Source organism: Notamacropus eugenii, chromosome 4 (assembly GCF_028372415.1).
Source record: "Notamacropus eugenii isolate mMacEug1 chromosome 4, mMacEug1.pri_v2, whole genome shotgun sequence".
NCBI lineage: Eukaryota > Metazoa > Chordata > Mammalia > Diprotodontia > Macropodidae > Notamacropus > Notamacropus eugenii.
The window spans coordinates 304758567-304830655 of record NC_092875.1 but is presented as its reverse complement, the minus strand read 5'-3'; the positions used below and the strand labels follow the sequence as shown (position 1 = coordinate 304830655).

Below are 72089 nucleotides of genomic sequence, written 5' to 3'. Positions count from 1 at the left end.
GGGGTGAGAACCTATGTGGTAGGGTTTACCAAGGAGGATGGAGAGATACTATACAAACTTCATCAACTCCAAAACATTAACTCTGGCTTGCTCTCCTGCAACCATTTTTATCTAAGTTCTAACCTTTCAACAATTCAGATACTTTGAGCTGATCTCTATCCAATACAACTGGCTTAGGATTTGACCTCCAGCTGCCATCTGTGTCCATAGGCAGCTTCATGTTCTCTAAAGTAGGAGAAGAGGATCAACCACTGCCACCTCCATCCACCAGGAGTGACATATTATACTCCTGAAAGCCACTCGCCCCCATGTCAATAACTATGTATTATAATCATTTGTTGGCTAGAGAGATCTAATATACACCCCTTTCCAGATGAAGGTTTTTCATTTAGGGAATAACCTAGCCAAAAGAAGTTCATTTATCAGTAAAAATAGAATTATAGATTTAGAACTAGAAATGATCCCATAGATCCAGACCCTTCATATTTTATGAAAATGATGCATATAGAGATTAAGCAATTTATAACAAAAGTAGTATGCCAGCTATAAGGTTTATACCCACATTCTCTGAATCCACATGTAGGACTCTTTTCATTGTACTAAAGGTACTAAACTAAATTGATATTTATTATCATGAAGAACCAGAGGAAAAGGCAATATGTCCATTTTTACAGAATGCTTGAGAATGACAAGGACAAGATGACAGGGAGGCCACAACTGCCAAAAGTTCCCCCAAAGTCTCTTCTGTAGAAAACATGCCAAATCAAATTCTGAGTAGGAAAGCCAAGAAAAAGTCACATTGAGTCATTTTTTCCAGTCCATGGCAGCCTAGGAAAACAGAAAGAGAGGTTTGTGGACACTGGAACACAGGACAGTGGAGGTGGCACCAGGTGGTGGTGGCAGCACCAGGGTTAGGGCAACAGCAAGGGCAGGAAGCATCCCAGTACTCAGGGACATCAAGAAGACTGAAAACCTGGGAATAAAGAGATCCTGGGGGACCCTTGTACTGGCATTGCTCAGGGGATCAGGAGCCCTTTAGCAGCTCTTTCACTATTACCCAGTTCTGGGTTACAATTCCACAGTGGAATTAATAACAGCCTTAGTTGCAAGGGAATAGAGGTCTGACTTTGGTAAGGGCCAGAATGCAGATCAGGAGGACAGGGAACAGACCTCTCCCCCAGTCACATTATAATGGAAGGACCAAAATCTTACAGGTCCCAGATCAAGCTGCGAAAGCAAAAGAAGAACACAAAAGACAGACAGTCATGACAGTCATTCTCCTGTTTATTAAAAAGAGATAACCAGGGAAAATACTCCTGCTGAAAGGTACCATCAGCAATGGATTAATATCAGTACTAAACATACGTGTGCCAAATGGCATAGCCTCCAAATTCTTGAAGGTAAAGTTAAATGAGTTATAGGACATATAGATAGCAAAACTATTCCAGTGAGGGACCTTAATTTGCCCCCTCTTAGAACTAGACAAATTTAACTACAAAATACACAACAAAGTTCAGGAAATGAAAACTATTTTTTAGAAAAGTTAGGTATTGATCTCTGGAGAATGTTGAATAAGAATAAAAAGGAGTGTACTTATCTCTCTGCTTGCATGGCACTATTACAAAAATTGATCATGTATGAGGGCAAAGAAACATCAGAAGCAAATGCAGGGAAGCAGAAATATTAAACTCACCTTTTCAGGCTACAATGCAAAAAAAATTCACATTCAATAAATAACTTTTGAAGTACAAATTAAAACATAATTGGAAACTAAATAATCTAGTCCTAAATAATGAATGAGTCAAAGAACAAATGATAAAAACAGTTAATTTCATTAAATATAACTACAACAGTGTGACAGCATGTCAAAATTTGTGTAGCCAACACAGTGCTTACAGGAAAATTTATATCTCTAAATACTTGCATCAATAAAAGCGATGAATGAATTGGGCATGCTACTAAAAAATTAGAAAAACAACACATTTTAAATTCTCATTTAAATACATAAATTGAAATCCTGAAAATCAAAGGAAAGGTTAACAAAATTGAAGCAAAAAAAAATTAAACAACTTAATAAAACTAAGAACTGGTTTAAAAAAATAAAACCAATAAACTATTGATTAATTTATTTTTAAAAAAGAAGAAAACCAGGTTACCAGTATCAAAAATGAAAAGGATAAATGTGCAACTAATGAAGATGAAATTAAAGCAGTTATTAATAGCTATTTTGCCCAACTAAATGTCAATAAAACTGATAATCTAAACAAAAATTTAAATCCCCCAGGTTAAAAGAAGAGGAAAAAGAATGCTTAAGTAACTCTAACTTTGGAAAAGAAATGGAACAAAGCATAAAAGAATGAAATGAAATAACCTAAATAAATCCAATCCCAAAGAAAATATTAACACCTGGAGAAAACTCATCATGCAAACAGCATTTAAAGGTTATAGTCAATATACCCAAGGAAACATTCATCTTTTCATTGCTCCTAGTAAGAAATATGTGTATATGTGTGTGTTAAAATTTACAAAGCACTTCTAATATGCCAGGTAGGTATCCAGCCAGCACATATTAAGTACTTACTGTGTGCCATGAGCTAGGCTAAACTCTGGAAATACAAACTCAGTAAAAAATAGACAGTCCCCGCTCTTGAGGAGCATGGTAGAAAACAAACTACAAAGCAAGAGGGCAATACCCAGAGGGGAGCTTTGTGAACTAGTCTAGAACATCAAAAGCAGAGCCAGGAGGGGACTGAAGTATGGCTAGCCTGGGCTCATTCTCAAAATGGAGGCCCCCCCACCCCCCAAGAAGAATTCCCACATGGTAAAAGACAGAAAGCATGTTGGAGGGATGTTGCAGGCAAGAAGGCTCCATACACTAAAGGAATTTTCAGGGTAAAAAAGGTGCTGAATCATTGTGAAGTCCAGAGTATGAAGCAGAGCTCTGAGGGGTATGATCATTCCTTTAGGATTTTATCATCTCATTATGGTGGGAGCAGTAGTTCAATGGATATACAGCAGGACTTTGAGTCTGGAAGGTTTGGTTTTGAATTCTACTTCTGATACTTCCAAGTTATGACTTTGGGCAAAGTCATCTAACCTTTATAGATTACTTTCCTCATTTGTAAAATTAAGGGATTGGACTAGATGACCTCTAAGTTCCCTTCTGGCTCTGAATGTATCACCATGATCCATCCTTACAACAATAACCACCTTGTGAGGTGGATGATAAGACTATTATGTCCATTTTACAGGTTGGGAAACTGAGGCTCAGAGAAGGCAGGCAACTTTCCTAGGACCACACAGTTAATAAGTGTCAAAGATGGAGTTTGAACTTAGGTCTTCCTTTATCTGTGTCTAACATCTTTCCAATGCTTCATGTTTCCTCTTGGATACTTGGGTTGAATCTCTATCCAATAAAACTTAAACTAATGAAAACTCATATATACACTGTTCTTTTTTGTTGTGAGCATAGCAAAATTGAATGAGAACATCAATGTCTAATGACTGGCTGTTGAGTTTTTTAACTAAATAAGAGCTGCCACTCTCAACAGAAATCAGCTTTCATTAAGGATTATATACAGCTCTATATGGCCTACAGGAAGTGAATAAAGAAACTAATTTCTGGCAGAGAGGTGTCTGAGGGTGAAAGGGCCCAGTGTGAACAAAGGAATTTTCAAGGTGAGAAAGTTGCCAAGACAAAGAGGCAAAACTGCAAAAGTCAGAAGTAGAACTAGGAGTGGAATGTAGCATGATCAGTCTGGACCTTTCCCCAAACGAACGCCCCAGGAGGAACTCACCAATGGAAGAAGGGAGCCAGTATGGGGAAGGGCTTTTCTAGGGTGAGACAGCAGCTGAGAAATGGAGGCAAAGTCCAGAAAAAATCCTGTGGAACACAAATGGTGTTCAGTCCATCTATGATCAAATTTCAATGAAAAGTCAGGATTTGTAAGGACATGTTTTAAGAGAATGCTTATGCTATGTTAATGCCTCCAGGGAACTGATACAAAAACTTGTGACATCTAGTGGCTAATATCAAAGTAGAATGGTCAATGAATTGTCAAGGAACAGGAAGTAACAGGAAGTAAGACTATAGTATCATGAATTTAGAGATGCTGGGGATCTTAGAGTTCACTTAATTCATTCCTCATTTTACAGATTAGGAAACTGAGGCCCAGACTAATTATGTAGCCAAAATCACACAGAGATAGAATTTGAATCCAGGCAAATCTGGTGTTTTTTTCTCTGTATCAAAGGGAAGAAGAAAGACTCTTATTATGCCAACTCAAAGTAATTCAATTCAACAAATATTTTATTGAGCAAGTCAGTGTGATGGGCACTTTGCAAGGTCTTGTTCACAAGCACTTCATAACTCCCCAAATTATCTATACATGTGGTCCAGTTCTAAAATCTACAGTTTCAGAAGAAACATGAGAAAACATTGTTAAGGCTTGAGGAGAGCCACAAAAATCTAGAGAGTAGCCTGATGAAAAGGAAGAGCCCATGAATCAGAAGACCTGTCAGATTCTAGCACCACAATTCACTAGGTATGTGACACTGGAAAATCAATTTTCCTCTCTTTATCTTGGTTTCCTTATCTATGAAACAGGGACAATAATACATGTATGCCAGCCTCACAAGGTTGTTTTTGGCCATTCAAAACATTTAAGCAATTAGTAATTGTGAGGAAAGTGTACTATAAGTCTTTAGGTTCTATGTAAATATGAGCTACTGTTATTAAAGGATAAAACAAGCCCTGTCATTTTGGGTCTCACTCCTGTCGGCCCGGCTATCTTCCCTTGAGAAAAGAGAGACAGTATTGTAAAGGGAGATGCTTCAGCCCTCCTCAACCAAAGGTCAACATAGGGCTCATGTTACGTTAAAATGTCATTGGTGACTCCACTTTGCCCTTTACCAAGACATTTTGTGAAGTTAAGTTTTAACCCCTTGTGAACCACATGACTGAAGAAATCATAAAACTCCCTGCCCCTCAATGTTGCTACTAATTTCAGGAAAATTGTAAAACTACATTCCCCCATCCTCACTGTCATCAGACTTGGGGAAAATCTTGATTCACTCTACCAATAACAATAAAGTGATTTAATCACTACATTCTGCTTTTTTTATTCCCTTCAACCTATAATAACTATAGGAACCAAGGGTCAGTGTCCTTGGCTGCCAAGAGCCTTGGACCCAGTTTGTTTCTGTAACTGCATGCCTTGCTAAATAAATTGTCTCGATGAAACTGGGTTTCTTTATTTCACCTTAACAGTTATGGTGAACATGAAGGAATTGAGTCTGTGAGTCTCTGTGTTATGAGGGGACATTAGCTGAAGGAACACCCTAGAATACTCCAGTAAGAATTCTACTGAGGGACTTCTTTGGTGAAGGATCATCCAACCCCAGGTCACCACATCCTTCTGAACCACATTCAAATGGTGAGTGAATGGTTCCTGGCAAGGGTACCATAGGCATCACTCCAGTAAGCTATTAGTACTCCCTCAGGTAAACTGAATGGAAAGCTTCCCATTCAGAAAGGAATGACTAAGAAGGCCTTGACAGAGGCACAATGGTGGTAATGATGACAATGACAATCACAGCGCTCTTTAAAAAAACCATTTTTAGGGGAAAATCAAAGAAGAAGGTGTAGTTTCAAAACAACTCTGCCAGTTATTGATATATCAAGCAGGGTCTTAGTCTCAGAGATTTTTTACTAAACTTTCAGTGGGAGATAAGAAGGGGAAACTTTGCTTCTATGTGTCCATCTTGTCACACTGTCTGGGTTTTGCATCCTGGTAAATCAAACTAACTTGCTCCTGTGGCCTGATCAGCCAAAGGAAAAAATGTAAGAAGTGAAAACTTTCCTGAGGAACTTTCAAAATCTTCAGAAAGATTCTCTCATTCTCTCTCTCTCTCTCTCTCTCTCTCTCTCTCTCTCTCTCTCTCTCTCTCTGTCTCTCTCTCTCTGTCTCTCTCTCTCTGTCTCTCTCTCTCTGTCTCTCTCTCTCTCTCTCTCTCTCTCTCTCTCTCTCTCTCTCTCTCTCTCTCTCTCTCTCTCTCTCTCCCTCTATGTCTAACTGGTCAACTTGGAGAGACAGACAAGATAAAGACAGATAATAGGGAAGGTAATCTTTTAACCAGTCTGCAGGAATTTATAACATTGTAAACTAACTGGAGACCATTAAAAGAGAGAAGTTTGTTTAAATCATGGAACAACTGACAAGCAAGTAAGTTAATCTGGAAGACTATTTCATGTTATCACTGTCTTTTCTTTTGTGAAAGAAGCTTATAACAGAAATTAATTGTTTAGGTAAAATGAAACAAAGTCACCAAAAGGCAATAGAATAGACCATACGTTATGAGCTTTTAAGAACTCCAGAAACAACAGTCTTGTAATTAATTGGTTTTGTGTAATAAAAAAACAAACAAACAAAACTGTGCTAAATTGTAAAGGAAAATTTCAGTGGAGTAAAGATTAGTTCTATAAATAGTCTGGGACATGATTAGAAAATAAAGACTAGAGAAATTAAGCAAATAGAAGAAAGTAAGGGAAATGTCAGACCAGAATATGGAAGAAACAAAACAGGCACAGTTTTGAAGGGCTTTAATTTAAGACCGAAAGAGAGAAAGTTTAAACAAGTAGGGATAAGAAGAATTGGGTTGAAAGTTAAGAAAGTTGTAGTCTGTGCTGACAGTGTGAATAGAGGGCTTCAAAGTAAAGTGCTGAAGATTTTGGAAAAAAAGAGGTTTGAGGAAGGGTTTTTATTTCATTCAGATAAGACAGATATGAGAAACTTTATTTGGTTAATCTTTATAATATGGAAAATGTAGAAGTATATTTGCAGCATTGAATTATTTGAAGATAGCGTACCAAAATTCTGTTGTTGAAGGATTATTAGAAAGGTATATTTTATATTAGTCATTGTGTTAAGAATGCACATTCATAATTTCATTACTACTTAATATAGGTTATGTTGGCAACTTCCATGTTTCAGAAAGTCTTCCTGGATCCTAAAAGAGGGGTAATAATAGATGATAGTCATTTTAAATCTTCAGCAGTAGACTAACTGAAAATAGCTGGCCCTATAATTTGAAGTACTAGTAATGAATGGCCTTTGGGAAAAGCGAGGTTCAAAATATTTGAGATTATAAACCCATAACTTGATCTAATTGAAATTTTTGTCCTGAAACTTAGTTTCATGGTCTCATTTATAGTAAAATGTGTTCTCCTACCAGGATAATTGTAGTAAATTAGAACTTAATGAAAGATACACTTGATAATAGCAGTAAGGAGACAAACTTGGAAAACTACATGAATCAGAAAGATTGAATTAAGATCTGGTCTCAGAAATGAATTAGTTGCATGATCTTTGGCAAATCATGTCACCTTTTTTGGCTCAGTTTCCTCATGTGTAATATAGGATAATGATAGTGCCAATTCCCAGGGTTGTTGTGCAGATCAAATGACATAATAATTGTGAAGGGCTTAACATGGTGCCTAGAATATGGTAAGCACTGTATAAATGGCAAATATTATCATTTTTCTTATTGAATGTAATTACTCCATAGTGGATTACTCTATATTGGGTTTAGATGTGATTAGTACAGATTGCCAACTTTCTGTGTAATTTTGGAAATTTTCTGTGTAAGTAATTTTGGAAATTCTACTGAATCGGTGTCACCTTACTGGTAATAAGTTTTGTTTCATGTTTTAAATACATGCTACCCTGTGTGTTATTATTATGTTTCTATAACATTTTCCTACATTGTGAAAATTTGGGACACCATTGTATCAGAAATGCCATTTTTAAAAAAAGTAATTTCTCTTTTAATCTGAATGTTGTTATATTGTGAATTAAGCTGTTAAAAGAATATGATCAAAATGTTTGAAAACTATTAAATATTGAATACACTACATTTGCTTTAAAATAGATAATATTAATAATTAATATCACTCAAGGTATTCTCATCTGTGAGGTTCCTTGGGAATTTCTACTTGGTTATGATATGATCTTATTAGCCCTGCTAACTGCCTGTCATAAGATTGTTAAGTAATGAAATCTGAGAAACTAGGACCACTTGTAGTCAAAGTGGGGGACTTGTGGTAAAGAGTGGATTTTATCCAATAGATTATTTGGTTGGCATTTATGAAAATTACAAAATGGGAACTAATAGTCTGTATTGAAATTATGTTTTTGAGTCAACTTAGTAAAAATAGACCTTAGATTCAAAGATTTTAATTTTGCCTTAAGTGTGAATGGGAATACAAACTGAAAGATTACAGTAGTCAAATTTTTTTCTGGGATTTTTAGTCAACTATCAGGTATTTGTTGTAAGTTTAAACCTCCAGAATGTGGTTATTCTTAATTTGTTAATGAAGGATAAATGAAATGTCCTTATATTTGCTCATTGTTAACTGTTATGAAAACCTGAGAAAAATAATGATAACCTAGCTATAAGCTGTGATTAGTGAAATTTACTGAAGGTAAAATCTCATGGAATTGTAGTCTGTTATTATTTTAAATTTTGATCTCAGATACGGTTGTCTAAATTGTCATTAAGCCAATAGTCCATCATTCAAGGGGAATGCCATATGCTGCCCAAAGGTAGTGCTGTCTGAGGACTATTCTAGGTGGATGTTTGTCCCTGGGTAAAGCTGAGGGGTTGACTTTGCATAGGCAAAGGTATGATCCTCTTGACTCTATTTTGCACTGCGTTATTTCCCTTCTGAACAGGAATTTTCCCCATCTGGTTAATTCTGAAACTATGATACCCTGTGAATAATGTGGAACTTTGCTACATAATTGGCTGGCAAATATGACTCATACCTGGAATCAAACAGAGCTAAAGGGGTTCTCCCCCTCTTATGGCTTTCTTTATTTGATGTTCTTCTTCTTATTAATTAGATCAGAACCATTATGGTTGAACTGATTTTCACCACAAAATAAACTTATTGAAAAACCAAATTTAGGAGGTTGTACTGAATTGTACAGAGTGTTGTTACTGGAAGATATCAGTAGAACTAGGAGTCTCTGCAAGTGTCTTGTAACTAGAGAAGCAGATTTACCAGGAGGAACCCCCTTCAGAGTTTCCCTGAGAATAAGACCTATTTCAGAATTCCAAGGGACATCTGGGAGTCAAGATGAAATGTGCTGATTAAATAGATATTGGGAGTGGGTTACCATGTGATATTATTTAATATTAATGTTCATTATTGTATTGCTTCAGCTTTTTGTTTCATGGTATTTATGTTTGCTGAGTTTTCTTGATTATCTAGGTGACATGTAAATGTCTCCTCTCAAATTAGTCCATGGTGAATCCTCTAAGGAGTTTGATTGGTGGCCTGACTTAGTTTTACTATAAATAGTTTTACTATTTATTTAACAAGGTTTGTCTCCATGTATTAGATTATGACTCTGCTTGTACTGTTTGTGCCTCTCACCCTACCCCTCTTGATGCTCCGTAGGGTCAACTATCATTCTGTCCAGAAATCATATTTATCTGCTAATGTGTGTCTTAGTCCCCAATAGATTTTAACTTCCTGCAAGTACCATGTCTTGTTTTTCTAGGTTATCTACCACATCACCTAGTAGAGTGAATTACACATAGTAGATGTTTGATAAATGCTGATTGCATGAATGAATGGCCTATAATTGTAATGTTTTATTTGCATTGGTTATGCCAAGAAGGTAAATAGATTTTCTAACAGATTAGGAACATATCTGGGAACATCACACACTGAAGAAATAGGTTCAGACAGAATTATCACATCCTGGAAATTTCTAGGAAGTTTACGAATGCCTGGGGTTATTCCTCTGCACTTTCTAGTCCATTATCATTCTGCATATCAAGAGCATGATACTAGGCTCCACTAAGATTAGACCCAATATACTTACAAGGAACTTGATACATATGGCTCTGTTTACTTGCAGTCCTATACTCCCAGTTATTACTTACAGAGAAATGTTTTATAGAATATTTTTTCTTTTAAATAATGAAATGAAATATTTGCCTCTGAAATGAAAGTAGTCCACATAAAATGGAAAAATATTATAAGTAGTTGAAAAGTTGGGTGGACAGAGTCTGCACTGAATAAAGATTATAGCTTAGTTTGGTGAGTAGGATGTTGCACCAAGACTCAATGAGACCAGAGTTCATATCATACCTTATATATTTACTATTTGTGTGATTATGGGCAAGTAATTTCATGTTTGTTCTGCCCCAATTTCTTCATCTACAAAATGGGGGTATTAGTAGCACATTACCTCATAAGGTTGTTGTGAGGACCTAATGAGATGACATATGTAAACATAAGTAAATGTAGACATATATTTACATATTACATGTAATATATACATAGATATATACATCTGTGCATATATGTATGTAACATATATACATAAATGTTCTCATTTTTTCTGTTGAGATAGAATTTTGCACTTCACATGCACAGCTACTTTTTACTTTGTACTCTAATCATTTGTTACATAATAATGGGGAACACTGTAATATCATAGGCAGTTGGATAAGTATACTCAAAAACAATAAGGGAAGGGTGCATTTATTAAGCTACTTAAAATATTGCTAATGGTTATACATATTTGTATGGAAATATTGTTCTTTATACACATTTTCATTAACGGCTTGGTAGTATCCAGTTTTCCTACCTAGGTTATTGTGGGGTGACATTTTTTCCTTCCTGTGTTTATGTAGCACTACATTTAGAAGATGTCTAGGTAGCAAGCTTTATTAATCATTTACTAGGCGTCAGGCACTATAATGTTCAGAGCACTAGTGTACTAGCTATAATTTCAAAAGAAAACTAGCCTTAAATAGTTAAAGGGATTTCCCACCCACCCAACACTCTGGTTTCAGGAATTTCTGAAATCAGTTTTTGAAACTTTTCTAAATGTATGGCTTTTGTTAATGTTACATCAACTCCTGCTGAAAGCATTCCATGTTAACAGGTGTATATGCTTACTGTACAAGACAACAAAACTAGAAACTTACCTGTTAAAATCCCCATTCCTTTGGGAAGTACTGCCTGTAATCCAGAACAAAGAATGCTGATTTGAACTAGGATTTTTTCCTAAGATATAAGATTACTTCTTCAGAAATTGGAAAAGGTACTTTTAACCTCATATCATCACATAGGAGTAGTTTCTAGATATGCCATGTTTGTACAATACTGCATACTGCTGCAAGTCTTGCATATGCATGTTTGTATACATATTTCTTCCCCATAGAAAGAAAAGAGAAAGCAGTGGTTAGGTGCAGGGGTGGGGAACCTGCCGCCTAGAAGACATATGGGGCCTTCTAGGTCCTCAAGTATGGTTCTTTGACTAAATCCAAACTTCATAGAACAAATCCCCTTAATAAAAGAATTTGTTCTGTAAAACTTGGACTCAGTCATAAGGTCACACAGGAGGACCTAGAAGGCTACATATGGCCTTAAGGTCACAGGTTCCTCACCCCTATTAGGGCAACAAATTGCGATAGTTAACCTAGGTTCTGTTTTTGGCTATATCATAATTTTTTTGTGTAATCACTGATAAATCATATCTCCTCATGTCTCTAAATTAAGGAGGAAGTTTTTACCTTTGTTATATAGCACTTGCTAGAGTTTTGTGTGAACACTATCCTTAAAGAAATAGTTCAAAGACTTGGGGCTGTAATATAAATCTTTTTCCCCCTGCTGGCTTTGCTTTCTAATCCTTATGGCTTTGTCACCATGCCATCCTATTAAAGCCTTCTCCTACTGCAATAGCCGGCTACCACGCTGCCACCTGCCATTACTGAATTCCTTTTTGGAACTCTCATTTTGGGGAGAGGCTCAGACCTCTTCTAGGCTTCATTCCTCTCCCATATATGGTTTTGACCGTAAGGACTTTTGCCAGCATGCCCCTGCACAGGTACCCTCAGTTTCCTCTTTAATGTATATTTTCCCATTAGAACATCAATTCCTTGAGGGCAAAGACTGTCTTCCTTTTTCAGTTGCATTTATATTCTTATTACTCATCATAGTGATTGATAGCATAGCAAGTAATTGATAAAGCTTGTTACCTGGATTTCTTCTAAATGTGGAGTTACAGAAACACAGAAAGAAAAAGAAAATTACTCCACAGTAACCTGGGCAGGAAAACTAAAGACTGTAGAGAAAGCAAGAAGTAGAGGGGAGGAAGCATTTTTATCACTGTTTCCAAATGAAAGGATTAATAAAAGCAATGGTTTGGGGAAAGAATGGAAGATGGGAAAAGAAGGCATCTTGTTACTTTAGTACCAAAGGTTAAAACTTGGGGTTATGGGCCATAAATTAGGATACTAGGATAATGGGATCTTGGACTGAGATGGATTGATTGTTTGATGAGAGACATGAATAATACATTTGCTTAGGGATCCATGGATCAGATTGAGAAGGTTATAAACTAAAAATAGGGCAGAGGGGAAAAACTGCCTTTATATAACGACTAAGCCTGTTACATACGTGTGTGTATCTGTATTTGCATATGTAACACTCTCAGGGGAAGCACAACCCTAAAACTCCCCACATCTGCTAGCCCTTCCCACCAATCTACCCTTTGCTCGGTCTGTGTTGCCTCCTGGGGCCACTTCCTCACGTCCTTAACCCCACCCTATCTCTGCCTGAAGGTCTGAGCCACCTTGATGCCAGAAGCTGAGCGCCTCTCCCACTCTCACACCCCTCTGGGCTCTCTGGTAGATGAAGTGGGGGAGGGAATGCATGCTCCTCTCCACCCCAGGAAAATGCTGGGCACTCCCTTGGATATCAGTCAAAGTGATAACCCAGAAGGACCTTAGCTTAAAAAGTCCAGGTTTCCCCACTGCATCCTGGCCCATCTCAACTTCCTAATCTATATCTGACTACTGGACCCAGAAGCTCCAGAGGAGAAAGTGAGGCTGATGACTTTGGACAGCCCAGCCTCACTTAAATCCAATTCACTTGCAAGTCATGGTATCATCTTCCTGAAGTCTGAAGAAAGAACAAACAACCATATGTATGTATGTATATATATGTATGTACAATATGTATATATATATATGTGTGTGTATTTATACAATATGTATATGTATGTACATAAGAAGAAAAATAGTAGAGGAAATGCCCATACTCACATGAGAATACACAGAAGAAATGGGCCTTAGACATCTTAACACACATAACTTTTATGTATCATTGAGGTTCATTGAGAAGTAAGCCATGAATAGACTATTCCAATGGAAGGGTGTGTGTTTGTCCTTCATTGCCAAAGAAGACCATGCCATTAGAGAAATAATGACATGACTTGCACTTGACTTCGTTTTGAGTAGGGAGGGCTGAATGGAAGGGTATGCCTTATTCCAAAGGAATAATTCTTATTTTGTCATTTGTTTTTTTTTATCAAGGAGAATAATGTTTGCTCTAAAAATGAGTAATAGAAAATTGATACCTGAGATAAGTAAAGACATAGTAAAAGATCATCTAGACCAGCAGAATCAAACTCAAATAGAAAAGTATCTCTGAGTGTCACATATTGACTTAGAAAACTACAAATTAACATTATCTATGTTGCATTGTACTTTAAAAAAAAGCAACATTTGCCAATTATATTTTAATAGGGTTCTGACCCTAAGTTTGAAGCTTTGCAGGCCCTGAGTTTGATACCTCTGATGAAATCAAATAACTAGCCCTGGTGATTTACACATCTGGAAACTGAAAGAACTGGCAGATGTGACTCCTGATCCATGGTCAGAAATATTGGAAATGGGAGATGTGCCACAATGTCAAGAAAGGGAAAAAATATCCATTGGCTAGTTAAGGATTAGTCACATCCCTGTTACCCTTGAAAAAATGAAAGTAAGACAAACTCTTTAAGGAGATAGGCAAAGCAGGAGAAAGCTCTGAAGAGTGCTACTACTGTGAGTTGAGAAGAAAGCCAACATCAGTTACCAGAACTTAAATTTCAGAGAGGCTCAGGCTGAGCTAGTTCACTTGGCTGAGACATTGTACAAAGGGGAACAATATGAGAATTACACAAGTAAATCTAGGGACTCTTCGGTGCCAAAAATGGGAATTCCCTTGGTCACGTATATTCTCTAATATGTACCTTTTATCAGTATATTCTCTGTGTGTAACCACTCCTTGATTCTTTCCATTGACAAGCTCTATATAGTTGTGGGAGAATGCCCCTTATGTTTATGGAGGAATGATTTGTTACTAGTATTTTTATGATGCTATTTCCGAAAATACCTTTGTTTTGAGCTGTGCCTTCTAACAGGCTATTAAAGGTAAACAAAATTGGTTTGGGCTCATGAACAAGTTTTAGGATACAGTCTTGGGGGGAAGGGAAGAAGGTGGTAATTCCACTGGGGGCTCAATCTGCAAGTGTGAATTTGGAGGTGATACACTGAAAAAATTGTAATATAAATCATTAGAGAGATAGTTGGTCAGTGTCTAGAAAGTGAAGCCATGACTGCAAAAAAACAACTTAGATTCACCAAAAGCAAGTCATGCCAAACTAGTCTTTTTTTTGTTTTTGACAGTTAGTACATAAATAGATTGGGGAAGGTTGTAAATAGTTGACCCTGGTTTTAGTAAGACATTTAACTGATAAAGTATTTTATAATATTCTTGTGGATAAAATTGAGTTATGTTAAGCAATTGATAATACAATTGTGAAACTGGATAAAATGTTTCATGGAAAAGCATTAAATATTAATAGCACTGTATTCACTCCTATATAGAAATACACAAGCCTTGGGGTGAATGGTGAAGAATACTGGCTTGGGTGAGCGCTGGGGAAAGGAGAAACATATAAGATATTATAGTGCGTCTACTTTTAAAAGCACCCAGCCATAGGGAGGAAGCCTATGAGTCCAGAAGGAGATCACAAAAGTGACACAGAGGGAGGAGAAAATAACCACTGGACACTTCAAATATTTTTCTTGTTCATTGTTTCTGCTGAGTGCACTACATAGGAAGGTAGCTTCTAGATATTGAACCCCACAAAGACCTTCCCAGAATTCCCCAGGGTACAAACTTATATAGAGTTTTAGGGGAAGAGCAGTCTGACTGGACTATTCTGTCATCCATAAACATAGGGGAAATATAGTCAGGACCCAGCGAAATGAGTATTTTCTAAATTGCATAATAAGGAATAAGATATATGGGGCAGAGATACAGGGAACTTAACTGGCCTGGAGTTAGGAAGACCTGAGTTCAAATGTGGTCTCAGATACTTACTGCCTGTGTGACCCTGGGCAAGTCACTTAATCTCTCTTTGTTACCACATTCTATGTCAGTTCCTACAAGTCTTTTCATGTCTTTTTTGAAATCATCTATTTTCTCCCTTCTTACAGCCCAGTAGGATTCCATCTCATTCATATACCATAACTCATTCAGTCATTTATTAATGGACTTAATTTCCAGTTTATTGCCACAAAAAAAGAGAGTTGCTATAAATATTTTTGTACATATGGGACTTTACCCTACCTCTTTGATCTCTTTTGGGTATAGGTCTAGCTAGCGCAGCTAGTTACATTATTTAGTAACTTTTTGTGTATAATTCCAAACTGCTTTCCAGAACAGTCGTACCCTTTCATAAGTCTACCAAGAGAATATCATTGTGTTTTAATTTCCATGGCTGACAGAGGGTAGGTCAGTCTTGCAATTAAAGAGTTTTCTCAAGTACAGGCTCAATTTCATTCCATTTGCACACCTTGGGGAAGGACCCCCTTCAGTGGGCTTATCCATGAATAACATTGCTATCCGTTTTTCAGTTTGGTTGCTAAGCACTGGTACCTACTTCCTGGGTTTCTATTGGATTTGATTTTCCAATGAATCTGACACTCTTTAATCAGAGTTACCACTATAGTCAATTTGATAGGCTAGCATGGTCCCATTGTAATCACATCAGTCATTTGGATGACCACAACAAGGGACTTGGGCTGAAAATGCTGAAGGAAACTCTTTTGCACCTTGCATGTAAAACTTTCTGGTCCTACATCCACTTGGGTTCTAATGTCTGAGAGACTTAGAAAAGGTCTAGTTTTCCCATTTGGCCATGGGGTAGCACTGGGACATATGACCCGTGGTTCCTTCCCTGCTGAAAAACGCCCACAGGGAAAAGCCAGCATTTGGCTGGGGGTGAGGGGATAAGGGAGTGAGATCAGAAGAAAAGGTAAATTTCTGGGATGTGATTTCTTCTCCTACCTCAGAAGGAGATGGAGACAACAGGACTGGGGGACAAAGATTTCAGTCAAGCAGAGCACAAACCCACCTTGGGTATAACCTCGTCCTCACAGGTGCTTGAAGGTTCCTCTGTAGTCTGTTCTAAAGGTGATTCCCCTCCTCCTTCCTGTCTTCTTCATCCAGATCTTCCTGTTTTGCCCCACTATCCCTGCCTAATCATCCACTATATCTGCATATCTCCACACTTCAGACACTTGACACTTACTAGCTGTGTGACCTTGGGCAAGTCACTTAACCCCAACTGCCTCATCCTGGGTCATCTCCAGTCATCCTGAAGAATATCTGGTCACTGGATTCAGATGGCTCTGGAGGAAAAGTGAGGTTGGTGACCTACACAGCCCTCCCTCACTCAAAACAAAGTCAAGTGCAAGTCATGTCATCATTTCTCTGATGGCATGGTCTTCTTCAGCAGTGAAGAACGAACACACACACACATACACACACTACTAATCAAGGTCCCTTCCGTTTCCTGATTCCCCACTACAGTATTAGTTCTTAAAGGAGACTTTTCTGTTTAACCTGGCTTTATTAGTTTAATCTATTTTATCTCCTACCAAACATTACTACCTCTTTCTCCTTCCCTCCCTTTGGTCAAAGGAGAGTGAGTGGAGGGGGGGGGGGGGGAAGTAGTTTAGAAGAAGTGAAAAGGGAAACTTTCTAGACCTGTAGGTCTGAGATCAAGGGGTTCATAAATCTTACTGACAGCTACAAAAAATTATCACTTGAGTCAGATGTGGGAACAGTACAAGTTCTATCTCCATTCACACTTTCCTGTGCAGCCAACCTTTCTTCAGTTGTTGCTACCACCATGAAGAACAGTCAAGGGATAGACTCCTCAGCTCCCTTACAGCTTAATTTCTTATGTCGGAACAACACATTGCTCAGAATCTTGGGTAGTTCAAGGCACACTCCCAACCATTCAATGTCCTCATAATCTAAAACTCCTGGCCACTTGGACATTGAACCCAATTCTGGAAAAAACTTCCATCCCCAAGGGGTTAATTTCTTATTCTCAAACAACTCATTGTTTGAAATCTTGGGGCAATGGGAAGGGGGTACCTAAAGAACACTTGACCCTCCCTCATGTAACATTCTCCTAAGTGCCCAGTCATTCCTCTCCTCAGGTAAGGCATTGTCTTTCCTGAGGAATCCTTCCCTTCCTCCTCTCCCTCCCCAAAAGTCTGCTTGGCTCTCTGTGCTCTTCATCTCCCACTTCTGGCAACAAACTTGTAATGCAAGAGAGTTCAGGTAAAGAACAGCAAAGCCACACAGGAATCATATTTAAAAAAAAAAATCAAACTAAACAAAACTCATGAAGGGTGGACTGATGCCAACAACGATCAATCTCAGGGTGCAGCCCCCTTTGCTCTTTGTCTCCTTCCACGGATAGCACATAGTGGGGTAACTTCTAGGTGTGGAATCCTGCAATGGCTTTCTCACACTGAGCTAACTCCTAGATCCCCTTGGGACATAAACTATACAAACAAATTTATATAGAAGACTGCCCTGTCCTTCATGGGAGAGTATAATTAGGACCAGTGAAATAAGCGTATTTTCTAAATTGAATAGTAAGTGAGGAACAAGAAAGGCAGAGTGGCAGAGAATACGATTCTAACTTTGCCAATCCACGAGAAGCTGAGAGATGGTCAGGGGATGGCCAAGTTTCTTGTTTGATGAGATTTGCCATATGTACATCAAGAGGGCTTGGAGCCATAGTAGTAAAATTATTTTTACCTCTTCACAGTGGATTATTAGCCAGGGATGTAAAAAATGTATCTGTCAGCAGTCTTGCAAATATAACCAAAAGGATTTTAAAATTAAGAGAAAAGGCAGAGAAATCTGCACATGAATAAACAAGCAAAATACCATAGAAAATCATAACTAAAATTATGAAAGAATAACAGTAGAAAAGATCAGTAATTCCTGAAAGATAAAATCCAAGAAGGGAATTCAATAAAACCCATGGCCTCAGATATCTATCAAAAATGTACAAATATTGGTAATAAATAGGAAGAACCAGAGGTTCTAACACAGGTCAAATTTAACCTCCTATGCATCACTGAGATTTATAAGAATGGGACATGGTGTCTGGAATACAACTGTAAAAAGACATATCTTATTTACAAGAAGTAGAATGTGTAGCAGAGAGTCGTGTAATATTATTGTATACTAAATCTGCCAGATTTGGAAAGGAAGGCAGGGTCCTTGCCTCTTGTGCCAGCCATTCAATTATCCTCCCCAGCCTCTTATACAACTTTATACTGGTTGCTAAATATTTAATATCTATTATAGTCACCTTTCCACTAAGCAGTTGATTTTAAGATCAAGATTTAAAGAATAGTTGGGGTGGGGAGGAATGTTGATTTGTATTAAAATGAAAACTATAACAGTGTTTATTTACAGCAAAACTATCTCCATAAATACAGTACTGGGTTGTATTTTCAAATCACAGTTACCTTATGCCTAGTCCAGAGTATAAAACTGATTTAAAATTAACTTAAGTAAATATTGATTTCTAACTCTCCTTAAATGAAAGACAAAAGGGTCTAGTAACAGCATAATTCTTTATTTACTAGCCAAAACAATCCTAATTACATCAAAGCTTGGAAATACAACTGTTTGCAAGTAGTCAGTCACTGAGATAACAGACCACAATAAGGAAGAGAAGAAAAAAACAAGAGTTTGGTTGGAGAGTTTGCTCATTGAACTGAGCTGGTTCATTCATAACAGCTAATTCCTGTCCCATATGAAGATGGAATTTCTTTACTCAGCCTTCTCATAGACCCTGTGGCAAGTCACATTGTTCATAGTACAGTCCTGGAGGGGAAAAGAGGAGAGATTAGAACAGATTAGTGTTAATAATGTCTTGGTTCAGGAGTATGGGGAAGTGTAGAACAGAATGCTGTAAGCTTTGAAAACTTATCATGGATGGCATCAAAGACCTACAGCAATCCAGGTAAAATGTCCTGGGCGAGTCCATTTCACAGGGTTGTTGTAAGGAAAGCAATTGTAAACTGTGAAGCAGTATGTAAGTATGGGCTATTCATGAAAGAAGGAGTTGGCAAGAACCCAGGCAGCAAGGTGTAGATTCCTCAATATAAACTTACTGCCATTCCTAGGGAATAAAATGCTCATGATCAATAAGCTATGTAGTGCAGAGAGAGTTTAATTTGGAGACAGTGGACCTAGAATCAAAGCAAGGCTAGTGTTTGCATCTTAGACAAGTCATTTGTCTTGGGGGCTTTGGTATCTCTGCTGCTGAGCAAGGTTCAATTTACGTTCAATGACACAGTTCAATTTATGTAGACTAGAGATAAAGGAGGAATCTAAGAGGCTTTTGACTTACCACCAATAATTTTCCATCTTCTACTTTTCTTGTTATTGTGCTTTCCTTCCCATCCCAAGTCTGTAGCTGGACCAATGTATCATTGTCAAGGGAACAAACAGTCTAAAGAAAAATAAAATGTCCAGATTGTATTGTCAAGTGAACATTTCCCAACATGAGTGCTTACTCAATTGAGACCTTTGACAGAAGACTATTTCTAATTTTGCAGCTACTTCCCTCGTGAAATGTTACTTGCTATGATTATACTCTAATACTTTAAGAGACATTTTGCATAAGCCAAAACTTAGAATGAACATCAATCATATTGGAATATTTCAGCCTTCAAGCTCCCTAACCTATTTTTGTAAATGCATTTTCATGGTAGTTGATGCTTACAAATTTCTTACTTCAAGATCATAAACATGTGTCCTTTTTATTTGATTTTTGACTAAAAACAGTAGAAATTTTAATGAGGAATTAAATTGCTTTTATGCAAGTAACCTTAGCTATAACAAAAGACAGAATGTCATTACTGACCTGAGTTTTCCTGCCATCGGCTGTGGCTTCCTCAAACTTCTCACCAAGTTTAAAAGAGAATTGCGTAGTTTTTATAGTACTCTCAGTCTTAATGGTGATTACATCCCCATTTTCAGAAATATAAACATCTGGTTTGGCCATACCAGCCATTTTCCTCAAGGCCATCCCCACTCCTGCCAAAAAAAAGTTACAAAATGTTAAGCTACATAAAGACTGATGAAAGCCAATTGTTTGTAGTATTGCATTCAAAATGTAGAGTCCAGTTGAGTTCAGCCCACAAGATGCAGGAAGAAAAAGATTATTAAAGTTGATTTGCTCAAAACTTATTTGTGACACAATGGAAGTTAAGTGAAATAATCAAGCTTAGAAAGATCCAGAGCTTATTCATGTTTCTCCATACCATTTGCTCTGACAACTAGCATTCTTCCTTCTTAGTCAATACTGTTGATCAAGACAGGAAAGTTATTTGAAGATGTTCCAATGAGATAATTTGGTAATTCATATTACCCTTCCAGTTTCCAAAGGTAAGATTTCAAGTACTTAGAATAATAGCAGAGGAATTTCAAACATACTTGATTTCTCTGTCACCACTACTACCCCCCAACACACAAAAAGGGAGTGGGCACTTAGGATCATAGATCTGGAAAGAACCTCAAAAGTAATTTAGTTTGATAAACTCATTTTACAGATGAATAAGTTCAAGCCCAAAAGAGATTAAGTGATTTGCCCATGCTCACACATACAATAAGGGCTGGAGCCAAGATCTGAACCCTAGTCCTCTGAAAAATCTACAATTAAAAAAAAAAAGAACCTGTTTGCAAAATTACCTAATTACAAAATTATCAATGCGGCCACATGTTTAGGGACTTGTATTACTAACCAGACTCAAGATGAAAAAGTACTACTTAATCTTACTACCATACTGTAGTTTTTAAGAATTTGTTAGATACTACAACTACAAGTATGTAGCATATTTTATTTGCATATTTAACTCTGATGTCAGGATCATTTTTAGTATTGAAATGGGACTCATTTTATAGATGTAAACAGGCCAAGATACAATTAATAGATAATGAATCTCAATATAGTGTTCTTGACCACATACACAAGCCTTTGCCTTGAACCAATTCATCCACCGTTTCCTCACACTCTCAGGTAACAAAATAAAATGTTCGAATTGCAGCAAGTCCAACTGCCCAGAGATGCCACCTCTGTATCCCAAAGAATTCTTCCCCACCCAAGCACACAGCACCCTTCCAAGAGAAGGATAGTGCAGGGAGAGAACACAACAATCAATTCTGTGCCTTCTGAAATGTACCTGATTCACTTGCCTTCAGAAGAGAAGAAATTATTAAGAGTTTGGAATGTGGGGTTTGTTGTTTGACTGTTAGTATAAGCAAGAAATTCTATAGCTTCCTTGAAGTCATTCTAAGAAGTTTGATAACCTTAGGTTTTAACTCTTTACGCTTAATGTTCTAGATGAAAGATTCCAGTCACCAGACAATTTTGACAGTTTGTCACAACTCCTCCAATTTTTCTCAATCAGCCCTGAACCCTCATAACCAAGATTAAAGGAATTATTGACATAAGAAACTGCCCGAAGAAAAGCAAACATTGTTGGAAGGAAGCAGGAATTACTGGAAATGCTGTTGTTATTTGGGGAGGGGAAAGGGGAGAACCAGAAGAGTAGTAAGTATTCTCAGCTCCCAGGGCAGTGTTGGTAGATCTTGGAGTGTTCATAGAATGCAATGACTTGTATATTTATCTCACAGTGAAGACTAGCTTGTTAGGTCCTTAAGATCAAAAACTATCTCAATCTTCTTTACATCCCCACTCAGATACTGATATGGTACTTTGCCCATTGCAGGTACTAAATAAGCCTCCCATGTGACTAAAACAGCAAAAAGAGACTTCTATTTCCTTCACAAGCAGTGTAGGAAGAAGATCAAAGGACCAGGAGTATAGATATTGATCTGAAAGGGTCCATGGAAGTCAGATAGTCCAACCTCCTCATTTTACAAATTAGGAAACTGAACTGAGAAATAAAGGGAAGGTACGTTCAAGGTTATATATTCATTCATAAACAGCAGAGCTAGAATTCAAATCAGGTTCTCTGATTACAAATCCAGTCCGAAGCACGAGTTTTAGTCCTGGCGCACTCATCATATAACTTTAGTTGGGCAAGGTGTCTCGCTGGACCTCAGTTTACTGAGCTGTAAAACGAGATGGTTGAACTGGTTGATCGGTAAGGGGTGCACCAAATCTAGTTCTTTAGGACTTGCTAGCCACAAAGATGAAGGAAAATGGGTAGGTGCTCTCTCTCTCCAGACAGATTTTTTGGAGAAAGCCAGGAGAATGAATTTCCAAATGCAGATTTTTGAGCAGCAACTGCAGTTCTCAAGGATTAAAACAAAGAGACTCCCGACAGATTCAGGTCCCCCAAGCCTGTTAAGCAGGGTTGCCATTCTAATTAATTCTCCCACCTCTTCACCACCACCCCCCTCCACTGCAAAACCTGTCCTCAGAAAGCAGAGAGCACTAGCGCCCCACCCCGTGAGCTCTCTCGCCTCCCACTGGGTAGGATGCTCTTTCAAAGGCAGGTGCTATGAGCCTCATGGCTTCCTGAGCTTTAAAGAGAGAAGCTTCCGAACGAATGAAAGCCACAGCGGCCGCGGCTTCCCCAACCCAGCCATCCCTGAGCAGGGTACCACCATGCCTCCCTGGCAGGGAGCATGCCACGATCCTTCCCCGAGGCCACCAGAGCAGGGTCTCGAAGGAGACGTGGGCTCAGCTCAGGGAAGCAGAGGCAGTGATGGGGAGAACCCAGGGAAGATCCGGAGAGGGGAGCAGCAGGCGGCCACCAAGTGGCCCCAAGCGCAGCGGGGAAAGGGAAGGAGGTGGCGGGGCTGGGGCTGGCTCGTCTTGCAGCCTCGGCTCCCTCCCAGGGCCCGGAGCCTGCCAAGCCGCCACGCGGCACCAGGAGCGCGCTGGGCGCAGGCTCAGCATCTGTCCAGGAGTGCCAGGCTGACACACATCTGTGCAGAAGCGCGCATCCCCACAGCAAAGAAAGCGTGCCTCACCCAGTTCCTTCATGTACTCGTCAAATCCTTTACTTTCCACGAGGCGCCATTTGCCCAGCAGCTGCTTCGGAAAGGCCATGATGAGTTCGGGCGAGAAGAGGAGGGAAGAAACCCTGAGAAGACGAGAGCGTTGTGCTGAAAGGTGGAGGACCAGGCTGGCAGACCGCCCCGGCTCCGGCGCCTCCCATATATAGAGGTCTGGCCAGTGAGGCGGTGGGTTGGACCAATGGGAGCAGAGGAAGCCCAGCCTCTTTCTATCCTCCCACTCCACCTCCCCCCATCCCCCTCAAATTTGCCAGTGGGTTCAGACATGTGAATGGGCTTTACCTGCCAAGTGCCTCCCTGAGCCTGGGGGCACTCCCGTAAGCTGTAAGCACAAGCGCGGACACGCAGCCACCCCTCCCCAAACACCTAGCACCCTGCCCTGCCCCGCCTCTGTCCAGACAGAAGTGCCTATTTTTCCCCCTTAACTACGCTAAGAAACCATGCACAGGAAACTGGAGAGGGTAAAGGATCCTCTCCCTTTTCTTTTTTGATGTGGTGTGTGTGTGTGTGTGTGTGTGTGTGTGTGTGTGTGTGTGTGTGTGTGTGTGTGTGTGTGTGTGTTTAAATCGCGCATCTGGTTCCAACTAAAAATCTCCAGGATGTTCGTTTGCAATCCAGCTAAGAGGCCAACCAAGCACATTTGCGCGAACAGTGAAGAGTGCTGAACAAACATTTGTTAATTGATAAGCAGCTGCAATTGGCACTGCCTTCTTGTGACTCGCCCTAGCCGCCTCCCCCCAACCCTCCATTACTTCACTTTCCTTGGGAGGGGACCTGAGCCCAACCACATTTTCGTACTAATAACAATACCTGTCATTTGTACAGATCTCTTTAAGTTTTACAATGCACTTTACATACCTGCCTGGCAACTTTCTCCTCCTGGGGAGGATCTGAATGCCTGCTTCAGCCTGACAACCAGCCCCTTCCTTCCCTGGCCACAGGCAGAAACTGAGACAGCTAAGAGACCCCTTCTCCTTCTAAATCTGATTTCATTATCTGTAATTGAGATGAGCAAAATAAACATAGATTGGAACTGAAATTTCATTATCTACCACAGGAAAGAAGCCCAGTTGTGGTCTAGAGAAACTGGAAGATGAGATGAGAGGGAGGGGGAAGAGTATATCTGCCACTTTAATTGTTTAAAGAAATTGCCTGGTTAAGAAAGCCCAATCTACCACTGCAGGTTGGCACCTTCTCTGAAACTTAGTTTTAGAGTGTTGTCTAGAGCACCAGTTAAATGATTGTTCCAGGATCACACAGCCAGTCTGTGTCAGAGATGAAACTGGAATCGAGGTCTTTCAGCTCTTTAGAAGCCAGCTTTTTTATATGCTGCATCACTACTGCTAGCTGCTGCTGTTCTTGCTACAGTTTCCCATTTGTGGGTGTTATGAGCTCCTACAGTTGTTTCACACTTCCCAAAATGGACTGCAAATCAACTTTGTCCTACTTAAACCTGGGACTCAATTACACTGGGGCATTGGAACTATTGCCCCATTTGGGGATATCTTGTTGTTTGTCCTTCCTTCTAGAAGAGGATCATGACATCAGTCAGGTGATGTCATGACTTGCAAGTGATTGGATTTAAGGGAGGGAGAGTGGTGCAAAAGTATTAGCCTCACTTTGTCCTCCTGAGTCATCTGGGTCCCATGGCAAGAAATTTCCTCCACAGCTCTAGCTCTAGCCAGAGGATTTAGTGTCCATTGTTTGCTCTGGAGTTTTTTTTTGGAGTCACATAGATGCTAAGGACCTCTTATGTTGGATTGAAGTAGGGGAAATTGAAGAAGATGCTGGATGCAGTCAGCAAATGCCCCCTTATTACTGGTCAGCCAGAAAGGCATAGCAACCAATTACAATGACATCTGAGAAGCATGATAATGAGCAACAATACAGGCAGCCACTGACATAGATAGAAAGAGGGAATGAAATTCTCTTCATCTCTATTTTAATGTACCCCATAACTGTTTCTATTATTTCAAGTTCCTATTATTTCAAGAGTCTAAATATAAGCTTGATTCTGATAACTCATTCTGCTTTGACTCTCTCACTTCTCTTTGCATTAGTTTCCTCAATTTTAAAAGGAAAAGACTAAATTAATTATACCTAAGATCCTTCCTTGATCTAATTTGGGGGTTACCATGAGAAAAGCTTTGGAAATAGATATACAGAGGTTTTCAATTTAAATCTGAACTATGCAACGTAACTACCTGGACAAGTTATCTGACCTCGATGGACCTCAATGTCCTTGTCTGTAAAATGAGGGCTTGGATTAGACGACCTCTGAGACTTCTCCAGGCCTAAGTTCATGATTTTGGAACTCTGTTAAAAAAAAAAAAAATACTATTTTAGTAATATACTTCCGAAAATGTAAAAGAAAATGAAAATACTCTATTTCCACCTAGTGGTGAGAATATAATATTTATTTTGCATATTCATATTCAATGTCCTAATATCAATGATTTCTCAATCTTATGCACGTACGGTGATTGTGTGCAATATTTTTACTTATGTAACTTCACTTGACAGATTGCTATTAAGTACCTCCTGTGGGCAGAACATTGTGCTGGAGGAGGCAGAAAAGGTGGAGATGAGATGTATTTGTCTAGTAAGAGGATATTTACATATGTAGTGAATGTGTAATACCTATGTATGTACACACTATATATATGCTAACACACTATAGAAATATTCAAGTATACACATATGTATACACATATATAATGAATGTGTATACACATATGTATACACATATATAATGAATGTGATTGCTGAACCACTATCAGTGATCTTTGAAAGATCAAGAGGAATAGCGGTGTATCACAGTAGGCACCAAATGAGAATCAACAAGACAGGTCATACCAAGTTAATTTTATTTCCTTTTTCTGAGAAAGTTACTAGACTGATAGAACAAGGGAGTACTTTAAATGTAATTTATCTCGATTTTAGCAAAGTATTGGACAAAATCTCTCATGTTAACCTTGTGGATAAGACAGGAAAATATGAACTAAATATTATTAAGGACAGATGAATTTGAATCTGGTCTAATGACTTGTGTGTACATGCATACATACATATACATACATGCATGCATGCATGCATTTATATCCTTCTCTCCCTGAGCTTCTGAATCACATCACCAATTACATGTTGGACATCTCTTCCTGGATTCAATACACCCCAAAGAGATCACTTTCTTTCCCTTAAACCCATATCTGTTCCTAAGTTCCTTCTTTATGTTGAAGGAACTACTATCATTCTAGTCACCCAGGTTCTCAACCTTATCATCTTCTGATTTTCCCCCTCCCTCATGCTCCATCATATCCTATCACTTACCAAGGAGATTCTACCTCCATATCTTTCCCACCCATTCCCTTCTCTCTACTCACACAAAATTAAAAAAAAAAACGATCTACTTCCAGATAATAGAACATATGCTATGTATAGTAGACGGGGTTATGAATCCTTTGATCACCTTGCCAAGTCTATGAAAATCACCTTTAATTTCCATAATTAGTACACTTTTCACTTTCGCATGTTCCCCCCAAATTACATACAGCTTTTTTTTTTTTTCTGGATACTGGGATCATAAGAGTGGGTCTCTTTAACTAAAGTTTCAGTTTACTAATCTATACAATGAGGATGGGAGCTATTACTTGCTTTACCTATCTTATAGGCTTATTGTAAAGATCAAATCAGAGAATGCATAGAAAGCAGTAAATAAATATGTTATTGGCATTATTATAAACTAAAGCGGGAGACCACAGAAACTGAACAAGTACACATTGCAAATGAAAAAAAAAGTCAGGAATAATTCAACAAAAACCAATGGTTTCTTTTCACTCTTCTTCCAAAAGGAGATGATGGATAGAGGGGAGAACTTAGAAGATACCTGCTAAATTTGACATTTTCCTGTAAATCACTCCTCTAACCCTTTTCCCTTCTGGCATGTTTTACATTAGACTTACTTTGAATTTCTGGCTTACATCCAGACCTTGGAAGGGTCAGGGTGGTGCCATGTTTGAAAGTAATACACAAAATTTAGCCAACAAAAGGTGCAGAGGTTCACTTGCCTCTTGTCCACACTATAGAGGAAAAAATTCCCAACTGAAAGACGCCCGAACTCTTTCATTCTTTCTCACAGGTATCACACTGCTTTTTTACATCATCTTAAGGAATTGTGTAGTAGTCACCATAAGCACTTCTCACAATCACAGCAATCTCATTACAGTGGCATCTGACATCATCTCGTCCAATTTTTACCTGAACAAGAATTTTCACCACAACATCCCCCCTATGATCATCCAGTCCTTTCTTTGAAGACTTCCTATGAAGAGAAATCTCTCCAGGAGGCATGTTACACAAAGGCTTAGTTTTGTTTTGTTATCTCCATCCTAAATCTGCCTCTTTTCAGCTTCCACTTCTCATTCTTAATTTGTTTTCTGGGCACAAGTGGGGCTTTTTGGGTTCTCAATCTAGAACATTAAACTGTGACATCCTAGACCAGTTTTAAATTTAGCAATCCAAGGGTTATATTCTCAAGTGTCTTTCTCTGTTCAAAAGGATTTCCTCATCATTCATGGCACAGAGTGGATGAAAAGAACTTGTGTAAACCGCACTCTTTTCTACACTGAGATAAAAGTTTTGCTTCAAAGTCCTTTTGCTTGCCACTGAAGTCTCTATCTGCAATGACTGATTGTTAGTGCTTAACCTTTCACTTTTTCCTTAAGGAAAATTCAATCTCTTTGCTCCACAAGGATTGCCCATTTCTGGTTTCTATTCAACAGTCCATTCCTGGACTGTTTCCCAAGAGTTGCCAACTGTATTGCTTTACATAAAGTATTTCAGCGTAATAGAAGTCTGCCTTAGGGTTACTCTGCTTTGTCTTCTTATAAGACAGATAGTCACATATCTAATTATGCTTTGATGGTCAAATGAAGCAAAAGTTATAGTGTGAAGTGCTGGACTTGAAGGCAGGAAGACCCAAGTTCAAAAACTACCTCGGACACTTACTATTTGCGGTGAACCTGGACAAATCACTTAGCCTTGGTCTGTCCTAGTTTCCTCCTCTGTAAAATGGAGATAATAAATAACAGTACCTACCTCATAGCCTTATTGTGAAGATAAATTAAGATAATATAAGCAAACTACTTTTAAACCTTTAAGTAGTATTTAAATTTTAATGATTATTATTGTTGTTGTTTTAAGAGAATTTATTTCGTTGACTTGTATAGCAGCAAGGACCCCAGCGTATAAAAGAGGGCCTGCTGTACAGGTTCTTAGAGCTGCTTTTCTAAAAGGAAAAGCAACTTTTGAAGGGCCAACAATCTACTTTAATCAAGCACCTATATTATTCACTTACTTCAGGAGGAAAAGTCAGCTCCCCGAACTTCAGAGAAAAAACAGAAATTACAAACAGAAAACCCAACAGATAGGTCTTCAAACTGTCCGACCATAGACAATGCATACATTATTACCAGAGAGAGAATCACCAACATCTGGGTTTTCAAAGCTGGGGGGGTTCCTTAGTGGCTACCCAGAACCTCATTTGGCACATGAAACTTCTTCTAAAAAATAAGCCCCAAAGTAAAACCTCACCTCAGAGTACGTATACACTTTTCAGAGCTGGAGGACATGACCCTTGTGACCTAGTACCTCATTAGAAATTAACTAAAGGTGTCTGAGGCATATTAATGGGCAGGGAAGATCTTTCATTCTTCCCCCCACTCATCATTAACCTTAGATTAATATTACAACTTGCCATTTTAAGTTGACCAAAGGCAATAAATATATTTGTTTTGAAACTATTATCTGTTGGCTATGTCCAGATTATCAAGTTCATTTTCCTATGTAAGGACATTCTATGCATATATCACTCTTAGTGGTGAGAAAGGACAGGCCAGAAGAGACCAGAACCAGGGGTCCAGGCAAAACAGAGAGATTTGAAGATTCTAGGCAAACAAATTGTCATGGTATGATCAGTTAATATAGGAGAAGGTATAAAGAATAGCAGAATTCTAGAAAGGAAAGTCTAGAAGATTGCAAATGGGACATGACTATGTGTAGGCAAGGATAGTCTAAGATCTGTGAGGTCAGACAGAATAGAATAAGTAGAGAAGAATGAGGTTTGGGGGAACAATATCACCTTAACATTGTCTGAGTCAGGGGAGTGTAACATTCTTCTTGCTCAGGACAGAACTGAAGTCAGAGTGGGAATAGGGATGGGATGTGATGGATGCGATCCCACACATAGGGGCAAATAAGCTGGTACACCAGCCTATAGTACTAAGGTATAGAGTACTGAGGTAGAGCCACATAACTTCTTGGCAATACCTGTATATTGAATTTTTCATCCTTCTGTGGCTTTAAGAACAATGAGAAGCATGGAATAGCCACTAATTGAATCAGTTGCTATATTTTCTGTACTAAGACCCTTTTTCTTTGGACTCTACCATCACTGTCTGAGATGTGCTTCTTGAGGAAATAAAAATGACATAGAATGAAACAAAGAAAGGAACAAAAATGGGGGGAAAAGCTGGACTAAACCAATAGAAGATCAATGCTGACAGCAGTACTATTTTGAGGAATTTGAGGGGTCGATTGTCAAGGTAATTCAAGGAGAAGGAAGATATCAATGACGGGGAAAACACCAAACATTTTTTTAAGAGAAAATGAGTAATGGTTGACTCATGTCTACTTTCCCATCTGTACAACATTTCTATGGCACTAATCTGCATATGCAGAGAACAACCTTGATGTAGGTATTAGAAAAGCAACAGGCAGACTTTTACAGCAAGTGATATGCATTTTTACCATGACCCACATGCCTGAAAGATGTAGGGAATATAAAGTCACATTCTGCTTACTTTTGTGGTCTATAAAAAAAAATTACCTGGGACATCAAAGCACCTCTTGAAATCAAATGAGCTCAAATGAGAAAATACGTGTAAAGTTAAGGCACTATACAAATGAGATATTAAAGTATCTCCTGATACAAACATATGCCAAAACTATACACAATCATTTGGAATAGATACTTATTTGAAAATCCTCTGATTATTAATATCAAGTGAGGCATAACATAGGGTTAAATTTGTTCATCAGAGATACTTGTTACTATCAGATGAAATTTAGTGAAGATTCTAAGTCAAAAAGGGTTCCCTCTGAGGTTCTCTAGAAACTCCTGTTTGCAAGTGATTTTGTGCTTGTAGAGCTCAAGTTCAAGAATAAATAATACAGAGCTTCCTAAATGAGAACTTAAAGGAGTTTGGCCTGACTAGTCACACACACACACACACACACACACACACACACACACACACACACAAAACAAAGGAGATAAAGAATGTCTCTTGGTCAGACCATGGAATGGGCAACCTATAAAACTTGCCCATCATTATGTGTAACTGTGCGTGTACATACCTTGGATATCACAAACTGAAAAGGAGATGGGTTCTGAATTAAACAGAAGGAAGAGAATGAGCTTATTTGCCTTTGGGAAATTGCAAAGTTATTTCAATAATGCCAAACTTCTACTTGAAATAAAGTTTCATGTTTTTAACACCAATATTATTCTGGTCATACTACAAGACATGGAACACTACAGTCACTGAAGAATTGAAATAAAGGATCACCCAAAGATAATAGTGATGACATAAAGAATGTCATTAATGAAATACATGATCAAACAAGGTCAATATCAAGATCCATGGATAATTGATGGATTGCTCTGGTGCTGTACTGCTATTCTTACAATGTCAAGAAAATGCAAGGAAGGCCCATAACGCAGTAGGTGGATTCCATGTTTGGTAATGAATCAGCAAACATAGACAATAGTCTCATATGACAGACATTAGAAATAGATGTGTCATGTTCTACATTGGCATAGGGAATGTCTGCATCATCACTGGAGTGCTAGAGTAGGACCCTTTCTAAGTGTCATAGAACTGTTACAGATTAATCTATTATCTGAACCTTGTCCTTATGAGTGATGGGAACCTCTATACTACCATTCCTGCTCCCAGTCCAGCCATGGCCGTCATCCAGGGAAATACCTCTTGTGGAACAAGGGGCCAGTCATCACACTAACTGCCATGTACAGGTCAGGCAAGCCAATGTAACTTAAGCATCCAGGCAACCTGAGTGAGAGACAGGAGGCATCATGTGCCTCTACCATTTTGATCACTGTCTCCCCTAAGACAGTCCAGGACCCTGAACCCAAGAACCTTGGGAATAGCATTGTTCCCTGACCAGTACTGTCAGCTATCTTTCTGGGAAGCAACCTCTATGGAGATGCAGGCTGGCAATTGTTCCTACAGGTGCTATAGTCATGGCTACTGAAGACCCAGAAAAAATATGCTCTTGCCAGCATTAAATGGTTCAATTTCAGAAACTGATGTGATTTTATCAGTGGAAATAACATAAAAGAAGAGGAATTAACGTAAACTTTGCTGCTGCACCCTAAGGACCTCTACTCCTTGGGAGCAGAGATTGTCTTATTTTTCTATTTGTATTCCCAGCATTTAGTATAGTGTTTTCCCCATAACAAATGTTTCATTTATTCATTCATTCTCTTGAGAAAGGTAACTTCCCTAATGTGACTGCCATAGCAATCCAAACTTCCCAGTTGTCTAAATAATCATACGTGGACTTGCTACACTGACTAAACTTGAAAATATCTTTAGTGAATAGGAGGTACGATAAAAAACATAACAAATAAAATAAAATAAAAAGTACAAAAAATATCTGTAGCAAATAGGAGGTACTACTAAAAATTATAGAAGCCAAAATAATAATAGATAATGGACTTTTAAATTAAGTAAATTTAAAACTGAAAAAAAAACTGAAGAAGCTCATGTTCTAAATGATACCTTTAAATGTAAGATTCATAGGATATCATCACTTACTTCTTTTTATATACCTTCCTTTTGTACTCCTTCTATAGTAATAGTTTTATCTTTTTAGCTAGCTTATGAGAATATATTGGAAAAGTATGTACAGTTTAGCTTGCCACTTCTATACTTCTTTTAGGCAATGGCATAAATTAAAATTCTGAGCTTTCAAACAAAAATTCTGCAAAAAGCTTGATGAAAAGTAGCCCTTTCTTCTCTGGTAGAGAGAACTCCAGAGTGTTTTTGTAAAATGCCGTATGTACAGACTCTCACATACATTCTGTGATATGATGAGGTGAAAGGAATATCTGGGTTCTTGTTACTCCTGTGATCTCTTGTTTAGGTCCTTTCATGTTCTTATGATCTGTTGGGTGGTACACCGGATTTGGAGTCAGGAAGACCTTAGTTCAAATCCAGTTTCATATACTTACTAACTGTGAGACCATGGGCAAGTCATTTACCCTCTCTCTGTTTTAGTTTCCTCAGATGTAAATGAGGATAATAATAGCACCTACTTCCCAGAGTTATTGTGAGGATCCAGTAAGAAATTATTTTCAAAGCACTTAGCACAGTGCCTAACACATAGCTTGGTAAGTGTGTATTTCCTTCCTTGCATTTACACTTTTTAAAATAAAAAATCTGGAATATTCTCCATAAATATACTGTGGTGAGTGTAACAGCGAGGACCCTGGCATGCACAGGAGGACCTGCTGTACAGGTTCTTAGATCTGCTTTTCTAAAAGAAAAGCAACCTTTGAGGGGTCAACAATTGCTTTAATCAAGCACATACATCATTCACTTAGTTCAGGGGGAAAAATCAACACCCTGAACTTCAGAGAAAATAAAAACAGAAATTACAAGCAGAAATTACAAACAGAAAGACCAACAGATAGGGCTTCCAACTGTCTGTCTATAGACAATACACACAGCATTACCAGAGAGAGAAGCACCAACATCTGGGTTTTTAAAGCTGAAGGGGGCTTCTTAAAATGATTGTTCAGGGTCTCATCTGGCACACCAGCTTTCTTCCACAAACTAAGCCCCAAAGCAAAACCTCACCTCAGAGTATATACACTCTTTTCGGGGCTGGAGGACATGATTCTCATGACCCACTGCCTCATTAGAAATTAACAAAAGATGTCTGAGGCTCATTAATGGGCAGGGAAGATCTTTAACTTTTCCCCCATCCCACCATTTACCTTACAGTGAGATATTAATTTTTTTTAAAGTTTTCTTTTTAATTATGAAAACCATCAACAAATATGAACATAACACAAAAAGAATAAAAATGTATTATATGTTAAACCATTAATTTCTGTCATGTATTCAAGTTGTTATGTATTTACTTGTTAAACTTGTTATGTATTTAAGTTTTATGTATTAAAGTTTGTCTTTTAGAAAGATATATATTAAATGTAACATGATAGTAACAATTTCCTTCTGTGTCCCTTTCTAAACTTATTTTTACATTTTAATGTCTTATTGAAGCTATTTTCTTATTTCCTAAAATATCTCTATCACTATCTACTATTCTCCCTCTCATCTATACAGAATCCTTCCACTGAAACAAATTAATATAGTCAAACAAAGTAAATTAACACATTGCCTAGGTCTAAAAGAGTATATGTCCCTACACCTCCAGTGCATCTCTCTGCCAAGAAGAAGCAGGAAACACATTTCATCATGAGTCTTCTGAACTCATGATTAGCCTTTTGAATTGCTCAGATTATGATGTCCTTCAAAGTTAATTTCCTTTACATTATTATAGTCACTATTTAAATTATTCTCCTGCTTCTGATCATGTAACTTTGTGCTAGTTCATATGTTTGTCCATGTTTCTTTGAATCTATCAGACTTGTCATTTCTTTTGGCACAATCATATTATGTTACATTATACAACAATTCCTAGACAAAATAACTGTATCATTATCTCCACTTTACAAATGAGGAAACTGAGGCTCAGAGAAATTAAGCGACTTGCCCATGGTCAGAAGTGAGATTTGAAATGTCTTATCTGGTGTTTTTTGCACTGTATTTCTCTGAGTCTCAGACTATAGCAAAACAAATACTGAGCAAATCCAACTTGGAAAAACGTAATTTGCAAAAAGATGCTCTTAACAAAGCTACAGATGAAGACTAAAACTAGATATAAACATGGGTGACTAACTAAGAGGACATGATGAAAACTTATCTAACTATAACATATAGAAAAGTTTTATTCTATTCCAAAGCAATTCAATTCTCTTCAGCAGATTTTGATTGAGCACCTACCATGTTCCAGGCACTGTGCTAAGACTAAAACTAAACAGTCCTGGCCCTCAAGGGCTTATACTCTACTCTTATACTACATGTACAGAGATAAGTAAATTGGCTAGGAATGCTATCAACTGGGGAGTGTCTGGGAAGGCCCCATAGAGAAGGGATGTATTCTAGGGATGGGGGACAAAAAGCTAGGAAGGAGAAGATGGAATGTTGTGAACAAGGAGCAGAGAACAGGTCAACCTAGCAAAAATATGGATCAGATGAGAGGGATTAATCCCTCTGCAAAGATAAGTGGGAATAGGATGACAATCTTACAATACAAAACAGCGGGTCACTCAAAGAGGTGAGAAGTAGATCCTCCAGGCTGGTAACTGGAACTTATTAATTAGAGCTAGGTATTTTTATATTACCTCCTTGTTTAAACTCTCTAAAGCATTTTTTTTTTGCCCTTCCAGTCTCAATAATATTCCTTTTGATGAAAAAGATAGAAATAAATTTCAAATCCTTCTTATTTTGCCCACAAAAATGTCTTCTTTGTTGACCTTAATTTTCCTCACCAGCCTCAGATCATTCTAACTTTTAGAACACCTGATGCTATCTTTACAGAACCTTTCCATGATTTTGCATTTATCTTTTGTAACATGCCATTACTTTTATCATCTAATGAATAGAGGTGGATATGAATTCTTGCATATCTGCAATGACACCTTTGGATAGCTCCCCTTTTCCTTTAAAATTGTTTCTTTTTGATTTCTGAAGAATTTCATTTTTGATACTATCCCTCTTGGGGTGACTTCTGCTGAAATATTTTAGGCAACAGGATCTAAACTATCTTTTGTCCAAACCCTTGTAAATTTGTTCTTTAAAAATCTAAGCTGCATGTCAAACTCTGCCCAGAATTCCATTTCCCTTGCAAATTCTAAAATGGAATATTCATTTCACCCCAATGTTTCTATTATGTATATTTTAGCAACAGATTCTTCTCCCACTAGGTATCTCCTTGACACTGATCTCCAAATATCTTTTTACATGTACTTCTTTATGTACTGCTTAACTATTTATTCTACCTCTGTGCTACTGTCATTGTGGACAAAGATGTCCATTATGGACTAGAGGTAAGTTAATATTTTATCTATATTACTACTTACTGATTACTCACCATGGCCACCTAATTCACCACCTAATTGTCACCTTTTTGCCATTGACCCTTTCCTGGATTAGCTCAGCTAATTCTTAAATAACAGGTTTATCCTTTCCAATTTAGTAAAAACTGCCAATGATTTTACTTTAATAACTTAGTTTTTGAGAACTCATGGTTACCATGATGGGAAGGGGCCCTAGGACGTCTGTGGAGGCTGCCTAACATCTTCCTAAAATCCTGTCTTTGTGTCTATCTCCATCTTCAATAATAGTCAATGAGTTCCAATTACCAAACTCGTCAAATCTAAATCCTTCTATCTAAGTTTCAGGGCTTACTCTAATCTAACTTCTTTTACTCTATCCAATGTTACTTCAAAACAAACAATTTACTCTATCTAGGATGAGCTGGAAAACACAATTTCCTCCTCACTGTTTCCTGATCATGTCATGCTTATTCTTGCCATCAAACCATTTTTAATATTATACTCCCCACTGTGAATGCCTCTCCAATTACCTGAGTTGACATTTTTCTCTCCTTCTCCTGAGCTTGTTTGTTGCTTGTCTGTACCTCTCATTTTAACGCTGAATCATTTAGCATACGATGGGTTTATTAAATTTTCACTGCATCTCATTTCTCACAGATTAAGATAAGAGAGGATGTATAGTTAGAAAAGCACTAGAGATAGAGGACCTGATTTTGAATCCCACTTCGGCTACATACCAGCTGTGTGACTTTGAATAAGTCACTTCATCTCTTTAGCTTCCGTTTTCTATTTATAAATGATAGAATTGTACTAGATGACCTCTAAAGGTCGCTTCTAGACTTAAATCTATAAATTACTAGTCTTACTTCCTTTTTATCTTTATAGCATCTTGAAATACACGTTAGGCATTCAGTAAATACTCTGGTGAATGAATCAGTTCAACTTATAAACCTGTCTCAAAACATAAATTTCCAGGACAGAATTAGAGTGAGCAAAATATAACATAATGTGAAATTGACAGCTAGGTGGCGCAGTGGATAGAGTACTGACTGGGACTGGAGTCAGATTCTACGTCCTGAATTGAAATCTGGCCTCAGACACAAGCTGTGTGACCCTGGGCAAGTCACTTAACTCTGTTTGCTTCAGTTTCCCCATTTGTAAAATGAGCTGAAAAAGGAAATGGCAAGCCAGTTCAGTATCTTTGCAAGAAAAACCCAAATGGGGTCACAGAGTATGGGACATGACCGAAAAACAACTGAACAGCAACCAAAAAATTGGAATCTTGCCTTTTGCAAGAAAAGAATGAAGAAGTTTGCAATGAAATTTTCATTCCCTCTGGAACCACATTTTAGCTTCGTGCACAGATCCCCTAAAGAAAAGGAGAGATGATATTTTGCACAGGTTCTTACTTCCCTAATTTTATCAGCTGTGGAAGCAAATTACTTTTCAATTTGTACTTGATAATCTAATTCAGCAATATGTTCAGTTTTTGTTTTTGTTTTTAACTGAAATACACATCTCTGAGACTAAATAAACAGAAGGTCTCTACTTTGACTTTATTTGTCTTAATTTGTATGATGTCAATTAAATTGTCTGATGATTTTGCTCTAGAGAATTCTCATGGAAACAGTGGTTTATGCTCAATACCTTGTTTTACCAGATCTATTGCTATAAACAGCTTACTTATAGCTGATCAGGTGGGTGTAGTAAAAGTCTGAACATTAATAACTGCAATGCTCAGAAGAGTCTGAAGTTATCAGACACAAAACTGTAACTATAAAGATGCTTGCCTGAACAAAGAATCACTTCCTGAGTTAGGAATCATGAAACAAAGCATGTCAAAACGCAGAATTACTTTGTTCTGGGACGATTTCTAAGCAAAGCTAGTGTTTCATTCCTGGGAACGATTTAATTCAGTTTAGGGTAATAGTAAATACATACTATGTGACTTAGACGATAAAAATGATCAGAGGACAAGCCAAAACAAGAAGGTATTGCACCCTAGCCAAATCTGCAAGAACCAGAAAATCCTGTTATAGTTTCTGTCTCTGATGTCACCAACAACCTCAAACCACACTTGGACATAAATCACTCTTGATGCACACACCTAGCTTCTCGTGTGTGTGTGTGTGTGTGTGTGTGTGTGTGTGTGTTTTTCCAATAAAAACTGAGCTTTGTCCCAGAGGGAAGGATTTAACCCTTTTATGACTTTTCATCAACCTTCTAGCACAGTACAATGCATTCTCTGTGATTCTATAATTATATTTTTAGGGATAAATAATTTAGAATTGTAAATAAACAAAGCAAAAATAAAATTTTACAGCAACAATAGTAATAGTGACTGAGCCTGTGATTTCAATGGTAAAGAACTTCTGAGCAAGAACACTCTTTCTCAACACAGGTTGCTAACTTCCTTTGAAACTTACACAACCTTTAATAGTTACCTCTGGAGCACTGAGAGGTTAAGTTACTTGTCCAGAATCTCAACATCGCTCTGTGCCAGAGGCAAATCCAGTTATTTCTTGGCTTGGCTTGCTGTGCAATGTACCAGGGTATCTTTGACATCAGGATTAAAGCAACCACAGACAATGAACATGTAGCAATATTAAACAGGTATACACTAAATGGCAGAGCATGTACATCAATGGAAGAAAAGTGAATAGAAAAAAGACACAGAAAGTAACACAACAATATTAGAATATGTAATGTTCTCTTAGAGATGGACAGATTGTATAGAAAGATGAACAACAGGGAACATACTGAAAAGAGCAAACATTAACTATATATGTAAATATATATATACATACATACATTTCTCAACACCACATGATGCTGTAATAAAAAGCAGACCATATATTAGTTCCCAAAGAAATAAGTAGATATATTAAACATTTTATATGCTATAATAAAAGGTAGTTAGGAGGTACAGTAGATAGAGTGCCAGGACTGGGGTCAGGAAGTACAGAGTTCAAATGTAGCCTCAGACACGATACTTATTAACACTGGGACCCTGGACAAACAGCTTAAACCTATTTGTCTCAGTTTCCTCATCTCTATGATAAACTGGAGAAGAAAATGGCAAACCACTACAATATCTTTGTCAAGAAAACTACACATGGGGTCACAAAGTTAGATGTGACTGAAGCAACTAAACAAATACCATAACAAAATAAAAATAGTATTACATGAACATCAGCAAAAAAATACAGGCTTAAATGGAAATTGGATCAAAGCAGAAATTGTAGAAGTAGTTAATAAAAATGATAATGAAATAACATAGTAAAACTTGTACCAATCCTCAGAGGAAAACCGTAGCCCTAAAAATACATAGGTAGGTGGCACAGTGAATAGAGTGCTAGACTTAAAGTCAGGAAGACCTGAGTTCAAAACCAGGGTCAGATACTTAGCTGTCTGACTCTGTCTGCAAGATTTGTCATACCAATAAAATAAGAGTAATGATACTACCTAAATTAATGCACAAATTTAATGTTATGCTGATCAAAGATTTAAAGAGCTAGACAGATAAAATTAATATTTTATGGAGGAACAAAACATCTAGAATCTCAAGGGAAATAATGAAAAAAGTAGGAATAAGGAGGAATAATATTTGCAGATTAATTGATAATTAATTTCTCTTCTAAGCCATTAAGACTCGCTTATCCTTGGTTCAAATTCTTGCTGTGTCACTATCCATGTGATCTTAGGAATGTAACCTAAACACAGTTGGCCTCAGTTTCCTTAATTATCAAATGAGGAGTTGTGATTAGTTAAACTTTGGACTTTCCCAGCTCTGAATCTGTGATTTTTAAAAAGCTGAATAGGACTGCAAAAGCTTTTGTTAAGCTTTCTGGAGTTTGGGATGTCTCTAAAGGAGTGAGGTAGATGTTGGTGGGTATATGCTGAATTAAAAGTTACAAACAGTCTTCATTATGAGAATAGAATGAATATAGTCCCAAGACTCATATGTTCCACCAAAATAACCCCTTTGTTTTTCTAGGATCTGGATCATAAAATTTTAAGTTCGAAAAATCATCTAGTCCAACCCCTTCATTGTAAGATAAGGGAAGCGATTTGCCCAGGATAGTAGAGACAGTGGCAAAGCCATGATTCCAAATTCAGTGGTTCTTTCTACTAGACCACATCGCAGAGACAAAGCCTGACTACCTTGGCATGTCTAACTGAGAGTATGACAATGTCCCTTATCACAACAGAACAACATACACACACCAACTACAACAACTTAAATGAAAATATCACTGAAAGAAAGAGGGTCTCTAAGTAAAAAAAAAAGAAAAAAAGAAAACCAGTGATGGCACTGGACAGCAGAGGCTGAAATGTACCTCCCTCCTCACAGCATAGAGGTAAGGAGCTGCTCAGCAAAATGCTGCCCACATTGTCAGAAATGAGCCCTGTGTTAACTCTTTATGCTTATTTATTTTTCTTTGATACAAGGGAGGAGTCAATCTAGAGGGAAAAAAGTATGTTTTTCCCTTCTAGGAATGGTTATTTTAATATATTTTATAGTTTAAATGGTTATTTAAATATTTAAATATAAAGACAAAAGGAATCAATGAAAATGTGCGGTGTTTTTTTCCCTCTTAACTACAGCTGGTAGAGTGGCTCCTTGCCATAAAAAACCATTGCGACTCCTGGTGGCTCCAAGCACAAGCTAGCCAGGACTATGTGGCTGCTGGAAACTTCGTATCTTTAATGTTGCTTAGTGTCTTTCTCTATCTCTCTCTGTTTCTGCCTCTGTCTGTCTCTCCTTCCCTCCCTCCCTTCATCTTTCCTCCGCCCTTTCCTCCTTCTCTCCTTTTCTCCTTCTCTCTTTTCTTTGAGTTTGTTACTCTTTTGAATTATGGATCAAAGCAAAGAGTGCTGTAGTTTCTCCTACATTTTTTACAGATAGAATTTAGTCCCATTTAAAATAATGGAATAGTAAAAGTAATGGCAGTGTTAATAATGACAAAATTTCAATGTCATTGAGACTTTTAACTTGTCCTTGGAGAAAATGAAAGCAATTAGAACCTAGAATTACATTGCTGGGGGAGAGGGGGTTAAATAATAATGACTCTAACTTGTTCAACAGGAAGATGGCAAAGCTTTTTGTGAATTAGAATCATTCCTACTTTGACCAACATAATTAGAATGCCATGCACAATTCAACTGTAGTTACAGGCTGGGAAAAAGTTCTGCTAAGCAGCAATACTTTCCTCCACAATAATTTGACCAAGACAGGAAAAAGAAAATTATTAATCATTTGAGATATTTTTTATTGGGGTGGGGAGAAAGAAGGTAGTGGTAAGAAATAAACCAGATGAATTGGATGACTTTGGGTCTGTCACTCAACATCTCTAGGTTTGTTTTTTCACCTATAAAATGAGAGAATTGGATCACATGACTTCTGAGATCTGTTGCAGCTCTAAAATGCTATAAATCTAGAAACAAGATTATTGATATCAATTTCAATATTTGGCTCATGAAATACATAGTTTATTGTAGGAAATTATAATGATACTCTCTAGTCTATGAATATAGAACAGCTACTACTAGAAATATAATCCTGCAGAAAATGAAATATGTCAAACCTGTTAGTTTACAGAAAGTAGAGATAGGAACTATTGAATGAGATAGCATGTGATCTGGTGAAAAGAATATTTCATTTTGTGAAAATTAGAAAACCTAGATTCAAACCCAGACTTTGTCACTTATGAAGTAGCAAAGTAAGTAGTCAAGTAATTTACTTTTTTTTTTACCTTAAGTAACTTTATCTTTAAAATGAAAGGACTACGTGTTTTTTTTTGTTTAAAAAAAATCTTTAGTCTAAGAATTGGCTTTTTTGGAGGGACATAGGAGGGCAATTTGAACAATGTAAAAAGAAAGTATCCACAAGATGGGGAACTAAATATTTTCTTTGAAAGAAAAGAAGGTTGGGGGGACAAAGAAGTCGTTCCCCACAGAAGTCACTTGCAGCCATGGCTCAGGAGGGAAAAGTAAGGTTGGTGACCTTGCACAGCCCTCCCTCCCTCAAAACAAAGTCAAGTGCAAATCATGTCATCATTTCTCTGATGTCATGGTCTTAGAAAACGAAGGACAAACACAATCTGTGAGTAGACCGAACTGCCTGAGCGGAGACCCAGCTAGCTGGGTAACTCAGCTCACCCTCTCCCTGCTGTCTCCCTCTCCCCTTCCTTCTCCTCTCCAAAGGAAGGTAAATTTGGATGGTCAGAAGCTGCCCAGTTAACTTGGGGTTTACTGACTAAATTCTTCCTTCCGTCCATCCTTCCTCCCTTCCTGCTTTCCTTTCTTCCTTCCATCCTTCCTTCCTCCCCTCCATCCTTCTTTTGTTCCTTTCTTCCTTCCTTCCTCCCTTCTTTCCTTCCTTCCTTTCCTTTTCCTTTCCTTCTTTCTTCCTTCTTTCCTTCCATCCTTTCTTCCTTAAACCAAGTGCACTCTGAAGCCCATATATTGGACCCAATAGATCCCACCCAAGCTAACAACTGTTCTCTGGACTCTCCTGGGTTAGAGGGTTTCCTAACTGTTTCCCTTCCCTTCCAGCTTGATTTAGTTACTTTTTCTTTTGCTCATTAAAGGCAACATTCCCTGACTACTTCTTACAGAGGCCTAGTCACTGAGTGGGCATTACCTTCCTCTAAGTGAGTACCTGAAAAGGCCTCAGCCTAAAAAGACCAAGATCTCCTATTGCATCATGGGCCACCTCTAGTCATCCTGATGAATGCCTGGTCACTGGATCCAGATGGCTCAGAAGGAGAAAGTGAGGCTGGTGACCTTGCATAGCCCTCCCTCACTCAAAACAAAGTCAAGTTTAAGTCATGTCATCATTTCTCTGATGTCATGGTTTTCCTCGAAAAGGAAGGACAAACACATTTGGGGCAGAGGCTGAAGTCAGTGAAAAGTGAATTCACCAATATAAGAGAAGACTCAGAGAGTTCTGAGGTCCAGTCATCAGGGAAAACACCATGAAAGGAACAGGACTTAGAAATTGAGCAAAAAGGGAACTTTAAGAAAAAAACAACTAAAAATAACCAAAGATCTCAGGAGAAAGAAAATTCAGGTGAAGATCTTGTGCATCAGCCATTAAAAAGAAAGAACATGAATGCCACAAAAAAAAAAAAAATGACCTCCAGCTCATTTAAAAGACTCCAAGTACTCTGAACAAATATTGTAGGAAACAGAAGATTGAATCAATATCTGATGGGACAGAGGACTCTGTGGATTCCCAAGAGAGTATGTAATAACATCAAGACGTTCATGAATGGTTCAAGAGAGAAATAAGAGACATGAAAGCAGAATAGATGGCCTGCCCAGTAGAAATAAAATTGACCTACTTTATATTTTTCAGGTATAATATTCCATGTGCTTCCCCTGTGTCTTTTCAGGGGCTGTCCTCCATGCCTAGAATGTTCTCATAGATCCTACTACTAGATGGACGGACTTCTGGTGGGACCTAGGACCCTAGGTGTCTGGTTTCAAGCCAGGTGTCTGGCAGTTTAGGATTGAAATTGTAACAAAATGAATTCATTGTAGAAGATCTAACTTAGTTTAAAAAAGGAGATTCACTTAGTTATGTCAGAGGAAGGATATTAAACATGTGTAGCAAAGACATTGTGTTCTTTCAGTTGAATACTGTGTTGTTGCCTGTCAAATTTCAGGGTCCAGCTAGAGCTGCTCATGGCTTTATGCTTGGAGATCAGGAAGCCATATCAGCTTGGTCTCCTGAACCAATTAAATTTTAAGAATAGTTTTAACACCTTTCAAAGAAAAACTAGGCTAACCTGTATAAAATGAGGTTTTAAAATGTCTCTGATCCACACATTAAAATCATTCATAATCCCTTGAAACATAACAACAGAAATGACTCTATTCAGTAATCTTCTAATTCACAGAGGCATAAAGAGGGAGATATATAATTATAAAAAGTGCTCACCACCATGTTAAAGAAGATTCAGGGTAGAACCTAAGTTGAGAAAGGATTTTCTGTATTTGGAAATGTGTATGAGAAGTTCCTGTCTACAGATGATCTAAATTCCAAGACATTACGGAGCCTCCAGGAAGAGAAATCACTCAATGGAGGTTGGCCTCTTCATCCCCACAAGAAAGACCAAATGGATGAAGAATAGACAGATATCCTATAGAGTTTGTCCATCAGTATGTAAATCTGAGAAAGACAATAGAGATGGGCAACGAGCTGGGCCCAGAGTACAATAGAAGTAGTAGAGTGGACTAAAATGATTTCAGGAAATTATAAATCTCTTGTACTGATTCCAAGCTTCCCATGAAAGCAAATGCTCATGTTTTCAAAATTAACATTTTATTGTTGTTGCTATATGGTATCAAGAGGAGGCATACCAATGCTTTAAAGATCTAAAGATAAGTATCATACAGGGGGTAATGGGGAAAGCTCATACTAAGTTTGAGCAGACTGCAAGATATAACCGACTAGTAGTTCCAAAAAATAAGAGTAAAAGATGTCATCAAGGAATTGTATGATTGGAAGAGATCAAGTGGCAAGAATAGTATAGGTAAATGGCAAGTGTGCCCCAACAGTTGCCCTTCTGATGTCAAGGAAATTTGAGAGCAGTCTTCATCATGCTGGATGGATTCTTTATGGTAAACTTTGGAGAGAGGAAGGATCTGATTCACAAAGAATGGACAGACCATGGTGAGTTGCAATTTACATCTTTGGAGGGAACTCCCAAATGGTTACAATCACTGATCCATGGAATATTGAATGAAAATGTAATACAGGTACCTCCACCTTGCTCTCCTTCTTGGTGCCAGTCCACATCCAGCTCAACTTAACCAAATGTCTAGCATCAGAAGGTTGATTTAATATTTTTATCTTATTTCTTATCTATACACCTGAAAATTAAATAAAATACTACAAACTCTTTAGGTTTTTAATAGATAATGGTTTTTATCACATTTAAAGTTCAGAACTGAAAGTGAACATTTAGAAGAAAAAAGACCAAAGCTTCCAGAATCCCACAGGGATTACTTTAAATAGCCTGACAGGGTTGGAGGGAAGCAGAGAGTTTAGAGTGAATAGATAACCCACAATAAAGTTGGCTACCCAAAGAAAGGGAAAGGGAGGGAAAAGGAATATCAGTGTCTTCTTTTCCAGCTCAGATTTGAGTCTACATGTAAGTGTTCTTTATTTTAACCTGTGAACATGTTGCATCCCCCTAAAAGAATATAGGCTCCTTGAGGGCAAGAACTGTCTCTCTTAGTTATTTGTATCCCCAGTGCCTGCCTATTCCAATGCCTAGATCAGGGGGTAAGGAACTTGAGGTCTCCAGGCCATACATGGTCTTCTAGGTCCTTGGGTGTGGCCCTTTGACTGAGTCCAAGTTTTACAAAACAAATCCTTTTATGAACGGGATTTGTTTGGTGAAGATTGGATTCAGTTACTGGGTTACACCCAAGTTGGTAGAAGTTTGTCTTTTCTTGCTCCCTCTCAGTAGAGTTTTCAAAAGTGTAAAGCATGACTTCACACAGAGAAGGCAAGACTGTTTCAGGTATGTGCAAATGTCCAAAATTACAAGCTAATTTCTAGTGTAATTTCTATATAAATACATCTACTTTTTTCCAATGGAAACAAATAAAAGTTTACAAAAACAAGAGTAACATGGTGAACTTCCTCCAACTGACAGTGAATGCAATACAGTAATTATTTAATATGGTACGTGCAAATGAAGTCAAATTGGAGTTAGTGCATGTTGAATCTTGACAGGAACATGATCTGCCACAAATACCTTCAGTCAACACAGATTTGCAAGAAAGGTAAGCTATGTTGACACTGCATAAAGTTGAACAATCTTTGTACAGAATTTAAAAGTTCACAGTATCTGTTCTATTTTTCAGTGTCATTCATTTTGGTAAATACAATATAGTACTTACTACAACTAACCTGGAAAATAGATTCAAGAGAGACAATTTAAACATTATTGGATTACATGAAAGCCATGATCAAAAAAAGAGCCTAGACATCATCTTTCAACTACCCTGATATTCTAGAACCAGGGGGTAAAATAGATATTGAAAGAACTCACTGATTGCCTCCTGAAAGAGACAAGCAAAGGAAAACTCCTAGGAACATTGTAGCCAAATTCCAGAGCTCCTGGATCAAGGAGAAAATATTGCAAGCAGCCAGAAAGAAACAATTTGTGTATTGTGGAAACACAATCAGGATAACATAAAATCTAATAGCTTCTACATTAAGGGATCAGAGGGCTTGGAGTATAATATTCCAGAAGTCAAAGGAACTAGAATTAAAACCAAGAATCACCTACCCAGCAAAACTGAGTATAATACTTCAAGGGAAAAAGAGTGATTCAATGAAATAGAGGATTTTTGAGCTTTCTTGATGAAAAGACCAGAGCTGAATAGAAAATCTGACTTTCAAACACAAGAATCAAGAGAAACATGAAAAGGTAAATAGGAAATATAAATCATAAGGGACTTACTAAAGTTCAACTGTTTATATTCCTATATAGAAAGATAATATTTGTTAAGTCTTGAGATTTTTTTCAGTATTAGGGTAGCTGAAGGGATTATATATAGACAGAAGTGAGCTGAATATGAAGGAATGATATCTGAAAAATAAAATTAAGGAGAGAGGAATATATTGGGAGAAGGAGAAAGAAAGAAATAGAATGGGGCAAAAGAGGCAAGAAAAAGTTTTTACAATGGAGAGGAAATATATCTTACTCTATAGGAAAGTAGGGGAAAGGGAATAAGGGGGGGCAAGGTTGATGAGGATAATAGAAGGGAGGGCAAATGAGAGGAGAGATAATTAGAAGTAAATACTTTTGAGGAGGGACAGGGTCAAAAGAGAGAATAGAATAAATGAGGGGGGCAGGATAGGATGGAGGGAAAATGTAGTTAGTCTTTCACAATATGACTGTTGTGGAAGTGTTTTGTATGACTACACCTGTGTAACCTATATCAATTGCTTGCCTTCTCAATAGGGGTGGGTATGGAGGGAGGAAGGGAGACAAATTGGAACTCAAAATTTTTTTTAAAAAATGTTAATTGTTAAAAACAAAGGTTTTTACATGCAACTTTGAAATATGACATACAGGCAATGAGGTATAGAAATCTATCTTGCCCTACAAGAAAATAGAAGGGAAGGGGAAAGGAGTGTTGTAGAAGGGAGAACAAATTGGGGGAAGGGGCAATCAGAATGCATGCCATCTTGTTGTGGGCAGAGGGGATAAATGGGGAGAAAATTTGAAACTCAAAATCTTGTGGAAGTGAATGTTGAAAACTAAAAATTAATAATTTTTTTTTAAGAAATGACATCATGAAAGTGAAAAAAAAATACACTGAATTTCAAGAGAACTTTTCCTGAGAAAATTAGATGCTTTTAATAAGGAAACCATACTTTTTTAAAAAATGTCTGTGACATCAAAAAGGATTGCTTAGACCTTTTAAGACTGTTCTGACCCACAAGTCATAATACTCTGTTTTGATCACTAGATGTGTTCCCATGTGGAGACAGGGGTGAAAGTAAGGGAGGTCAGGAGCAGAAGAAAGGAGTTGCATCCAGATAAGCTAAGTGCCACTACATTCTTATTTCATCTCATTGTTCTGTTAGCACAAGATAAAGCTTTTGTTAACTATTCAGTGATTTTTAAGTGCCTCATTTCATTCCTACCTCAAATGTGAATTAAGAGGGCTGGCATTAGGCCCACCTCTAATGGTTGTTGAAAATATTAAGGAGTATTTGTTACTTTGGAAGTCTACTGATGGCAGTTCCATAGCAAGAGAAAATGTCAATTTAATTGATGGACATTTTTATTGAAAAGAGTGTAACATGGGAAAATTGCATTGGGTTTATCTTCTCACTCATTTCTCAATCCCTAGTCTGCCTTCTGACCTCAATCAACTGAAACTGTTGTCTCCATTTGTCTCTTAATTCTTATATCCAAAGTCTTTTTCTCAATCCTCACCCCTCTTAACTTCTCTGAAGCATTTAACGTTAACTGCCCTATTATCTTAGAAACTCCTTTCTCTTCAGGTTCTAAGGCACTATTTTCTCTTGGTTTTCTTCCTTACTTGTCTGATCATTCTTTCTCAGTCTTATTTGTGTGGTTCAATAATTCCTGATTTCTATATTCTTCATTTTTGCTTACCTATGGGCAGTACCATGATTTGTGGAATGATTTTGGCAAAATTTTGACCAGCTGGCTCTGATAGTGAGGCAGAAATAAATCTCAGAAACAAAAAGAATGCCCTCACATTTAAATGAGTCAGTTTACATCATACTTTAATTTACATAACATTTTTCTCAGCAGGAAACTTTACATACATTGTCTTATTTGATCCTCACCAAAAAAAAAAAGCTGTAAAGTAGATAATATTAGTGTTACTTTCACACTTTGATAGATGGGGAAATTAAGGCTCAAGGAAATGAACCCAAATTCACAGATTTTCTGTCACTAAGTTCAGTGTCGTTTCTTTGGAACCATCCATGTCTAAAACTAGTTACAGAATGTCCACACATGTTCCACAGTCTCTTCAAGGCACTTCCTTTACAGATAAACATAATTCCCCCAGCAGCCATCTCCTCAGGGTCTTACCCTAGGAAAGATTTCCTCAGCCTCTGATGGAGGCTGTATAGGTGTCAGATCCCTAATACATATAGAATGCAACCAAATGAGGATTAGTGTTTTGGTTTTTTTTGTCTTTTCATTTTCCCTTGAGTCCATGCAATTGCCACCGAAGAATAAAGGCAAAGGTTATATGTGCATGTAGATTTTCCATTGGCCCCACAAAATGCTAAGAAAAAGCCAGCCGTGGAAAAAATATAGATAAGACCACTTATAAACTATCTCTATGTAGATCAATTTTATCTGTTTGGTCATTGGGTTAAACTTAAATGAATCAAAATGCAAATTATCTTTTTGTCATAATGGAAAATATCTTTTCTTTTCTTCTCATTGATTTAATGGATAGGATGCTTTGCCTTTGATATATTAAGGGTTCATACTGTCTCTAGTTTAAAATGTGCTTTTTCTACCATAGAGAGAGAAACTCCTTGTCTTCATCATGAATTTGTTCAACAACCAAAAGAACAAACACATGAGGCCTTTGGGCAAATTTCATGAGCAAATGCTTCCAGCAAATGGTCCCTTTCTGGATATTTGCCATGAAATGCACAGCACCATCTGCACTTCCCAAGGGGCAAGAGAGGAAATGAATGTATATGGTCATTGTCTGGTGAGTCATTCATCAGCATCACTGTGCTCTTGTGTACAATGTCTGAATGTGTCCATTCTCCCTGCCCACTATGCCTGCACCTCAGATTCTAGTCTTTCCTCTTCTTCCTCCTCTTCCGTCTCCCAAGAATTTTAGTAATTCATTCTATAATGCATATGTGTCATGGCTAACTTATTGAATAGATCAATGTGGTACCAAAGAAAGGGCACTGAATTTGAAAGTAGAAGATATGGGTTCAAGCTTCATCTCTAACATTCACTAGCTGAGTGACTTTGGGCTCATTTCTTTGAGCCTCAGTTTCCCCACCAGTCAAACAGTGAAAGCAACATGAATAATAATACTACCTACTTTGAATATTTTTGTAGGATCAAATAAGACAATGCATGTAAAGCTCTTTGTACTGAGAGAAATGTTCCATAAATACAAGTACGATACAAACTAACAATAAAGGACAAGAGAAGAGGAGCTGACTCACTTCAATGTAAAGACATTGTTTTTGTTTGTGAGGTTTGTTTTTGCCGTACCATGAGAGCCAATTGTTCAGAATTACCTATAGATAAGAAGAAAGAGAAGGAGAAGAAAAAAGGAGAAAAAGGAAAAGAAGAAGAAGAAGGAAGGAAGAGAGAGAGGGAAGGAGGGAGGGAGTAAGAAAGGAAGAAATTATTGAACACTTCATACAATTACATTGTATGAAAGAGGAAAAGATTTCCTTTGACAATGAAACAATTGGTTTAAGAAAGTTAAGCTCACAATTATAAATCACAAAGCTTTCCCTCCCTCTTCCACATATGTTCATTGAAAAGAGGGGTTCATTGATAATCTATTAGGCTGGACATGTTTCCACGTAGTTAGAATGGCTCTTAGTGGCTATAACAGCTTAGCAGGAAGAGAAGCTATGGATGTACATCAATATCAGGAAAGTCATCTTTCTCATCCCTTAGTATAGAGGAAAGAACCCTATATTTAGGGTCAGAGGATCTGGGTTGGAATACCAGTTATATTATTACCTATTGTAGACAGATGTTATCTTGAGCAAGTCAATTTCTCTGTTCCTGACCTCAGTTTCCTCATCTATATACTGAGGTTCCCTTAGAACTATCTAAAAATAGAATCAGCTTCCTCAGAAAGTAGCTGGTTCCCTTTCCCTGGAAGTCTTCGAGTAAAAACTGAATGATCCCTATTGGGCATGATGTATTGGTGCCTAGTATTATACCTACCACATAAAAAGTGCTGAATGAATAGATGAAAAAGCATTTATTGAGCACTTTCTATGTGGTAGGTACTTGGGATATGAATACAAAAGTGAGATAATATTTGTCTACCAAATCCTTCCATTCCAATGGGAGATAACACATAAAATATGTGGTGCCCACAGAATTGTATTTTGGTCTGAGGAGTCACAAGAATTGTTCAGAAAAACACAGGCAGTTGATTATCATGCCCTTTCCCACAGGTTGACATGATTATATAGTTCCAAGGGCTAAAGGTAGAAAGGAGCAAAGGCATTAGAAGGTACCTAGTAGCAAGGTGGATAGCAAATTTCCTTTGAGGGCTCTGGTTTCCGGTTTCCCGTCCCTAGATGTGGTATAAACATGACCTGGGATGGGCTAGGCTAGTTGTTGAGTGTTAGTTGTTGATTTCACTCAATTATGTGCCCATCTGGAAAGCTCAACCCAATGGAGGAATTCTAGAGCTGAGGAGATTAAGTCCTTTGTGGTTTCTGGATGTCTGATAATGAGGATTATCTCAGGAGAATTAATAAATGCATATGATTGATTGCTTGATGATGCAGAAGGGATTTTTGTTCAGGTGATGGTTGGAATGCATTGCCTCTGAGTTCTTTTACAACTCTGGAATTCATAGGACCACCAGTCTAGGCCTGGAAGGAATCTCAGAGGCTATCTATTTTACAGCTGAGGAAACTGAGGTCCAGAGAGGCTAAGTAATATGCCCAAAGTAATTTACCTATAGCCAGTAAATGATAGAGCTAGGATTTGAATCCAGCTCCTCTGACTCCAAGTCCACTTTATCTGGCTGATTCTGGGACTAGAGGATCTCTAAGGTACCTTTCGCCTCTAAATCTGTGGTAAGGACATCGTGGTGCCACAGAATAAACAATGTTTTGAATCAGAGACTCCACTTCCAATCTGAACATTGCTATTTTATATATAAAATAAAAAAGTTGTCCCTTTATTACTCGAGACAAGTTACTAAATCTCTAGGGACCTCAGTTTCCTCATTTGTGCAATGAAAAGTTTGGACTCAATGGTATATAAAGTCTCTCTACCTCTAAATCCATGTCACTGTGATTACCCTATGTCCTCTACCTTGAGAACACACACTTTTATAGGTACATGGTACCATAATTGTTTTCTTGTTACACACTTATCCCTGGCATTACCCTTGATATCCAGAATGAACTTAGCCAAATCATCATCTCTCTTACTTATTCTCTTTCCTTCCTTCAATTATAATAGCTCTGTAGCTATCTGACAGAATTTTAATGATTTATAGTGTACTGTCTGTACATTTGGTATGGCTTTGATCTTCTTAGGAGAATTTCTTTTAAAAAACCAAAAAAGCCAAAAGGTAGAAAATGCTTTCTTGGGTTCAAAAACGAGTTAACCATTAAGTCTAACTGGAACATAGAGTTTGTGAAGGACAGTAATGGGAAATAAGATTGGAAACAAATTGGGGCAAATTGGGGAAGTCTTTATGAGCCAGGACATTTAGGGTGGCAAAAATAAATGAATGAATAAACAAACAAACAAATACAAAAAGATGGGACTTGATCGAGAGTGAGGAATAACCGAGAGTTCAAGCTGGGTTAACCAGAAATGTAAGTGCTATCAGAAACACAAGCTGGAAGGAGGGATGGATTTTGCAGTTTGGGTTATGTTGGGTTGAGGTACCAGTGGAGCATTCAATTAGAAATGCAGGACTAGAATTTGGGGGAAGAATTACAAATATAAATATATCATAGCTACTAGCACTTAACCTAAAATGCCCTGTCTTACAAAGCGCTTTTACACATTATGTCATTTCATCTGTTTTCTCACTTGAACTTTACAACAACCTTCTAAAGTAGGTGCTATTATTGTCCCCATTTTACAGATGAGGAGACTGAGGCTAAGACAAGTTAAGTGACTTGTTGATGCTGTTGTTCAGTCAATTCAATTGTGTCTGACTCTTATCTGACTCCTTGTGACCTCATTTGGGTTTTTCTTGACAAAGATATTGGAGTGCTTTGCCATTTCCATCTCCAACTCATTTTCAGATGAGGAAATGAGGGAAATAGAGTTAAGTGGACTTGCCTAGGGTCACGTAGTTAGTACGTGTCTGAGACCAGATCTGAACTCAGATTTTCCTGACTCCAGGTCTAGTACTCGATCCACTGCATCACCTAGCTATCTCATCATGACCAGCTTTTACTCATATAGGCAGTTCCCAGTGTGCTATACCAGTGCATAGCAGCACCCATTCTATATCTTAATAACCTTAGAATACTAGCTTGGAATAGTAAGTTAAATGATTTGCCAAGGGTGACTCAGATGTAAACTGAGTATACTACACACCATATACCTTGGCTATATGGATTTCCAGAAAAGTCTGCTATAGAAATACTAGGTGACTAGCATAATCTTGAAACTGCCTTGCATGAGACAACTAAGTTAATTGACTAAGTATGCTGTCTAGCATAAACTTGGACTCTTCCCACCTCCAACTTTCACATCTCACTTCAAGAAAGTGAAAGTTAAACATCATGATAAAAAACCACAAATTAACCCTCCTTAATAGTATTTTCTCCCAGTTATGTTTCAAGATAGTTTTCAACATTCATTTTCTAAAACTTTGAGATCCAAATTTTTCTCCTTCCCTCCCCTCCCTCTCTCCAAGACAGCAAGCAATCTGATATAGGTTATACATGTACAATCATGATAAACATATTTCTACTTTAGTCATGCTATAAAAGAAGAATCAGAACCAAAGGTAAAAAATTATGAGAAAGTAAAAACAAAAAACAAAAAAACACTGACAATAGTATGCTTCAATTTCCACTCAGATTCCATAGATCTTTCTCTGGATGTGCTTAGCATTTTCCATCATGAGCTTTTTTGGAATTTTCTTGGATTGTTATATTGCTGAGAAGAGCTAAAGCTATCATAGTCAATCATTGTACAATGTTGCTGTTAGTGTGTACAATGTTCTCATGGTTTTGCTCACCTCACTCAGCATCAGTTCATATAAATCTTTTCAGGTTTTTCTGAAATCCTTATGGTCACCACTTCTTATAACACAAGAGTATTCCATTATATGTATATACCACAACTTGTTAAGCCATTCTCCATTGATGGATATTCTCTCAATTTTCAATATTTTATGACCTTGAAAAGTTCTACTATAAATATTTTTACACATGTAGGTCATTTTCCCTTTTTATGATCTCTTTGGTATATAGACCTAGTAGTGATATTGCTGGATCAAAGAGTATGAACAATTTGGTCGCCCTTTGGGCATAGCTCCAAATTGCTCTCCAGAATGTTTGGATCAGTTCACAACTCCACCAACAATGCATTAGTGTTCCACTTTTCCCACATCTTCTCCAACATTTATCATTTTACTTTTCTGTCATACTAGCCAATCTGATAAGTATGAGGTGGTACCTCAGAGTTGTCTTCTAATCAATTTAGAACAGTTTTTCATATGATTATAGATAACTTTAATTTCTTCCTTTGAAAACTGCCTATTATATCCTTTAACCTCTTATTGATTGGTAAATAACTTGTATTCTTATAAATATGACTCATTTCTCTATATATTTTAGAGATGAGGCCTTTATCACAAACATTGGCTGTAAAAATTGTTTCCCAGTTTTCTACTTCACTTCTAATCTTGATTGCATTGGCTTTGATTTTACAAACCCTTTTTAATTTAATATAATCAAAATTACCCATTTTTCATTTCATAATATTCTCTGTTTCTTGCTTAATCATAAATTCTTTGCTTCTCCACAGATCTGACAGGTAAACTCTCCTAATTTGCACATGGTACTACCCCTTGTGTCTAAATTATGTACCCATTTTGACCTTATCTTGGCATAGTGTATGAGATATTGGTCTATGGATAGTTTCTGCCATACCATTTTCCAGTTTTCTTAGAGGGATTGTCAAATAGTGAGTTCTTATCCCAGAAGCTGGAGTCTTTGGGTTTATCAAACAATAGATTCCTATTGTCCTTTACTGCTTATGTCTTATGTACCTAAACTCTTCCACTGATCCAACACTCTCTTTCTTAGTCAGTACCAAATAGTTTTAATGATTGCTGCTTTATAATATAATTTTAGATCTGGGACAACTAGGCCACCTTCCTTTGCATTGTTTTTATAAATTCCCTTGATATTCATGACCTTTTATTCTTCCAGATGAATTTTGTTAATATTTTTTCTAGTGCTATAAAATCATTTTTGTTAGTTTTAACAGTATCGCACTGGATAAATACATTAATTTAGGTAGAATTGTTATTTTCATTATATTAGCTCAGCCTATCCATGAGCAACTGATATTTTTCTAATTGTTTAGATCTGACTTTATTTGTGTGAAAACTGTTACGTAATTGTGTTCATATAGTTTCTGGGTTTGTCTTGGCAGGTAAGCTCCCAAATGTTTTATATTGCCTATAGTTATTTTTAAATGGAATTTCTCTCTTTTGCTGCTCAACTTTGTTGGTAAAACATAGAAAAGCTGATGATTTATGGGGGTGTATTTTATACCTTGCAACTCTGTTAAAGTTGTTCATTGTTTTAGGTGACTTTTTTAGTCAATTATCTAGGACTCCAAGTATCCCATCATATCATCTGCAAAGAGTGATAGTTTTGTTTCCTTGTTTTCTATTCTAATTCCTTCAATTTCTTATTCTTCTCTTACTGCTAATGCAAACATTTCTAGTACAACACTGAATGAGGTGATAATGGGCATCCTTGTTTCACTTCTGATCTTATTGGGAATGCTTCTAGCTTATCTCCATTACAAATAATGCTTGCTGATGGTTTTAGATATATACTGCTTGTAATTTTAAGGTAAACTCCTTTTATTCTTATGTCCTCTAGTGTTTTCAATAGGAATGGGTATTGTGTTTTGTCAAAAAGCTTTTGCTGCATCTATTGAGATAATCATATGATTTCTTTCAGTTTTATTACTGATGTGGTCAATTATGCTGATAACTTTCCTAATATGAACCAGCCCTGCATTCCTGGTATAAATTCCATCTAACCATAGTGTGTTATCCTGGTGGTAAATTGCTGTAATCTCTTTGCCAATATTTTACTTAAAAATTTTCTATCAATATTGGTCTATAATTTTCTTTCTCTGTTTTGGCTCTTCCCTGTTTAGGTATTAGCACCATATATGTGTTATAAAAGAAATTTCATAGGACTCCTTTGCCTATTTTTCCAAATGGTTTATATGCCATTTATATATTATATATTATAACATATAATATATTATATATTATATATATTAAATATTTGATAGAATTCAACAAGTTAATCCTCAATCCTACAATGGTTTACCTACTCCACACCTGAGAATAGCTTGTTAATGCCCTGCCCTTGGCTACTAAACTGTTGTAGTTCTCTGTACTGTCCAGAAAGTGCTTGCAGCTTGGGTGGGAATAGTTTGCAACTAGGGAATGACTCAGTAATGATCAAACTCTTGATATACTAGTAGTATAAAAAAGACACTATAACATTAAGGGTTCCCATTCTGACTCAGCCCAACACCTTGGGCGAGTCCTTTAGTATCTCTATACTATAATCATACTGTGAAACCTATTCTTGCCAAGTATCAACCTTGCAGAAATTTTCCAATCATCATCAATTTTCTAAAAAACTGTTTAAATATTTTTTAAAAAATAGAGATGATTGATAGAATGTTGAAACAGGTGAACAAGTATTCCTAGTATTTCAAATCCACCAATAGTGTTGGTTTTACATTTTCACATTTGTTCTTTGAATTAGATAAAAGGCTATTTAAAATTTCACTGTCTTTTGAGGGCCTCTCAAATGACTCCAACTGAATTATACAAGCCAGACACTACTTATAATCATAAAATATTCAAGCTAGAAAGCACCTTGGAGAACTACTTCACTTTACAGATAAGGTAATTGAGGCTCACAGACATGTAGTTACACAAGGTAACACAACTAGTAATAGGCAGAGCTAAATTTGATCTCAAGCCTTTTCTGGGCCTCAGTTTCCACCTTAAAATGAGAGGGTTAGGTTAAGTTATCTCAAAGGTCTTTTCCAGCTCTAAATCCTAAAACTGTAGAAAGAAAATTAATGTCTGAGTGACTTTCTTTCCTTTACCCTTTACCATGACCTCTCCTATCTTTGTCTTTTATTTTTAATACAGCATTGTGTTGCCCACACATATAACCTCTTTCCTGACCCTTTATTTATTGCCTCCCAGGGTCACGTTGTCAATTGGAAATGTGATATTTAACCTATAGCCAGAAATTTTAAGATAACAGGATTCCTTCAATTTCAATTTAACCCTCATATCATTGGCAATTCTGGTCACACCCATATTCAATTTATAAAGAGAAATGAGGAAAACTGGACAAGAATAAACATACGACGCCAGTTTGGTGCTTTCGCACACGCTCCTGCTGGGTTTACCAAAGAGTATCATAAGTCATAGGAGAATATTGGTGTTTTTACAAAATGCTCTTTGGCAGTAAGGTAAGCCCTGCATAACTTCCCAAATGCCTCCAAATCATGGAACACCATCACCTTGAAAGAAGAAGAATTACAAGTGGCTCAGAGCAACAGAAAAGTATGTAGTAGGAGTAAGTTAGCTATAGTGTAATACTCTGATTTACCTACAAGAAGAGTTATAAAAGACATCAAGGACAAATGTGTATAACTTGAAAATGAAAGGGGCTAGTTATTTAGGAAGAATGAGGGATGACAGATGGACAGCTCAAATGCTGCACAAATATCCATGAAATATTAAAAGACCCAGGGGAGGATCTCCAGAAGGTTGGGTCTATCATCTGTGGAGTATTTACAGAAATAAAGAACATATGGGATAAGAAGGTATAGATAGGTTACAGTTCGTACCAGTGGATGAAGTACCCACATCAAAGAGATCATGGATCCATAGAAATATCAAAAAGCACAACCCTCTAGTCCCAGTTAATTTATGCAAGTCATTCAATCTCTGTCTGCCTCAGTTTCTTCAACTATAAAATGAGGATAGTAATAGCACTTAACTTCCAGGGTTGTTGTGAAGATAAGATAATTTTTTAAGAGCTTTGCAAACCTTCAATAATATGTAAATGCTAAAATATTGTTGTTGTTTTGTCACTTCAGTCATGTCCTTTGGGACGCCATTTTGGGGTTTTCTTAGCAAAGATACTACAGTGATTTGCCATTTCCTTCTCCCTCTCATTTTATAGACAAGGAAACTGAGGCAAACAGGTTGAAATGACTTGCCCAGGTCACATAAAGTAAGTATCTGAGGCCAGATGTGAAGTCAGTTCTTCCTGACTTTAGGCCTGGCTGTCTATCTACTGTGTCACTTAGCTGCCCTGCTAAAATTATTACTGCTATATTATATAAAACTGGAAACAAAATCTTAACTCATATTTACAAAACACTTTGTGTTTTGCAAAGTACTGAACTCATAACAATTCTGTGAGGCTGATAGTAGAAATATTTTAACTCTTACAGATGAAGAAACTGAGGCTAATAGAAAGAAGTTAATTTTTCTATGGGTCATATTGTTGTCAGAGGCAAAAACTTGTCTCACATCTTCTCAGACCAAGTCCTCTATCATTTCCACTCAACCACACTGCTGAGAGGGCATAGGTATCTGACTGCAGTTTTCCCAAGTTGCCTTTGGTTTTATCTCCAGGATATCAGGTCTTCATCCACAGGGCATTCATATTTCTTTCCCCTTTGGTTGTGGTGGGATTAGCCATCAGGAAGATAAACCTAGTAGCTCCATTTTAACCTGGTGACAGGGTAGACTGGTAGGTGCAAGCCAGCAGATCTGATCTGTCCCGTGGTTGCCTCTGGGTTTCATGTCCAGTTTAGGGTGGACTCAAAGCAATCCCACAAGAATCTAAATTTACTAGGTGAAAAGGATAAGTCTAGAGATTCTGAAGAAATCCATTAATCACTAAGAATTTATTATGCATTTAGTATGTGCCAGGGACTATGCTAGGCATTGATGATACAAATAAAGCATGCTTTGGAGATTACCTTCTCATAAGAAAGACAGAATACCACAGTAGAAACATAGAGGTTAAAAATCTGAATGAGAACATGTTTTACTTTAAAATTACTTTAAAATTATCTCTTAGAACTCTGATTTCCCTAAATATAAAGTAGAAAATTCAAGCCTTGTATATAATCCCTCTCGCACCCATGTCCCTCCCCCTAACCCACCCCTAATTAGGTTAAAAATACAAGGAATTCCCTCACAGTCTCTACTTTTCTTACGACTATTTGCATCCAAAATTATATAATGTAGAGAGGCCAGTGTTATAAAAATTTTGAGAACAGTACTGCCTTGAAATGCCTGCATTCATAGCCTTGGGCAGAGTAGGGTGCAGTTATTAAAGATGTGATAATACAAGCATCCCCATTTCCAACTCTGTATCCTGAAGTATACGATACCATAGTTGGTATTAAGTACTCTGATTTCTATTCAAGCCTTCGCTTCCTCTCCCTCTCACCACAATGAACCCTGTACAAATTCAAGGTATTGTTATTGGCCTAATTAAATCAAGCATGAGGGGGACTGTAATACTCTAGAAACTGAAATTGACTCAATTAGACTGAAATACAAAACGTGCACTTCTGCAGTACCATTTCTTCCTATTGTACTCCATCAGTTTTGTTCAACATCAAGTCACAAGTGACACTTTTTGTTTTTTAATTGCATTTTTCATGCTCGTCATCACTGGCATAGTAGCAATTAAATAGGAAGAAAATCACTGAAGCAAGAAGTGAGACTCAAAAATATGAAAGCCCCCTAAATCTGTGCTCACTCACTGAAGTCTCCCCAGAGTAAACCACTAATCATATTTTCATCCTTTTCTATTCTGATCTTTTTACTCTTAGAAATATCTAAAAGACCTAAAAGAGTGGGAGGATCAAGAGAGGGAGATTCATTTTCAGAATGAGTTTGTAAAAATTTAGCACAAAGAGCTAACCCATTTTTATTTTCCAGGACTAGAGAAAGCACTGTTCCCTTCATTGAACCAAGAATAAGAAGAAACAGGTTTTCAAATGTTTATTTCCCCACACTGATGACAAAGTTCTTTCACATACATAATCTTACTTAGTCCTCAGAAATAGCCTTGTGTGGTATTCAGAGTTTCTATGACTGTCATTTTACATATGAGGCAACTGATCCTGAGAATCATTAAGCTGACTTGCCTAAGCTCACAAGACTGCAAGAGCCAAGACAGAAGTAGAACTTACCGTAGGTCCTCTGATTCCAGTTTCTACTGCACCATGCTGCTTCTTAATTACCAGCCAAATTCTCATTATCTTCCCTCCACTATGGACCACTTCTATGAACAGAGCTGCCTTGGCTCCATGCCCTATATCCACAAAGGGCTATTATATGGGGTGCCCAGAAAGATGTTGGAAGATCTGATTGCCGATTTCTAAACAGGATCTCATCCAGAATATTGCTCTTTCTTTTGGGGAGGCTTCACTTCGTGATGGGAAGAGAATGACGGAAAGAGCCATGTACAGCTTTTCCCATTAATTGTATTTCAATGATTTTTAGAGTAATGGGGTGCTTGTGATGGTTGATGACATTTCAAGGGTCTCCTATTTACAATTCTTTTACTTTATAAGTTGTCCCCTCTTAGACATTTAATCAGAATTTACATTCCAGCAATGCTGGCATGGATATGGACCATCAAAACTGTATACTTGCACATTTTCCCCAAAAGAGTCCATAGGGTATTTTTCTGCCTCCACATCCACAGAATCTTCAAGCTACAGAAGCAAAACTCCCAACTTTTAGGGCAATGCAATGGGTTACAACTGTGACACTGGCTCCCTCTGTTGATTGTTTTGGGAACTGTAACGCTGTTGTGATGCTGTTGAGTATTCCTCAAAATAAACATTTCCCCCCCAAAATACACGTCAGTGTGAAATACATGTCAATAGAACAAAGGAGCAATAGGAAGACTGATTTTATAGAATCCAGCACTCACCCTAAGAGGATCATTCTGAAGATACAGTTGTAGAATGGCTGAAATTATTTTGTGTTGTGATATAGTTTAAAATAGAAGAATCTCTACCAAGTTTCCTTTTCTCTCCAGTTTTCTGTTGCTGTTATGAAAAGGAAAAGCATTTATTAGACATTTCCATGTAATAAATATTGTGCTAAGTGAAGAGAATATCCATGGAAAATTGAGAGAGTCCCTGCTCTTAAAAGTCTCTATCACTAATTGGAGGAGAATCCAGCTGCAGGGTGGATGGAATGACCCTGGATTCAGTGGCAGTGCCAATGGCAAGACCCAGGGGCCTTGTATTGCTTTATTGGAAAGGGGACATCCTGGAGAGATCTAGCAGATGGAGCTCATCAGCACCCCACCCCCACTCCCAGCAGCAGCAGCATTGTCAAACATTCTTGCATTTTAAAGAGTTATATATAAAAAGATAAAAGACTGGATCAAGAGCAGAGGATCTCATAGCATCGAGGTAGTCCCCTCTCCCACCCATGTGTGTTTTCCTGTTCTTTTTTAAATTGCACAAGGAGACTTCAAGATTTCTATTTTAAGCTTCTTCCCAACATCTTCATTCTCTTCCAATCTTTTAAAACCATATTAGAGCGAGGGCTCTGTTCGAATAACAGGGCTGTTATTAATTAGTATCTGTTTTTTCTCATGAAAGCAGACTGAGGACTATAATGAAACATGGCTCCAGAAAAAGTAGCCAGACACATTGTTTTTAGATAAGGGAAGAAGAATGACTGCATACATATTTAAGCAGTAAACTCATTACACCAGGAAATTAAGGAGCAATGAAGAAATGCAGATTCCTCTCTTTTATGGCATTTGTAATTTTCTAAAACCAAAATTCAAATGCTACAGTTAATATCCTGAGGGGATAGTTTTATGATTAAAGCCAAAAATCTACTTGTGCATTTAACACTTCTCTTCAAGCCGATTTCAAGCAGGAGAAACAAATATCCAAAGCAGCTGGGAAACACATTTTGCTCTTTTATGACCTTAATGGTTTATTGTTGATTTTTTTAAAAAAAGAACTTCCATTTATTTCTCCTGGTTCCCATCTCTGTGTCCCAGACCTACTCCCTTGAAAGGAAACAAGCCCCAAATACAACCTGAGACGTAGAATGGAGTGCTTAGGAAGATCCAATCATACTAGAAGTCTCTAAGCAAAAGCTAACTTCAATGCCTTTTTCTTGTAAGTATGGTAGAGGGGTTTCTTGGCATGGTATGGGTTGAAACTCTGATTTTTTTTAAAAATCTATCCTATGATACTTTGCCTGTTCTTCTGTCATCCTGTCCTCAACATGCCCCACCTCCAATTCTATACTACTATTATTTTGCTTAAAGAGCTCTGAAAGATTATAATGAGGCAATACCAAATGTATAAGCTGTATCAGAAAGGGGAGGAAAGGAGAGAGGGAGAAAAATATGCAACTCAAAATCTTGTAAAAATGAATGCTAAAATTTTCTTGACATATAACTGGGGAAAAATAAAATGCTATTAAAAAGATTATAATAAGAGAGAAAATTATGCTTATTTAAATGTAGAGAGACTGCCATAAAGATTACAGGTGACGATATGTTCCCCTTAACAAACATAGTATCTATACTTGGTCTAGGACTAATATTTATAGTGACAAAATTCATTTGTCACTGTCTTCACCTGAGTTTGTAATGTACAGGCCTTGTCTACATCTACTACTACACCTACATTCCTAATCTGAAGAGGAGAGATGCCACCATTCCATCTCACCTAGACTCCTACCTGGCCTCCCACCTTCAGAATAGAAACACCATTTCTTCAACTCCCACTCAACCACTGGTGTCATTCACTGAGCTGCCTAAGGCCCTGAAAGGACTAAATCTTGAATTGCTAAATCTTGGCCCATTCCATATCATTATGACCCCTAGCTTTCTAGCTCCCCTTTATGTGGCTATCTTCCTCCATTAGAATTTTAGGAGGAAGAGTCTGATTCATGCTTGAATCGTCATTCCTTAATATAGTACTTGGCACATAGTAAGTACTTAGTACTTACTCTCTCTCTCTTTCTCTCTTTCCCCCTCTTTTTTTGACCCTCCTCTCTCTTTCCCATTTCCCCCAAGAACCCCATCTCTGACTCAATTCCAAATGATTCCTAGGGAAACTAATTGTCCAAGTTTCCATATATTCCTATGTGGTAACCTACCTTCTTGATCCTTCCATTTGGTATGTTGTAAATGCTCAAATTTACCCAGGAAAGTTTTCAAAGAATATTTCTTTAAGGATACCTATGGGCAAATGCACCATGCTTAATAAATAACTAACCAGATTCGAAGGATAACTGTATTGTTCATATAAAGCAAGAAACTCTTTTCTCTTTGAATAATCAGTCCTTGAGCTCCCAACACTGATAAAAAAAAGTGCAAACCAGATAATAAATGTTACACTCTACTGCATACCCTGCAGATAAAAACTGAAGTTATTGTGGGGTAGAATTTCCATCTTATCTCTCAAAGTAGAAGGGAGGAGCTCTGAAAAACACATTCTCACAGCAAAATCAAGGAAAAGAACTTTTTCCAAAGAGAAAAAAAAAAAAAGCTTTGCATTTCAGTCTCCCCCTGTCAAAATCTGTCTCAGAAGAAGAGTAAGTTGTCCATCTCTTGCCCCTGGTAAGCTGGATGAATGGAGAGACTGCTTCTCTTCAGCAAGAACCTAGTAGATGTATATTAGTACATAGCTCATTAGAGTGAAAGTTGGGTGTAAGGTGGTTGGTTTGTAAGTTAAATATTAGTTCTGGTCCCCAAACACAAGCATTGTTCAATATAAAAGTCCTGTTCAGTCCACATTTCACACTGTCCCTGCCCACACTTACCAGTGCACCCCACACCAAACTTCTCTTTACTGTACTCCATGTCTCTGGCTATCAGAATACAACAATAATTCACATTTATATGGTGACTTTCTTGTTACAAAGTAACACATTTTCTCACTTGAGTCTCATAATAACCCTGTGAAACGAGTATTAACAATTATTGTTGTTGTCTTCACTCCAGGGAGGCAACAGGACGTAATAAACACAAAGTTGGACTTGGAGTGATCAAGACTTGAGTTTAAATCTTGCTTCTCACATGTAAGACCTGAGTGACCATGGGAAAGCTACCCAACGTGCCTTGGGTCATTCTCTAATAATATGTTACAGATGGATTATAGCTGGCTTTGGTGGCAGGAGTACTAACATGAGAGAGCCACAAACAGAGATCCTCGAAATCCAGTGTTTTTTCTCTCAAGGGTTACCTCTCACCCCACTGATCTAATCAATTACCACCATATGTTGCTATTTCTACCTTGACCATACCACTCAAATTCACCCCTTCTCTTCACTCAGATAGCTACCACTTTGGTTCAAGCCTTCCTTGGCTCTAGCCTAGATTATTCTAACTGCCTCATGATTGATCTTCCCGCCTTAAGCCTCCCATCACTCCAGCCTGTCGTACCCACCACTCCCAAAGTCATTTTCTTTAAAGGAAGATATGATCCCCTACTGCAATGGCTTCTTATTGTCTCCAGGATAAAAACGTAAATTTCTCTTAATATTTTAAAGCCCTTCACAATCTGGTGCTGATATATCTTTCCAGCTTCATTGATCATTATTCCCTTCCTCACTACTCAATCCAAACAGATTTGTCTTCTTTTTGTTCCTCACCAGTACCCTTCCTCTCCCATCACTCTTCTTTTGTGTTGCCCATCCTGGAGTCCTCTACCCATTCACCCCTGACTTCTAGAGTCCCCTTTTCCTTTAAGAAGACTCAACTCAACACAATCTTCTTCATAATGTCTTTCCTGATTCCCCAACTCCTCTTCTTTCCAAAATACCTCAACCTCCAGTGCCTAAATCAGTGTCCTGTATGTTAAGATGATTTCTTGAAGTCTCAATTGCTTGTTTTTATAATTGAATTAGAGGACCAAGAGATAATGGGCATGAGAAAGCAATGGACATCAATATAAAATGGAAAAAAGGTTAAATAAATGGGGGGAGGAAGATTCAGAAAACGTAATTTTCTTCCCATGGGGGATACAATTCTAAATATAAATCAAGAAAGCTTCCCATTTTCATTATTGTTTTATAAAATATCATTTGAGCAGGAATACTTTTTTTTAATGTGACAATCTCCAGTTTCAAACATGCCTGATGCCCAGACCTATAATCAGCGTAGGGCAAGCAGGGCTTTGTACCACAAAGTCAGTATCTATGGAAAAGGAGCATATGCCCTTCTGCCCTGAGGGTTACTATTTTCTCTGTGCCCGGTCTCATAGTCATTTGGAGTAAAAAGATGGTTGCCAGTGTACCCATGGAACTCTCTAGGGGAAGGGCTGTTCTCTCCTGGCTCTGTTGCAGCCACCTGCAGTGGGACTGTCCTCTACAACCATTTACCCACAAGATAGACCCATTTAGAATGTCCTCTGCCCCTCTATCCACTGCTCCAGTTGAACTTGTTGTAGGCCAAGTTTCTGCTTCCTAAAAGGCTACTCATGATTTTGTCCAAAAGTTAAAGCATCTCTTGTATGTCCTGTCTAATTCTCATTCCTTCAGTGTTGTTTCCTTATACTCCTTTGTATGCCAGTACTGGCTATCATCCTGCTTTCTACATAGTGGGCACTTAATTGTTGATACTCTGATGTAATGGACAACTAAAAAGCCTATTTTGATGCCCCTTTCGGGGGATGTCTTTCTCTCCCAGGTACACTTTCTTCATCATTTTGCAGGTAATCTCCATCTTTAACATGTAAAAATATGATGTTGATGATAGAGGAAAGAAAGAAGGTACAAACATCTTGAGGAAAGCAAAGGGAACCAGCCAATCTGGAAGAATACCAGTGGGAAACAGACCCTTCTTGACTGAGAGCTGGTTTTGAGGGAGTGACCACCTCTCCTTTGTTTCTGGGTCTCCTTGGAAAGCCTTGAAGTTTCTCCATGTTTAAAACAGCTGCTGGCAGGATGCAAATTGAATGCATTTGGGGAAGTAACCACAGGGGTAGGCTCACTTTTTATGGAGGGCTGCAACCTGCAATTGGTAAGACTTTCCAACTGACTAAGAAAGCAGGAAGAAGTCAGAGGAAACCTGTGTCCTGTAGCAAGCTCCCACTTGGGAATGAGACCACCTACCAATGAGCTTAGGGAAAGAGAAGAGGGGGATGAGATTAATTCCACAGTGGAAATTGACAATTGCTGTGGATAAATCAAGGCTTACTTAGGATCATAGATTTAGACCTGGAAGAGGCCATCGAGGACTTTATAAATAAGGAAACCAGTACCCAAAGTCACACAGGTAATAAATAGAGAAATTGGCTTTTGAACTCAGGTCCTTTATGTCCGAATCTAGCGTTCTTTTCATTTCTTTACAGGAGGCAGTCACCTCAGTGGTATGATTGGGGGGGAGAGGGAATGTCCTGACTCTCACTGGTTTCTCTCTAGACCAATTGCCACCAATTAGTGTTGTATTGTTCAGATTCTTCATGACCACATTTTGGGGTTTTCTTGGCTAAGATATCCCATATGAGATCATATATTTAATGCTAGAAGTGAACCTCAGAGGCCATATAATCCAACCTTTTCATTTTATTAATGACATTGAGTCTCCTTGAAGTTAGTTGTTAGTTCTTACAATGCCAAAGGTTGTAGGCATCAGAAATAGGACTTGAACATAGTTCCTGTGATTCTAAGTACAAAGAAGTGTGCTTATACTGCACCACACAAGACCAAGTCAGCAGTTCGAAGGTCTTTGGTCTTAGGAACCCTTTACACTCATAAAAATTATTGGAAGATCCACCCTTTGGCTTTTAGTTAAATGAATTATACTGATAGGTATGCTGGTAAATGTTTAATGTTCTCTCCTTGGTTAAAAAAAAAAGCACACATGACACTAAAGTTTAATCTGAATTATTAACTTTTCCTCCATTGCTTTCATAAGTCTAGACCATCAGCAAAACAATTTCTCCAGCTCATCTTACAGATGAAGAAACCAAGGCAAATAGAGTTAAGTGATTTGTTGAGGGTCATACAACTAGAAAGTCTGAGACCATATTTGAACTCAGGTCTTCCTGACTCTAGGCCCGGCAGTCAATTATTCCCTGTGCCACCTAGTTGCCCTAGTTACACCAATGACTACAGAGCACCTTTTAGAAATTCATTTGGATTTAGACATAAGAGGGAATATCAAAAGTAAATTAGGGGCACATGGAAAAATGTAGCTGTCAGATATACAGATAATGGAAGAGTTTCTGACCAAACAACAGGTAGAAGAGATGATGGGAAGTAAAACAGGTCATTTCGATTACATGAAATTAAAAGGCTTTTGCACAAACAAAACTAATGCAGCCAAATTAGAAGGAAAACAGAAAACTCAAAGTGGGGGAGAGTTGCAATAAGTTTCTCTGATAAACGCCTCATTTCAGAAATATATAGGGAACTCAGCCAAATTTTTAAAAATAAGAGCAATTTCCTGGTTGATAAATGGTTGAAGGATATGAACAAGCAGTTTTCAGAAGAAGAAATTAAGCTATCAATAGTTAACATGAAAAAATTCTTTAAATCACTACTAATTAGAGAAATACAGATTAAAACAACTCTGAAATACCACCTCACACCTATCAGACTGGCTAACATGACAAAAAAGGAAAATGACCAACACTCCAGGAGATGTGGAAAAATTGGGATACTTATGTATTATTGGTATAGTTGTGGACTAGTCTAATCATTCTGTAGAACAACTTGGAACTATGCCCAAGAGCTATAAAATTGTGTATACCCTTTGACCCAGAAATACCACTAATAGATCTCTATCCCAAAAAGATCAAAGCAAGGATAAAAATATCTATTTGTACAAAATTGTTCATAGCAATTCTTTTTGTGGTGGCAAACAATTAGAAGGTGAAGGGATACGCATCAACTAGGGAATGGCTGAACAACTTACAGAGTATGATTGTGATATAAGAAATAATGAACAGGATAATTTCCAAAAAACCTAGGAGGACTTATATGAGCTGATGCAAAGTCAAATGAGCAGAACTAGGACAATCTAGTACACAGTAAAAGAAACATTGTAAGGTTGATCAACTGTAAAAGACTTAGCTGCTCTCATCAAGACAACGATCCAAGACAATTCCAAATGACCCATGATGAAAAATGTTATTCACATCCAAAGAGAGAACTGATGAATTCTAAATGCAGATTGAAGTGTGTTTTTTTAAAATTTCCTTTATTTTTATGATTTTATTTTGTTTGTTTTCTTTCACAACATAGCTAATACGGAAATATGTTTGGCATCACTTTATATGTACAATCAAAATCAAAGACTTCTTAAGGAGAGGGTAGAGGAAGGAAGGAAAGAATTTGAAACTCAAATTTTTAAAAAAATCTTGTTAAAAATTCTTTTACATGTACATGAGGAACATTTAATGAAATAAAAAAAGGGGAGAGGGGAAAGGAATTTATTTGAATTTTTTGGGTTTTTTTCCTTGGGCATGATCTGTTTCTTATATGAAAATTCTGTACTTGTGGGAGAAGTGAAAAATTAAATTACTCCATAACAAAGTAGCAACTGTTCCCTCTTAATAGAGTAAATACTTAAGGTCAGAGTTTTGACTTGTGTTCAGGAAGGAAAAGCCTAAAAGGGTGGAAAGGGTTGAACTAGTTTTGCTTCACTGTTTGCTTATGACCTGCTCTCTCAGGAATCTATTCTTAATCCTTTGATATTTGAATGGACCCCTTTGATATTTTAATGAAATCTATGGCCCCCTTTTCAGAATGGTGTTTTTAAATGTATAAAATAAAATACATAGGATCACAAAATAAACCAATCACATTGAAATATAGTTATCAAGATATTTTTAAGTTCATGACCTTCTGATTAGGAACCCCCATATGAGATCATATATTTAATGCTAGAAGCAAACCTCAAAGGCCATATAATCCAACCTTTTCATTTTATTAATGACATTGAGTCTCCTTGAAGTTAGTTGTTAGTTCTTACAATGCCGAAGGTTGTAGGCATCAGAAATAGGACTTGAACATAGTTCCTGTGATTCTAAGTACAAAGAAGTGTGCTTATACTGCACCACACAAGACCAAGTCAGCAGTTCGAAGGTCTTTGGTCTTAGGAACCCTTTACACTCATAAAAATTATTGGAAGATCCACCCTTTGGCTTTTGGTTAAATGAATTATACTGATAGGTATGCTGGTAAATGTTTAATGTTCTCCCCTTGGTTAAAAAAAAAGCATACATGACACTAAAGTTTAATCTGAATTATTAACTTTTTCTCCATTGCTTTCTTAAGTCTAGACCATCAGCAAAACAACAAATCCAGCCTTGATTTGTAGTACGTGCTGATTTCTGTGGTGTAAATGCTCCCACCGAAAAGGTAACAAATGGCTCTCCCCAGTCAGGCTGGTACCACACACTCCTATGCACATTTTTCTCCCCTGGAGGTAAGTTATTAAATATTTACCAGCACAGCAATGGATATTTATCAATATTTACTATGTCAGAAAATTTTAAATCTTAGTATTATTTTGAATATAGTCAGGGACCTCCAGGGAGGGGTCCTTAGACCACACTTCAGCAACTGCTGACATATACAAGATCCTGCCCTTTAGTTTTGTGTTTAATTCTTAAATTGGTCAAATGAACAAATTTCAATTCTGCTCATTCACTTGGACTTAATCTTCTAGCATTTTTAAAACTAGTTCAGGATTCATTTAAATTCTCTTTTTCTAAAGACTATTCCACTAGACTTTCAATGAGAGTTTGAAATATCCTGATATTTGGAAATCTCCCTGAAACTGCCTCCGCAGGAAACAACTCCATTGTCCCAGTGTGTGACAAGTCCAATCTTAGAATTTTGCATATCATTTTCTATGCTGCTAATAACTTGAAATAGTTAAGAACTAATCATCTCAGCATGGTAATATACCTGCTGTTCTAGGCTAGGCAGAAGATAATTACAATTTAAAGTATCAAAGAAAAGAAAGAAAGAAAGAAAATATAACATGATCTCTTTTTAGAGAATGGGTCCAATTGTGGAAAAATCATATGAATGAGATTTCCGAAATGCTTGTCTTGTAACACAGATGTCAGCCTCCTTGAAGAAGAGAGAGATAGCCTTAGGCCAGTATCCAATCTGAAGTCTCACCTAATCAAAGAAGCTCATTGACACCCCTCTCCCACCCCCTCCCAGGAATGGAAGCCAGGAACTCATTAAGAGAAAACACCCTAAGTGTTCCAAGTCCTGAAAAGTACCCAGTCAAGCAGAGCACCCCATAAAAGAAAAAGGCAAGGCTTTTTTTTTTTGAAAGATCAGGGGATGATTTTGTTTGGCTCTCACCAGAGAGAGACAGATGGCCCTGGCAGGATGTTCTAAGATCCAAGGGAGGACAGCAGACAGCTGATGGCTGTGCTTGTTTAAGCCCACCATCTGAAAAGAGTTAAGAAAGTCATTGCAAAGGAAAAGTGATGCATTTAGTTTATGGGTTTCAGGAAACGAGTGGAGGTGGTGACAGGGCAGATGTGACAATGAAACATTTTCAGCTTTTGGTGGATACACAGTTTTAGAAGTCCAATAAAGCATATGTGTTTGTTGTGTCTTTTACTAAATGAAAATGGTAACAACTCACTGGAGGCTCACATTTGGAAAAGCAGCAAAACAAGAGCGTTTATTTGTTTATAATGAGAAGATCCAAAACCCAAGCCTACCTGCATATTTGAGACATGAGGACCCAGGCCACACATCCTTTGACCATGGCTTCTTGACTACTGAAAGAGTAACTTTATAGCTATGACCTACAGAATTCACTTTCACATCACTATCAGATTAATCTTGGTGAAGCACAACCGGAATTATGTCATTCCCCTACTCAAAAATATTGTCTCCATATGGAAAACCTCGAAAAATCTTGATCTAACCTACCTTTTCATCTTCCTCCCTCTTTTCTCAGGATGCCTGGTTAAGAACTCTTTCCATTCTTAAAATTATTGATGATTCACTGAAGATCCCCCTTTCACATATTCTATAATCCACCCAAAGTGGAATACTTGGAATTTCTTGAAAATGTCCTGAGCTATACCACCTCCACACCTTTACCCAAACTGTTCACTTCAACTAAAATGTTTCAACCCCTCCATGAAGTTAATTGGGAAGTAGAGTCCCTCCACCTATTTTCTATGTTTGCATGTTATACCAAATCAGTAAAAGTCTCTGCAGTTTTAGCTGATATTTAGGGGGAAATCCGAAATCCATATTGTATTTAAACCATCATGTATTTAATAATATAATTACACTAGTATGACTCTCTGATCCAAGCCTTCTAACATGATACTGAAAGCCGAAAGCAGAGCTGGAAACAATGGGCAGCGGTTCCAAAGAGATAAGTTTAGGCCTGATGTCTGGAAAAACTTCCCAACAATTAGAATTATCTAAAAGTGCAATGGCTGGCCTTAGATGGATAGGGGCTTCCCCTCCCTGGAGGTTTTCAAACATGAGCTAATTTTACCTTGTCAGATTTGTTGAAGTGGCAAAACCTGTTTGGCCACATGTTGGAAGCGCTTTCCATCTCAGAGATTCTGTGAGAATAAAATGTTTGTCAAGTTTGAAGTGCTTTAAGCAATTTGCCCTTTCCTTGGGAGAAATTCACTAGACTTCCAGCTCTCTTTCACAAGGTTTAATTTAAAACATTGAACGGAAACACTGAAGGCATAAGGGTGTTCTATTAAAGCTTTTTTATTTTTTTTTAAGTTTCACTAGCATAAAACTTCACTAAGGGTTTTGGGACATCCATTATATCTGAGGTAGTCCCTGTAATGACAAAAGCTTCTTTCATCCTTCATGGTTTTATGTATTTTTTGTAATTGTATTAAATTATTTTTACATGTATTCTCTTTTGATCAGTGCCATAATTTTATTTTCTTTCTAACTTCAAGCTCACCAGCTTGGCAATTTCAGGATCTATATTGAAGTTTGGAGATTATTATAATATTTATTTTTATAATTTAAAAGACTTTTCCAAATTAAAATACTAATAATTAAAAGGCATTATTAAATAAAAATTCCTGACAATTCAGTAGCATAGTTTTTTTATATGAAGGGGAAAGTTTTTTCTCACTTTTCAAAATAAACCTAAAGTGTAGGAAAACCTTCTGGACCATTGTCCAAGTCATTAGGAAATTTACATAAGAATTAAAGAATCACATCTACCCAGGGTAATTTGCTTCCCAAAAAGGATAGTGTCTCAGGAGCCAGAGAACCTGGGTGCAAATCCTAGTTCTGTTGTTTATTAATGATGTGCCTCTTTTATTGACTGACCACATAGCATTTATCATTCCTGGATTTGTTACCACATCTGTAAAATGCTCAAGATGGCCTTTGAGGTTCCTTCCAGCTCCATAGATATGATCCTACTGTAAATAAGCCCAAGTACTCTGGAACTTTGTAGTAAAACTCTGCAGAAATTATGTTTTAAGAAACAAAAGTCTAATTCTATGATTTAACACATCTTTTAACACATCTAACATTTAACACATCTTTTTGACAGTTGTGTTCTTCTCCGAGTGGAAAAATACAGTCGACTTAACTTAATTACTGCTCTTAGAGACACACAATTTTTTTTTCTGATTTATAAAGGATCCACAAAATGACATTTCAAGGTTACTTATAGGTAACTTATTTGCAGACAGTTTTTAGACTAGCAATATTTTTAAACAATATTTTAATCTTCCTCAAAATGCTTATTTCGAACTCAATAAATACTGAATGAATAAATCAATTAAAGAGATTTTTTAGACACAGGATATGTTTTATATATTGTGATAATCACTGGGGATTTTAAAAAAAAGTTAAAAAATAAAAACAAAACTATCTTCTGCCTTTAAAGAGTTAACATTCTAATGAGGGAGAAAATATGTAAATAATTGGGTACATACTCAACATAAGCAAAATATCTGGAATGTAATTTCAGAGGGGAACACACTATGGTACCCCCAAAAGTCTTCTGTAGAAAATGAGATTTGAGCTAAATCTTAAAGGGAAAGCAGGAGAACAGGCAGAGGT

General features: G+C 37.5%; 1 protein-coding gene and 1 long non-coding RNA gene across 2 annotated transcripts; both read right to left on the bottom strand.

Annotated features, from left to right (window-relative positions):
* Positions 1–18788: 18788 nt before the first annotated feature.
* Positions 18789–23435, bottom strand: FABP5 (fatty acid binding protein 5). Its single transcript, XM_072604966.1, has 4 exons — positions 23186–23435; positions 20106–20278; positions 19590–19691; positions 18789–19060 (listed from the first exon to the last, which is right to left on the bottom strand). Exons 1-4 carry the CDS (start codon positions 23262–23264, stop codon positions 19007–19009), a joined length of 408 nt encoding a protein of 135 aa, XP_072461067.1. The 5' UTR covers positions 23265–23435; the 3' UTR covers positions 18789–19006.
* A 653-nt stretch (positions 23436–24088) lies between these two features.
* LOC140501393 (uncharacterized) lies at positions 24089–62321 on the bottom strand. The gene is made up of 4 exons (XR_011966166.1): positions 62196–62321; positions 59989–60106; positions 25435–25546; positions 24089–24226 (listed from the first exon to the last, which is right to left on the bottom strand). It is a non-coding gene; the product is annotated as an uncharacterized lncRNA (long non-coding RNA).
* Between the last annotated feature and the right edge of the window lie 9768 nt (positions 62322–72089).

What these genes read in the sequence shown, in the direction of transcription:
- FABP5 (XM_072604966.1), bottom strand. Translation starts at nt 23,264, where the DNA reads ATGGCCTTTCCGAAGCAGCTGCTGGGCAAATGGCGCCTCGTGGAAAGT. An exon ending in CGAGTACATGAAGGAACTGG is followed by an intron (nt 20,279 to 23,185) that starts GTGAGGCACGCT and finishes TTTTTTTGGCAG; the next exon opens with GAGTGGGGATGGCCTTGAGG. An exon ending in AAGATGGAAAATTATTGGTG is followed by an intron (nt 19,061 to 19,589) that starts GTAAGTCAAAAG and finishes TTTCCCCTCCAG; the next exon opens with GACTGTACTATGAACAATGT.